This window comes from Lampetra fluviatilis, chromosome 36 (genome assembly GCF_964198595.1).
Source record: "Lampetra fluviatilis chromosome 36, kcLamFluv1.1, whole genome shotgun sequence".
NCBI classification, from domain to species: domain Eukaryota; kingdom Metazoa; phylum Chordata; class Hyperoartia; order Petromyzontiformes; family Petromyzontidae; genus Lampetra; species Lampetra fluviatilis.
The window spans coordinates 1,025,160-1,096,459 of NC_136310.1; the positions used below are offsets into that span (position 1 = coordinate 1,025,160).

A 71,300-nucleotide genomic window follows, 5' to 3' on the forward strand; every position below is an offset into this window, starting at 1 on the left:
TGGACCATCTCTAATCTCACAGTGAGTGCGTGTGGATCATCTCTAATCTCACAGTGAGTGTGTGTGCACCATCTCTAGTCTCACAGTGAGTGTGTGTGCACCATCTCTAGTCTCACAGTGAGTGTGTGTGCACCATCTCTAGTCTCACAGTGAGTGTGTGTGTGCCCCATCTCTAATCTCACAGTGTGTGTGTGTGTGCCCCATCTCTAATCTCACAGTGTGTGTGTGTGCCCCATCTCTAATCTCACAGTGAGTGTGTGTGTGCCCCATCTCTAATCTCACAGTGTGTGTGTGTGCCCCATCTCTAATCTCACAGTGTGTGTGTGTGCACCATCTCTAGTCTCACAGTGAGTGTGTGTGTGCCCCATCTCTAATCTCACAGTGTGTGTGTGTGCACCATCTCTAGTCTCACAGTGTGTGTGTGTGTGCCCCATCTCTAATCTCACAGTGAGTGTGAGTGGACCATCTCTAGTCTCACAGTGTGTGTGTGTGCACCATCTCTAATCTCACAGTGTGTGTGTGTGCACCATCTCTAATCTCACAGTGAGTTTGTGTGGACCACAGAAATGTTGCACAGCAGTAGCAGCAGCCCCGAGTCTCTGCACCACCACCACTACGTCAAGGACTACAACTTGCCTTCAGTAGTGGAACTGTGGCACTCGGGCTCCGAAATGTTAAAATGAAATGTCGCTCCACTGGTCACAGTTCAACGGCGCTCGCAGGCAACAACAACAACAACTGCCTCGAGAAGCAATCGTCAACCTGCAAAACGGGGCTCTCGCCAACCGCCACCAAAATCCCCTCCCTCCATCCCCCCCACCGCTCGCTCAATGGGGTCGACTCCGCTCAGAACTCTGCCTCCTCGCGTGCCGACTACACCACATCGCGTCCGATCCTCCTGCGGGCGATCATCCCCACCGCGTGCCCCCACACCCGCCACCCCGCGCGCCGATCGGCGGCGTTCCGTTCGTCGCAGCCCGGAGCGCGAACCCGCGAGAGTTTACGTCGCACGATCGGCGAGCGGGCCGGGCCGGGCCGACCGGCCACTCGACCTGCCCACGATTCAGTGAACCGTCACGGTCGTTAGTCGCGAGCAATTTCGAAAGTCAATCCCGCAATTCCATGACGGCGCGGTCTTAATTTGCCTCGTACGCCCCTCCCTCGTTCCGTTCTCCGTCGCCCCTTCCTGCTGGCGCCTACGTGCGGGCTCGGCGAGTTGCGCGCGCGCCTCCGTGTCACGCGAATCGTTTTTTTAACGGGGCGCAGTTTCACGTGGCGTGTTGTTTTACGTGACGTATCGGGAGCAAAAGGATCGACGTTGATCGTCGGCACGTCCGCACGCACGCCGCCTTGGCGCCACGCAGCGCGTTTCATCGCCGCGATGTTCTCACCCGGTGCCGTCTGTTTTTGGTTAAATCGGGGAAATCGGGTTCTACAACACCCCGTCTGGGCTGGCAATGTCATGCTGAAACACTCGAGTTTCACGAAACGTTAGGATGATGAATTGGAACCCACGAGCAACTTTTTTCACTGTGGTTACATCGCAGGAAGGGAGTGGAGTCAGGGATGTAATGGATGGAAACAGAGAAAGGAACGGGAGAGGGAAGAGAGAGGGGAGTGGGAGAGAGGAAACGGATGGGGAAGGAGCGGAGGAGGAACGGGAGTGAAGGGTCAGGAGAGATGAGGATGGAGAGGAAGAGGCTGCATCAGGGTCTCGACGCTGCTGCCGCTGCACGGAGAGGAGTCCGTTCTCACAGTGGGCGGGGAGAGGGGCAGAGTTCAGAGTGGGGGCGCCCACGCAGACGTCACGTGATTTACAGGAGACGCGAGCTGATTTATATAGAGCGGTAAATACAATTTAAAAGCACAACAGGTAGCTTGCATTACACAATTTCTGTCCTTAAATTATACTGAAAATTATGCATTTACAATAAAGTGAGCATCATTCTCACTGATATTGCAAGAAATGTTGATTAATTTAAGCTCGCCGATTGAACCCGTTATTTAATTAGCGTGCGATTTTGCACGCACACGGGAAACGCGTCGCGGCTCCGAGCAGGAGCCACCGGTGACGCAATTTAGCGTCTCGATTCGGGGTCACAGCTGAATTCATGAACAAGACGCCCCCTGCCTTGCGTGGAGATGGTAAAATTTGTCAGAAGACTACAGGAGGTATAATCTGCAGAAACGTGCGAATCAAAAATGATCGACGTTCGCACAAAACGATTCGACGCAAGCGTGGCGAGCGTGGGGATAGATTTGAATCGATTATCCGGTGACGTTACGCGTACGTCGTGTGACCGGGTTGCATGAACCCCGCTTATACGGGAACACGATGGGGAGCACTACCCGCGGCAACATTTATTTGTTCATTTATTTGAATCGGCTTTTGTCAAAAGGAACCCCGAATCGGCACGTTTCACCGCGTCGCACGGCGATCAACCCTTGGGTGGCGCGACGTCGCAACGCGGCCCCCCCGACCCCTTCGGAGACCTGGGGGGGAAGGGGGGGAACCGGTGTCACGCGGCCCCCTCAGGCCTCCTCGATGGCGAAGGACACGACGTTGAGCGACGCCGAGCGGCGCCGTAGAACCTCCTTGCCGCTCGCCGCCAGCGCAGAGACGCGCGGGGAGAGCAGCGGCGCGCCGGCCCCCCCCGTGGGGCGGCCCGCCGGGGTCGGAGCTCACGGCGACGTACCCCTCGGGCACGCGCCGCAGGGAGCCGTAGTCCGGCGGCAGGGCCTCCGGGGCGGCGGCGGCGTCCTCGCGGGAGGCCCCGACCGCCGGCTTAGCGGCCGCCGCGGGAGGGCAGCTGATGTCGGCGACGACGCAGAAGGAGCAGGCGTTGCGCGTCAGCGAGCCGCGTCGCCACGGGGGGGGCCGCTCCGTGGGGCCCCCGATGGCGACGCCGCCGCCGTCGCCGTCGTGGCCGTCGTCGGCACCGTCGTAGGCCGCGTTGGCGCAGCCCAGCGCTTCGCGGAAGCTGGGCGGCGGCGGCGGCAGCGCCGCCACCTCGGAATCTTCGATCGACGTCGCGACCCAGCCTCGCCCGTGCGTCTGCCGAGCGCCGCCCGCCAAGGCGCCGCCCGCTCGCGACGGCTCCGCGACGCCGCCGCCACCATCGTTGCCCGTGCCGCGAGCCCTTCGGCGCTCGGCGCACGACCGGCGCCGGCGGTAGGCCAAGACGAAGACCATGATGCAGCAGTCGATGCCGAGCTCCCCCACCTCGAGCCACGACAGCACCGAGGAGCCGAACCACAAGCTCCACTGGCTGCCGATGTTCGACAGCAGCCAGATGACCTGCGGGCACGAGCGGTGAGCGGGGGTGGGGTGAGATGGAGGAGGAGAAGAAAAGAGATTTGAGCGGCGTCGGCTCGAACGTCGCGTCGACACGGCACCGATGGCGCGCACCCGCGGAGGAGCCGTCGACCACGCAGGCGACACCACGGCACCGGGGCCTGTGGGCCGCGGGGGCCCGGCCCGCGGCCTACGGAGGCGAGGCCAACCGGACAGGGGTTGGCCCACGCCAACCACGCCACTGGCGGCCCGGCTGCGGAGCCGGTGGATTACAACGGGATCATCGCGCGATACGCGAGACTCCCATCATGGTGGGGATCGGATGGCCAGTAGGCCACTGACCTAACGGTTCGGATTTTTGAACATCCAAATGCGAGACCCCACTGCGATGTTGTGTCAAGTTATTTTTATCGTCCACTCTCCGCACACGCACCCGCGACCAACTCGCTCACGCGCACCGACAACTCATCCCGCGCGTTGCGGCCGTCGCGAGTGTGGGACTCACGTTGGTGGCGGCCGACTCGCTGATCGTCTTCATGTTGAGCTCCCGGAAGTAAACGTTCAGCTTGGCCACGTCGTTCCTGACAGAGGGAAACGCGGCAGCGCTCGCCAGATTACTCGCACGAAGCTGCTGGGAGTCAGCGGCGCGTAAGGCCCAGAAGGCCGATGGTTGCGTGACGTTATGTTGTCGTAACACTTTTTTTGGGGGGATTTTTGTTTACTTTTCTGGGTGCCGCAGTGGCGAGATGTTAACTACCTCGCCTGGTATGCAGGAGGCCGTAAGTTCAATCCCGAACCTGACGCCTGCTGTATATTTGTATTGTTTGTGTCTTCCAGTTTTTCCATCCACATTTAGAATCAACGTGCGTTTGGCTGTGGAAATGTATCACAAAAAAAAATGTGCGTCTTACCTCACAGTGGTGACGGAGTAATTATTCTGCAAGGAGAGGAGGTTGAAGATCCATTTCTATGGAATAAAAACGCGCACACGTTACACACGACACGTTACACACGACACGTTACACACGACACGTTACACACGACACGTTACACACGATGCGCGAGGATGGAAAAGTCGCGTGACCGTGCGTTCGTGTTAAGCGTAAATTATTGTTGTCATCATTCTCGAACACCTCCGATGGCCAGAAAAAGCCACGGTGCATGGACGAGGTTGACGGTGCCAGGAGGTTGTGGGCCTCACCTCGGAGCTGCTGTCAGGCCAGGTGGCGTATCCTGGGGTCACGGCAAAGCGCTTCGTACTGGGAACAAAACATCGAAGCAAGCGGGACAAAAGCCTTTGTTGTCAATACTCATCAAGCAGCCACGGTCTATCCATTGCTGGACGAAGGCCCTCCCCAGGCTACCACCGCCTCTCACGATGTTGCGACGTAATATTTGGATACCGCCGTTTCCAGCTCACTTCCTCGCATGCGAACGCAAGGCAGATGGGGTGCGGGGGGGGGGAGAGGGTGACGTACGTGCAGGGCTGTGCACATTTGTCAACGCAGCCGAGCTCGTCGGAGATGAATCGTCGGTAGAGTTTGTAGTAGCAGTGTCCTGCAGGCAGACACAGAGGGAGGCCAGCGCACACCCCGTCACCAACGCCCACAACCCTCCCCCTTCGCTCACAGCGTCACCACCGCAGAGCGACTCTGCGGTCTTCACCGAACCCGCGGAGCGCCACGTCCCCAAGGTGGCGTGGTCCGAGCGGGGAGCGGCAGTGCAGCGAGTGGCGGTGCAGTGGTCGTACATTTGTATATCGCACCGTGCGTAGCCAACCGAGCTAACCGGGAGGTGCGGGGGAAGGACAACAAGCTAAACAGCTCTAAAGGTCAGCGAACCCGAGTTCCATTCCCAGCCACGGCTACTGTCGGCGACATTGGCACCGGGACTGGGCCTTGTCATAGGTGGTCAGGTGTGGCGCTGGCTCGTGTGCCACCGTGACCGCCCCGCCCCCCCCCCCTTCTTGCGCTGCGCCGGGACCCTCATCAGCGTTGGCTCAAAGTGCCGGCACCGACGGTGCACTGAAGGCTCCCCGGGGGATCTCTGTGTGCGTCGGTGTGAGCGTGGAGAACGGCAGTTTTGCAAGCGGTTAGCACTGCACTGCTCTACGAACCCGGCAACACGAGTGATGATTATGTGAACCGATCATGGACCTCCCCTGGGTCGACTCAGCCTCACATGAGTATCTGGTGCAGTGTGTAAGCATCACTACTCGGAGACAAAGGCGGCCGGGCGTTGTGCTGGCCACCCGCCCCCTTGCGTGCCGTGCCGGCCTTTCATAGGTGCTACTCGCTAACAGCACTTGCCCTAACAGTCTGTTAAGGCTACACGGGGGATCTTTGTCTTTGTTACCCCACGCCGTGTTATTGTAGCTGCAGTAGGCGGCGTTGGGAGGGAGGGGGTAGAAGTAGTGACCACAGCCACACGCCTCCACCAGCGCTAGCTGGAAGCAGGAGCGCACGCACGCCTGCACACACGCACACACGCACACACGGGTAAATACGCCAATCCCTGTCTGCGATATCATCTTCGTTAACGCGTGGCACGGCGTCTGTGGTTTGGCGGCGATGGCGGGTGGGCGGGGTGCTCCGTCACCTGCACGGTGTAGGCGGAGGAGTAGAGGTTCAACACGGGAACGTCGCTGCCGTCCTCCGTGCAGTTCCCGTACGGGTCGGGCATTCGAGTCGCCTCCAACTGTACAGGAACAGGGCATGCGTCTCACCCCACGTCACACACCGCGCGTCACACCGCACATCACACACCGCGAGTCATACACCACACATCACACCGTGTCACACACTACATGTCACACCGTGTCACACACCACACGTCACAGACCGCGCGTCACACCGATTCACACACCGCACGTGACACACCACGTCGTGCACCTCTGGGGTGCCATAAAGTGATAACAAAACAAATAAGGGAAGGAGAGTAGTAATGTCAATCTTGTGTGTTTCTGTTCAAAATAACATTTACCAATGGCCCACAACGTTCATCCCACAATGCTCTGCTCCATCCCACAATTCCCTTATGCATCCTACAACGCCGTATAAAGTCGCACGATGCCACGCTCCACCGCACAATACCCAGGGCGCCCCGCTCTGCCCGACGCGACCCACAGCACCCTGCAGCACGATGCCCGCGTGGCGCGCCCCGCACCATGCGGATGCCGAGCGAGGTCTCGATGCCGGGGCGCATGTCGAAGCCGCCCTCCTCCATGAAGGGCGGCGACTCCTGGTCGTGCACCATGATGCGGGCGCCCGCCACCGTGGACAGGAAGGGGATGTAGTCGTTCTGCTCTGTGCGCAGGATCAGCGACAGGCCTGGCACGGCAAGGAGGGCACTTACTCTCACGCGGCGACGGCGGCGACGTCCCACGACCCGCACGTTCACGCGAGACGAACGCATCGCCCCGTGCGGCCCCGCGGCCGCTCGCGAGCGGCGCCTAGGCACGGCCGGCACGGCGCACGAAGGGGGCGGTGAGGCCAGCACCCGGCCCGACCGCCTTTGTCTTCTAGAGCCGCTGACGTTCTTAATCACGCCACCGAGAACTCGTTTGAGGCTCGGTCGACCGAGAGGAAGGCCTAGGACCGGTTCGGATATTCGTCACCGGTGTTGTGGCCGTGAGCGGGAATCGAACTCGGGTCGGCCGGGTCGGGACACGACTCGTGCTGCGACGCGGCGCTCGGGAGAAGCCGTGAGAGCGCGGCTCACCGTAGTCTCGGCCCGGCTTGGAGGCTTGCCACAGTTTGGACGAGTTTGCGCTGTTGAACGTGTAGCAGTTGCCGTAAGTCGGGTGGTGGAAGCGGCTGTATTCACTGCGCGCCGGGGATACACAGATGGCGTGGACAGAGAGCCGCGCTTAGTGGAAGCGAAACACGCGCACACGCTCGTGGACACGTGTCGGTGTGCGTGTGCGCACTTGTGGAGAGCGGTGGTGCAGCGGTGAGCGCACTGCGCTACGAACCCGGCGATCCGAGTTCGATTCCCGCTCACGGCCAACACCAGTGATGATTCTCTGAATCGGTCTTGGGCCTCCACTAGGTTAACTCAAATTAGTACCTTGTGTGATGAGTAAACATCGCCACTAGGGAGACAAAGGCGGTCGGGCGTGGTGCTTGCCACCCACTCCCTCGTGTGCCGTGTCGGCCTTCACAGGTGCTACCCGCTAATAGCACTTCTCCAGACAGTCTGTTTACGGCTATGCGGGGGATCTTTGTGCAATAACTACGACACTCCACACCGTCTGCTTCGTTCACAATGGACGTTAAAGACGCCAGACTGGGAAATTACTCGACTGGAATAGACAGCAGCGGCAGCCGCAGCCACCGCCCCCCTACTACGGAAAACCTGGTAGGACCCTCCTGAAAAAGCCGGATGGCGGCGGCAGTGGTGGTGGTGGCTACGCTGCTGCACGGGCCCGCTGGCTCGACTCCAGCGCGATCGAGGCAGCAGCAGAGAGGGTTGATGGATCACCGCACACAGGTGTTGTTGCGAAACTCCCTTCCCGTGGGCATCGAGGTGCGACACCCTTGATTACCAGGAGAAGGCGGTACAGCAAGTGAACTAATCGGCATCTGTTTCCATCTGCATGGGGATAGAGCGTTGCCCCCTCGCACGCATGTGGATTTTCTCTGGGCGCTTCGGTTTCCTCCCACATGTACAATAAACACTCGTCGTTAATTGGCCGATAACATCCTAAAATAAAAACTCCAATGCAGCGGGAACCCAGTTGAAATACAAAGAGTCCTTCAACTCACTCCGGCATTCCTGGATGAATAAGTGCATTCTAATGATCATTCTTAATAATCACGATGCGAACTATTGCAACTCGCGCCATGCGAAGTGCGAGTCGACGCGCGCTCGCCTGTCGCTGCAGGGCATCCCGCTGAACATGCAGGAGAAGATGAAGTCCCCGATGTTGGCGTCATCAGACTGCTTGATGTAGGAGGGCACCTGGCTCATGATGCTGACGTACTGGAAGGTGTACCACTCGGTCACCGCCTGCACGCCCGAGCCGTACGACTGGTAGAAGCAGTCGCCGCCCGTCGCGTTGCACTGCACGGGGGGCGGAGACGAGCGGGGGACAAGGGGAGGGGGGGGGAGACACGGCCGACGTCAGCCCGAGACACGGCGGGACGAGGGCACTCGTTGGTCGTTGGTCACGCGCCGGAGACGTGGCGAGGAGGTGCGAGAAGACGACGTGGGCGCAGCGAAGACGCAGGGACGCACGGGGACGTACGACCCTCGGGGCGGGGACGGGAAGACGCTAGGTAGATGCGGCGAGCGGCGGGAGAGCGCGAGGAGACGTGGCAAGACGCCGGAGGAAACGAGCGTGCGAGAGCCGACGCAGCGACTCGTGGGAGAGGCGTCAGAATGAAGGCGACAGGGCGAACCCCCGAGGTGACAGCGGCGCACACACACACGCACACACACACGCGCACACATACACACACACACACGCGCACACATACACACACACACACACGCGCGCGCGCACACACACGCGCACACACACACACGCACCAGCTTGAAGCCGACGGTGTCCGGCCCGGTCCTCTCCAGGACGACGCCGGTGTCGAGCCGGATGCCCGGGGCGGCGGCAGTGCCCGCAGCCTGCGTGGCGGGCGGCTGGTAGCCGTAGAGGCGGTGCAGCGCCTGCCCCGTCATCGAGTCGAGCTCGCGCAGGGAGCTTTGCACTACCTCGTACCTTACGCACACGCGGGGGGGAAACAAAGGTAAAGAGAACGATCCCCCCGTGTAGGTTGCAGTGTTTTTAGACACGTGTCTGTCCATCTGTCCATCGGCATCCAGTGTTCCTTCTGTCTGTGCATCGTCCATCCATCTGTTTGTTCATGTGGTCATCCATCTAACTGTGTCAACGTGTGCGTACATCAGTCAGTCTGTCCATCCATCTATCCACATGTCCATTCGTCCTTCTATCTATCCGTGTCTGTATCCATCTCCCTGTCCGTGTCCATCTGTCGAGTCTGAGTGTCCATCCATCCTTCTGTCTGTGTCCACCAATCTCTCTGTCTGGGTGTCCACCTGCCTTCCCCATGCAGCAACTAGCACCAAACTACGCACCCACCACACTCACCGCACCCAACCCAGAGACCACAACTCAACCACCCACGTAGCCAACCACCGATCCACCCACCACACTTACCAGAACCCACCCACCACACTCACCACACCACAACCCAACCCACCCACCACACACACCACAACCCAACCCACCCACCACACACACCACAACCCAACCCACCCACCACACACACCACACCACAATCCACCCACCACACACACCACACCACAATCCACCCACCACACACACCACAACCCACCCACCCCCACCACACCACACCACTACCCACCCACCCACCACACACACCACAACCCACCCACCCACCACACTCACCACAACCCACCCACCCACCACACACACCACAACCCACCCACCACACCACAACCCACCCACCACACACACCACAACCCACCCACCACACCCACCACAACCCACCCACCCCCACCACACCACACCACTACCCACCGGTACGGGTTGAGGCTGCAGACGGTGATGGCGGGGAAGGTGCTCTGCTGGAACATGAGGCCCATGGTGACGGCCACCGTGTAGCTGTAGTACTGCAGGAAGACGAGGGCGCTCGTGTAGTAGAAGAGGATGACGGTGACGATGAAGAGCAGCGACCAGAAGGCCGTCTTGAGCTTGTTGCGCTTGGAGCACACGAGGCGGATGGCGCCGTGGATGGTGGTGTTGTCGCAGAAGAACTCGAACATCTCCTCGTACGAGTCGTAGAAGTCCGTCACGCTGCCCCTCCAGAACTCCAGCACCGTGGGCGGACGGCGCTCCGGCGCCGCCGCCGCCGCCCCCGTGCCCGCCGGCTCGCCCATCGCCTCGCCCATCGCCTCGCCCGCGGGGGTTGAGCGCGGCGGGGGCGGGTGGAGGTGGTGGTGGTCCCTGGCCGCGGGTGCCTGCGGGGTTGCCGAGGGGTGGTGGCGGCTTTTGGTGGAAGAGGTGAAATGGCTGCCGAGGGGTGGGGGGGTGGGAACGAGGTGAGCGGGTGAGAAACACACAAACGATAAAAAGCAAACAGACCCTCGGAGATTCTCTGCCGAAAGCCACTTCCTTTACAACATCGATTGGGAAACATATTTCATATTTCAGAAAACATTTCATATTTATAAATATTATTTATGAATAAATATTCATATTTCAGAAAACCACGTGCACATTGTTTTTATTTTCACTGGAAAATAAATAATAAAGAACTCACGACGCGCGTCTGGAGCTTTCCTTAGGCCGCGCCGTTCAGCAAAGAGCGCAACGCTCGTGGGCTCCTCCCGTCCCCACGGCTGACGCTCAGATTCTTGAGTCTGGGTGGCTGCTCGCACGACACGGGTATAGGGGACAGCGCGGCTGTTACCGGGCCGGAGATCGCCGCTCTGGAACACGGCGGCGAAAAAACCCGGCCGCACTCCGTCCTGAATTCCACCACCACCACCACCCTCACCCAGCCAGCCATCAGGAGGCCACCTGCCCCCCCAGCAAGCAGTGAGCTGCCTTGCATCGCTTCTGAACCGGCCACGACAGGTGCAGTCACCTTCTCCACAAATTAAAAGTTAAAGGATTTCTCAAATGTGACTGTGGCCAACGCAACAGTGGAACAAATTGCCAGTCGGTGGGTCTTTGTGTGATGAGTCTGTGGGTCTCTGTGCGATGAGTCTGTGGGTCTCTGTGCGATGAGTCTGTGGGTCTCTGTGCGATGAGTCTGTGGGTCTCTGTGCGATGAGTCTGTGGGTCTCTGTGCGATGAATCTGTGGGTCTCTGTGCGATGAGTCTGTGGGTCTCTGTGCGATGAGTCTGTGGGTCTCTGTGCGATGAGTCTGTGGGTCTCTGTGCGATGAGTCTGTGGGTCTCTGTGCGATGAGTCTGTGGGTCTCTGTGCGATGAGTCTGTGGGTCTCTGTGCGATGAGTCTGTGGGTCTCTGTGCGATGAGTCTGTGGGTCTCTGTGCTATGAGTCTGTGGGTCTCTGTGCGATGAGTCTGTGGGTCTCTGTGCGATGAGTCTGTGGGTCTCTGTGCGATGAGTCTGTGGGTCTCTGTGCGATGAGTCTGTGGGTCTCTGTGTGGTGAGTCTGTGGGTCTCTGTGCGATGAGTCTGTGGGTCTCTGTGCGATGAGTCTGTGGGTCTCTGTGTGGTGAGTCTGTGGGTCTCTGTGCGGTGAGTCTGTGGGTCTCTGTGCGATGAGTCTGTGGGTCTCTGTGTGGTGAGTCTGTGGGCCTCTGTGTGAGGAGTCGGTGGGTCTCTGTGTGATGAGTCTGTGGGTCTCTGTATGAGTCGGTGGGTCTCTGTGTGTCCGCCGCGAGCGATCTCCGAGGGTACGGGTGGTATCGACATTCGCTCTCCGCTGAAGCCAGCAGCTGGATTCACAACTCGGACATCGATTCACAGTCGCTACCCGACTCGTATCCATACTAAACCGCTCGCCAAGGCGGCAGGCACAGACCACGCCATCGGCTTCAACGGAGACCGCTCGCCGCACGCAGCGCACCAGAAACTCGACGGAGACAAACGTCGCTCACACGGCCGTCCAGCTCCCTCCCCGGGGGATCGAGTGCCGTGAGCGAGCGCCCGTCAAGGCGGCCGGCAGCGCGATTGGGCGAGCCTCTCACCCACCTTGCCTTCCCAAAGCAGCCACCTTCTCATGCCGTCGTGGTGGATCACGGAGAGGGCGGCGGTCATAGGACGAGCTGGCGAGTCAGCCCGCGGCGGAGGTGGACATGGGCCCACGGCCTGCTCCACTGCCACCAAAGACAAAGATCCACCGTGTAGCCTTAACATCTCCTCTACTTAGCCCTGAGAGCGGTGGCAATTCCACATTCTTATGGCGGGGGCGAGTATATCTATATCACAACCACCGTCGACTTTACCACAACGTGGTACTTGCTTTGTTCACACTGGAGAGATGATGGGCTGTCACCCCCATCAACCAGGATACGAAGTTGCAACCTTACGATTGCTGGCTGCCCGCGCCGAATGACTCCACTTCTCTACCCAGGGGCTGTGCTGCCAACAGAGGCCAGTGCAGCAAAGTGCATCGTTCTGCTCTGTGCTCTACTTCCAACGTCTAGCTACGTTGACCAGCGCGGTGAAGTATGGCAAAACAAACAAGTCACACATGACATGGGTAGGCCCTCATCCAGCGGTGTATCGGCAAAAGGGCTGTGCTTGTTTATTCAGAAAATCATCACCGAGTCTCAAGACTTTTTTTCAGGAGGGTCCTGCTACGGTGGGATGACCGCCCAATTCCATGAACGAGACGGAGCGACGACAGTAGCTCGCGTGCAAGGGGCTACACACACGGGTGAGCTCGCGAGTGATGGCGACAGCCTGACGGACTGGGGAGGCATTGATCCAGCAGTGGAGAGATCATGGCAACTGGGGCGGCACGGTGGCGAGATATTATCCGCCTCGCCTGGTACGCAGGAGGTCGCGGGTTCGATCACGACCCTGACGCCTGCTGCTGTATATTTGAAGTTTGCGTGTCTCTCTCCCCGTGGTCGCGTTTATTTTTCTCCGGGTCCTCTAGTTTTTTCCCTCCACATTAAGAAACGCGCGTTGTAGAGGATTTGTCTGCTTATATTTACACCCGATAAGCCACTCTTCGTTGAGCCGTCATTGGTGATGGCCAGGCCGCTTCTGAAAGAGAGCTGCACAGCTAAATGGGATCACAGCTGGTAAAATATAAAGAGTTTAGCTGCGTTGTAGAGTTGGCTGCTGCTGCTGCTGCTGCAGACTGTGCGTGTACAACTTACCCTTCCCTCTGCTCTGTATCGGAGAAAAACAAACACACGGGGGAGGGAGAGAGACGCGCAAACTCCAAACGTACAGCAGGCGTCAGGGTCGGGATCGAACCCACGACCTCCTATATAGACAAACACGCTTAGACATACTACTGGGCTAATACAGATATTCATCACCGCTGTTTCGGCTGTGGGTGGGAATCAAACTCGGGTCGCCGGGTTTGTAGCGACACACACAACACACACACACACAACAACACACACACACAACAACACACACACAACACCGCTCTGCACACACGGACACCCGATACAGGTGACGGACACCGCCATGGCACTGAGCGAGTGTAAGAGGAGCAGATTGTTGACTTGATTGGATGAACAAACAACAGATTAACCAGGTGAACTTTTTAAACGGGGAGAGAGTGGGAGCGGCGGAGCAGCGGTCTGAACCCGGCTGCCCGTGTTCGGCACCCGGCCACGGTTGTGAGTGGCTACGGGATAAGGGGCCGTCCATAAATGACGTCACGCGATTTTGGGCGATTTTTGACCCCCCCCCCCCGTTCGTCACACGGCGTCACAAAAAGTCAGACCCCCCCCCTCAAATATGACGTCACAAAGCACAAAGCTCTGCCCCCCCCCCAATTAAAACATGCTTCAAATCGCTTTAAACTATTGTCATTGTAGTGCGTATTTAATGTGCCGCTGCACTCTGATGTTGTAGGAGAAAACATTTAGAAAAAAAGTATATTTTATTAACTAGAACGTGTTGTCTATATTTATTTAAAGTTGCGCATTTTTATGTGACGTCACATTTCTCACCCCCCCCCTTCGTCACAAATGTCTGACCCCCCCCCCTAGGTGCGTGACGTCATTTATGGACGGCCCCTAAGTGATTGAAAACAAACTTATTTGAGATTTATTCTCAACAAATATGAATGGCAAGTGATAGTGTCAACTTCAAGTTGTCTATTCATCTTCTTTTGCTTATTACTATTTAAAATACAATATTCTGTATCCTTGCTGACAGCTTTTTAAAAAATATATAAACTCCAACAGTCTCGACTCGGTCACGAATCGTTCTACTGAGCAGCCAAACCGCAGATTCCTAGCTTCGCGAACGACTCATCCACACGCGCAACACAACACACACCCACCCATACACGTGCCCACCCATGCACGTGCCCACCCATACACGTGCCCACCCATACACGTGCCCACCCATACACGTGCCCACCCATACACGTGCCCACCCATACACGTGCCCACCCATACACGTGCCCACCCATGCACGTGCCCACCCATGCACGTGCCCACCCATGCACGTGCCCACCCATGCACGTGCCCACCCATACACGTGCCCACCCATACACGTGCCCACCCATACACGTGCCCACCCATACACGTGCCCACCCATACACGTGCCCACCCATACACGTGCCCACCCATACACGTACCCACCCATACACGTGCCCACCCATACACGTGCCCACCCATACACGTGCCCACCCATACACGTGCCCACCCATGCACGTGCCCACCCATACACGTACCCACCCATACACGTGCCCACCCATACACGTACACCTTGATTGGAAACATTTCTTGAGAACTAGTTCTTGTTGTTTTTAGTTTGCTGTCCTTCCACGGCACCTCCGATTAGCGCGGTTGGCTACGTACGGTGCAAAAGAAGTCTAACAAACACGTAGAGTCGTAGACGCGCCCGTGTACGCGTACCAACGTACGAACTGCGTTCTGCGAACTCGTCTCTACCCGAGTCGCCTGCCATCATCGCCTTCCTTTCTTCCGTGTCGCTCTCTCTCCGTGAGATTTACTCCGGAACTTTGCACTCGATTCTCCTCACAGTCACCATCCACATTGTCCACGTTGCTGCTGGAACCCAATTCGCTCGTCGCCTTACCCGGCTTCTCGTGGCACTGATACATGTTCCCAATCGAATCCACATTCGTGTCGAGTCTCTTCTTGAATAATTGCACACGTCCCAAGACATCTAAAGCTGTGCCTTTCTCTAATTATGCTCGTGAATGAGCGTGTGGGTTGTCACCCTGCTGCTGTATATCGCCTTGTGTGTGAACAGAGGCAGCGCGCACATCCGTGTGGAGATGGTGCGTGCCCTTGTCGCCCACAATGCGGCACCGCGGTGGCGAGGAGATGTCGACTACCTCGCCTGGCTTACAGAAGGTCGTCGGTTCGACCCCGACCCTGACGCCTGCTGCTGTATTATTTGGAGTCTGCGTATCTTTCTCCCGGTGGCCGCGTGGATTTATCTCCGCATTTTCCGGTTTTCCCCTCCAAATTTTGAAAATAATATCACGCTTTTAGAGTTGTTTGGCTGCTATAAATGTGCACAAATAACGCCACTGCGTTGAGCTATCATTTGTCGCTTCCGAAAAATAGCTTTAAAGCGCAGTGGGCCTTTCCTGGTCTAACAAAGGTTTTAAATCGTTTAAATATAGCACTGTACAATCCAGCAGCATTTGATTAAACAGCCTGCTGCTGCTGATGAGACCCAGAATGGTGAAACTGATTCAGAGATCTCGCGATTAAAACCAATAATAATGCTCCTGGGAATCGCGTCTGGCCCGCTAAACTAATCCAGGGCTCATGGGACACCGACTCAATAATCTAGCTCCACCACCATCGCCTCGATGTAATACTTATTACCGGCGCGCCTCTTACATCAACATCAGCCGTACGAAGATCGAGAATCGAATTAAATGTCAGTGCTAAGCCGCGTAATGAGTTTATAACATGCAATCCTGCAATGGTTAGACATACAACTACACTTGACGACTATATGATGAGTGTATTTAAGTTACGCATTAGACCGTCATAGAGGTAGCATTGTGTGTGTAGTCGGGGTGTGGTGGTCAGTGCATGACGCTAGGTACCTGGCGACCTCAGTTTGATTCGCGCTCACGACCAATATCATTGGAGAGATACCCGGTATGTCTACGGGTCTCTCTGTGTGAGTCTGTGGGGTCTCTGTGCGAGTCTGTGGGGTCTCTGTGCGAGTCTGTGGGGTCTCTGTGCGAGTCTGTGGGGTCTCTGTGTGAGTCTGTGGGGTCTCTGTGTGAGTCTGTGGGGTCTCTGTGTGAGTCTGTGGGGTCTCTGTGCGAGTCTGTGGGGTCTCCGTGTGAGTCTGTGGGGTCTCCGTGCGAGTCTGTGGGGTCTCCGTGCGAGTCTGTGGGGTCTCTGTGTGAGTCTGTAGGGTCTCTGTGTGAGTCTGTGGGGTCTCTGTGCGAGTCTGGGGAGACAAAGGCGGCCGGTCGTGGTGTTGAACCACCCAGCCGGAGCATTGCGCTAAGAAGCGCTCACTAACAGAACTTGCCCCGTCGGTGCGTACGGAGAATGAACGAGTGTGTGAGTGAATGAGTGAGTATATGAGTGTATGGATGCGTGAGTGTGTGAATGTATGTATGTGTGGATGTGTGTGTGTGAGTGAGTGTGTGAGTGTGTGCGTCAGAGAGCCTCACCTGGGACTGAGGGCGAGCGAGCGTCTCGCTCGGGCTGTGGGTGCGAGGCTCTGCAGCCAGGAACGACCCTCGTCTCGCCTTTGAGCGCCACCCGAAACCGGTCCGGCCTGCCCCACCCCAGCCTCGCACACAGCCACTCGACAAAGGCCTCCAGCCCCCCCCCACCTCCTCCCCCTCATCCCCCTCCAGCTCCCCCCCACCTCCTCCAGCCCCCCCACCTCCTCCCCCTCCAGCCCCCCCATCTCCTCCCCCCCCGTCCACCTCCCTCCCCCTCCCGCCCCGCTATACGGCCTTTTAACAGAATGTCGGGGCAAGTGATTTTTTTTTTAGCGAATACCCATGGAAGCCGGCACGGCACGCGAGGGGGTGGATGAGCAATACCCCACGCCCCGGCCGCCTTTGTCTCCCCAGTGGTGATGTTGACACACCGCGCCAGGTTCTACATCGCACCAGGGGAGACTTGGGGCCGCTTCGGATCATTCTGAATCGTCACTGGTGTTGGCCCTGAGCGGGAATAGAACTCGGGTCACCGTGAGGTCGCGAACATATATTGCAGTGCTCCTCACCACTCGCTGTGTGTGTGTCAGGAGGTGGAGTTGTAATCCTCACCACTCGCTGTGTGTGTGTCTATAGATGGAGCTGTAATCATATCGTTGTTGCTTCACAGTGGAGGAGGCTCCCACAACCGTGAAACGCGGAGATCTCCACATTGTACGACGGTGCATTGTGGGTGCTAGACTGGGCATCTCGGAGGTGTCCAATGGCTTGAGCCCTTTGTCTTTAGTAAGACGAAGATGGTCGGCAGTGCCGGCCAGCACGTCGCGTCTGTAGAACTGCTTTGTGTGCTTAGTTTGTTGTCATTCCCCGGCACCTCCGATTAGTACCGTTGTGGCTACGTACGGTGAGAAAGAAGTTCAAGATAACTGTGCATACTCCACATGCGCGTGTCGCTTGCGGGTCGTTGGGAAGTCGTTGACCTCCACGTGGCACCCACGTGGCTGTGGCCCGCGTGCCACGTGTCCCCGAACTGCGCTGGACACCAAACTTTGTCGTCCGATTTGAGGAGGTAATCGAGCAATGAGCCTCCACTCGTCTGCCCCTCCATATGCAACATATGTGTTTCACTCATCCCACCAGCCGCACGGCCTTCTGCGAGTGCACACTATCGGCACAAGCACAATTCTGGAGCGATCTGTAAGTTATTAATCAGCAGTCAGGCTTGCTGGGACTAATGCTGAACTGCCGGATGTTCATATGTCAGGAGCGTCTCTGTTAGATTTGGGTCCTAGATGTACGCAAAACGATCGACTACACAACATGAAACAACATTTAGCCTCATTCTGCAGAAGATGAATAACAGAACAAATAAGCAGATAATCCGCCTCCTTGCTAGATCCGTCCATCCGCAGAAATGAAAGTGTCTTGTACACATCCTACTTAGACACGTGACGGGGTCTACAGTTCCTGCGCACACACGTTCTCCGATGTACAAACAAAGACACAGATCCCTCGCATAGTCTTAACAGACGGTTGGGGCAAGTGCTGTTGGCGAGCACCTATGAATGCCGGAACGGTACACGAGGGGGTGGGTGACAAGCACCACGCCCGACCGCCTTTGTCTCCCTCGTGGCGATGTTTACACACCGCACCAGGCACTAATTTGAGTCTGAGTCGACCTAGGGGAGGCCCAGGACCAGTTCAAATAATCGTCACTGGTGTTGGCCGTGAGCGGGAATCAAACTCGGGTCGCCAGGTTCGTAGCGCAGCGTAGCGCTAACCGCTACACTACCGCTCCCCACTCTCTGATGTACACGCGCACACAAACTCACACCATCCCCTTTCTCCAATATTTACACAATAGCTTTTGTACAAATGGACGCTTTATCATTAAACATAGATTTAAAAAATGATGTTTGGGAATGCGTTAACTACTGGCGGAGAAGTGACGACGCAGTGGTTAGCACACACACAGACACACGTTATACACACACATACACACACGTTATACCCACACAGACACACGTTATACACACACACAGACACACGTTATACCCACACAGACACACGTTATACACACACACAGACACACGTTATACACACACATACACGTTATACCCACACAGACACACGTTATACACACACAGACACACACGTTATACCCACACAGACACACGTTATACACACACATACACGTTATACCCACACAGACACACGTTATACACACACATACACACACGTTATACACACACATACACGTTATACCCACACAGACACACGTTATACACACACATACACACACGTTATACCCACACAGACACACGTTATACACACACATACACGTTATACCCACACAGACACACGTTATACACACACATACACACACGTTATACCCACACAGACACACACGTTGTACCCACACAGACACACGTTATACACACACATACACACACGTTATACCCACACAGACACACGTTATACACACACAGACACACACGTTATACCCACCCAGACACACGTTATACACACATATACACACACGTTATACACACACAGATACACGTTATACACACACACAGACACACGTTATACACACACATACACACACGTTATACCCACTCAGACACACGTTATACACACACAGAGACACACGTTATACACACACCGACACACACGTTATACCCACACAGACACACGTTATACACACACACAGACACACGTTATACCCACGCAGACACACGTTATACCCACACAGACACACGTTATACCCACACAGACACACGTTATACCCACACACACACGTTATACCCACACAGACACACGTTATACACACACACAGACACACGTTATACCCACACACACACGCATCACGCACACACACACGTTATACCCACACAGACACACGTTATACACACACACAGACACACGTTATACCCACACAGACACACGTTATATACACACACACACGTTATACCCACACAGACACGCATCACGCACACACGCACACGCATTGTACACCCACCGAGACCGCGCGTTCTCCGCCCCCACCTCCCTGGCCCGGCGCACGAAACGAGTTTTGCCCAGCGCGTACCGGATCGTGCGCAACTCATCACGGCACACACACGCACACACACACGCACACACGCACACACACGCACACACACACACGCACATTCCTTGCTTCAGGGCGCTTCACCCCACTCGCGGGGTCGAGCCAAGCCAGCACAGCCAGCCTCCTCCTCATCATCTTCGGGGTGGTGGATAAAATGAGTATCGCTTTGTGGGGAACGTAATCGGTGGCTCCTTTGTGGATGGACCGCATCTACGCCGCAGGAATGTGGAATTCCCACCGCTGGCTCCGGGGCTGTGAACAGGGGATGAAACCACAGCTCCGTGAATGTTTTGGGTGGGAAATCACTCTGACGTCATAACAACAATCAGCCGTGGTCAATCCACTGCTGGATGGAGGCCGACTCAAGCCATCAGCATCTCACACCGTTCCGCGACGCAGCAATCCCGTCTCGAACTACCGCACGCGAGCTGAGCGCATCGCTCCATGTGTGGGGGACGTTTTCTCGAGGAGCTCTGTCCTTTGACTGCCACTCCCAAGTTAGTCTCGATCGCCGGCCTGTATTCTTGTTCGAGACGCGTCCTGCTTGAGTCCCTTCACGACTACAGAGGTCACTCTCGCAACTGAGACTATCCTGGTCGCTTGAATCCTCACCTGGCTAAGCAAGATGTCAAAATGATGCAGTATCTTTATGTATCCTGGAGAAATCCGATGAGTTATGAAGGTTTTTTTCACGGATGTCCAGAAAACTGTAGTTTATTTCTGTTTTTCTGATTCGCCCACACTGGACATCTGTGAATAAAGAGCTTCATAGCTCATCGGATTCCGCCAGTGAAAATCAAGATTCTGATCCGCGTGTTCCTCCTCCTCCTCCCTCAGTGGAATCATTCCAAGCGCGCATCTCTCCATCCCCTCTGACGTCTACACTTCGAATGTCCCGTCATGCTCGTTCGCTCCGCCAAATAAGCGTGACTCTCGTTTCTTTGTCAAATCAAGGAAATGCAGAACTGCGCTAAGCCACATTGCCACTGCACACAGAGCTAAGGCATGCCGCCACATTGCTGGCAGCGACGGGGCCATTGACTCGGAAAAGTTGCTGAGTTTTCTTAACGCCCAAGAGGGTTTATCCACACAACGCCACAGGGTCTGTCGTGAACAAGCTCGCCACATTTGCCATTACCGCCGCGTTGTTGTCGCATCGGCGGCTGTGCCGTGCACAGTTGCTTGTGGATTGGGTCGTTGGTGTGTTTTTGCGCCGCTGTAGTAACCAGGTTTTTATTGTGGAAACAAGTCCCCATCTAAAATGAGCGTGTATTGCCCAATTGGTTTAACCCGAGCCAACGTAAAACCTAAAATAAATAAGAATGTCGTGGAGCAGTGGCGCCGCAGCAGCGGTTTGCGTGCTGACCTATGAACCCAGGGTAGCGAGTTCGATTTCCAGCCACGGCTAACATCAGTGGCGAGCGATGTCCGAAACGCTCCCGGGTCTCCCTCCTTCACCATCTCACACTGACCGGCGTGCTGAAGCTTCGTGTGCTACTGTGCATGCCCACTCGATAACATCTGCATATATAAATAACCGCAGAGCTATGAGGTCTGGCTGTGAGGGGTGGTTGGTGCCGGCTCCTCACCGCGTGGCGGCTGCTGCTGCCTTCCCCACTCGTCTTGGGACGCCACGGTGGCTAGGAGATGTTAACTACCTCGCCTGGTACACATGAGGTCGTGGGTTCGAGTCTGAGCTCAGAGGACACCGACGCAGCAGCAGCAGCAGGAGCAGCAGCAGCAGGAGAGCGTGGAATGTGGCGAGGCGGCGTGAGGTCGCGGTGTGGCCTCCTGGCAGTGCGAGCCGAGCCGCCCATCACAATGAATCACAATGAGCCGAGGCAGACAGGCGGCCGGCGTTGCGTTCCGCTCGTCCCCAACGCACGGAGCAGGGTCCCTCCCCGACTGCCGAGCGTCGCCCGTCTCGTGGGGCGGCGACGCTTCTTTAACGTTGCCTGTCTGGCACCGGGCTGTTAGAACATTCACATTGACATAATAAAAAAGTCGTCAGCCGCGATCCCTCCACGACTGGATGAAGCCCTCCCCGGACCCCGTGAGTGGCACGCCACTCAGTGCGGGCTTCAAGGTGAGGTTCTGTTTCACCAGCTGAACCGGGACCAGGTGAGAGGCTCAATCGCAAGGGGGACCTGGGTCACCACATCGACAAACACGACCGCACAACAACTGAACAACAACCCAGAACGGAGCAACGCGAACCGCGGCACGGACGATGTCGAAATCTGATCTCATTGCTCCATCTCCGAGGCGGACGTCGTCTTGAGTGGAGCTCTTCTCCCCCAACCCGCACTGACCAGAGTGGTGAAGTATAGTCACGCACCCTTCACACAACGACGGGAAGACAATTACCAAGGCTGAGGCGCTTCGCTTCACTTACTGACAAATGCTGTTCAGTCTCGTGGCCGGCATGCTTAAAGACATCAATATGCTCACAGTAGGTATCATGTTTATTTAACAACACGCCGAGATGTGTATTGCGTGTACAAAAGCCTTACATATGCGAAACCACGCGCTCAGAAGAACTGCATTGTGGTCACAGTGTCATCCGGAGTTGAAATGCAAACAATGGCCACCTGATCACTGCCATGCTCATAACCATCATCTCTTGGTGGGGGTTAAAATGAGCACCGCATAGCGTGACTGCGCCACTCGCCAGGCAGCCAGCAATGCCTTCCCTATAGACTGGCTTTCGCCATGGGAATGTGGAATTTCCACGATGCAATGACACTTCAACTCAATTACAACACTGCGTGTACACGACGGGAAACTCGTCGGACAGAGAAGCGCGTGCAGGTTGCAAACAAAGAAGGGACGAATGTCCACAACGTGGCCCCTGTTTTGAGTTGGTGGCCTCAAGCGAGGCTGTGGTGTGCATCTCGTTCACGAGCTCTGCTGGTTGGTGATCACACTGCACTTGCACGACAGCGCTTTCAATGGGTGCACGGCAGCGAATCGCTCGGCAGGTCACGTGTGGTAGGGTGAAAAGCGTGGGGACTCATAACTCTCCCAAGCCGTCTGGCCAGAACGGAAGAGGAGGCCAAACCACCCATCGAGCGGGGGTCCTCTAGGCCCCTTCGACGGCTGTGGCATGAGCAACCCACTCTCCAGCTGCACCATCGCCTTGATGTGATAGTGATGTGATGGTGATGTCATGGTGATTTCATGGTGATGTGATGGTGATGTCATGGTGATGTGATGGTGATGTGATGGCGATGTGATGGTGATGTAATGGTGATGTCATGGTGATGCCACGTGGCGTGTGACATGCGAGGCATACTGGGAAGGATCAGGAGCCGAACGAGCGTGGGGGCAGGGGGTGCCTTGACTCCACCCTGGTGGCCACAGCTCAGAGTTGGGGCCCCCTTGGCAACCACCGCGAGATCTGTTTTCAACGATATTGGGTCGCCACCTGCCCGACTGTCGCTTCCCCGGAGCCGACAATGTCGTGGCGACGCCACAGGGAGGGACTGATCCTCTGGGCTCACAATCGTCCCACGCGTTACTACGGGGGGGGGGGGGGTGTGGGGGGCACTTTGTGTAGCCGGGGGGCGCCTCCCGCCCCTCTCGCTGGGCCGTTCATCGCTGGCTGTGATTGTGACAGGTATGGCTGTGAGAATGCGGAGGAACGCGATGTTCCAGAAAGCCGAAAGCCCTCATCGTCTCGCGATGAGATCTCTCTCTCTGCCTGTGTGTGTGTGGGTGCTGTCGTCAGCGACAGCTCTCCAGAGCGGGGCAGTGACACCCACGCAGCTGGGTGCCGCAGTGTCAGCAGGCTCGCGAATACTCAGCCACGACAACACGGAGGCCACGACAACACGGAGGCCACGACAACACGGAGGCTACCCATGAGCAGGGCTCGGCGACCTGCGGATCGGGAGCCGCATGCGCTGGCTCTCTAATGACTCTTGCTTCGTGACGTTATTCATTACGCACCACACCGCCTCGTGTTCACCACCATCACCGCAGTGCATTGCGGCTCCTGAAGTATCGAGGTGTTTTTTTGACCGAATTCGACGTAATTTTGTATTGGTCTCATCTCGTTATTTTGATTGCCCAGCCTGCCCACGAGGCCGACTCTTGTCTCGTGGTGCTCGTCCCGTGTGGGCGCACCCCATCGCGATGCCCCCGGCGATGTGAATTCGGGTTCTCAAACTCAACGCGTTTGTGACCTCGACCCAATCCTCGAATTACCATGTCGGGGGTTGTTTTTGTTTTAACAACTTCACGTGGTTGATTACAACTCGAAACCGCATCCGCACACACCATGGCGGCAGTAGCAGCGGATACCTGATGAATACATGGTAAAAAAACCCTCTCCAGTACTAGTGGTGTGCGACTGTGATCATCCAGAACACACCGAACTATAACGTGCAACGACCCAATGCCCCATTCAAAAATACGGAGACATCAAAGCGATGATACACGACGACTCCTGACGCGGCTGTCTGCCTTGACCCCCCTGAGTGTGACACTGCAGGTGTCTCTCTGCCTCTACCTGCACCACGTGGGTGTGACACTGAAGTTGTGTCTCTGCGTCTACATCAGCAGCTGTACCAAAGAAGAAGACGATTACAACTCTGAGAAGTAACATTTTCGGTTGGAATGACATGTAACACATACTCGTGGCAGGCCATGTGTACGAGGTTTTCCATCGAGAGTGCTTTCAGAAGTAGTTCTGCGATGCCATCTTCCAGGGATGTTCTCTGACACCAGGTGGTGCACTGCTCGTTGGAAACGCTCCGAATGGGAATGTCTTCACCTCCTGGTGGTGACTTGGAGCGCTGTGGGGAGCGGTGGTGCAGTGGTTAACGCGCTGCGCTACGAACCCGGCCACCCGAGTTCGATTCCCGCTCACGGCCAATGCCAGTGACGATTATCCGAAGCGGTCCTGGGCCTCCCCTAGGTCGACTCAGCCTCAAATTAATACCTGGTACGGCGTGTAAACATCGCCAATGGGGAGACAAAGGCGGTCGGGCGTGGTGCAGGCCACCCACCCCCTCGTGTGCCGTGCCGGCCTTCATAGGCGCTCGCTAACAGCACTTGCCCCAAAACTCTGTTCAGCCGATACAGGGGATGTCTTTGTTTGTTGTGTGTGGGCTGTGTGCGGTGAGTCTCTTTCACTGCCTCCATCGTGACCATTCCCTCTCTTCCACCCTGAAACTCCACACGCCTCTCCGTCACTGTGCGATGCGATGTTTCAAACGAGAATCTCCCTCCCCCCCTCCCCCAGGCGAGGGAGAGGGTTCCGTGTGACCGCTGGTGGTGACGGGAAGGTGTCGAATGGTCGTTCTCGCAGTGGCCGCTATTGTGCCAGGGACGTGGGAAGCGATGATAATAAGGCGACGTCGCGGAAACCGGCGGAGCCCCAGGCGACATTTCTGTGCGTCTGTCGGCCCTGTACACACGACCAATCCATTACAAAACCCCGCGTCTCACTTCTATAAAAAATCACAGTCTTGTCTTACGTGGAACTCTCTTCTCGTTTGACACACCCCTCACCTCTTCTGACATATACAACTCTAATCCCATCCAATACGGAAGAGTTATTGTAAGATGTATGTATTGATTACAGTTGCCTACTTGGTGTTGTAAGCTTGGGGTTGCGAGGTGTCAAGAACATGGCAATGCAGCAATGGATTCTTGAATCTATTTGTGCGGAGCCTTAGTCGTTGTGCTGAGCTGTCTCCAACCACTACTGCTTCCTCCTCCGCCGTGAACCCAAGGGGCTCATTGCACCTCATCCTGAATCAAAAATACGTCTTGAAACTCATCAGGGACGACCGGACATCTGTAAACAAAAAAATAGCTTTTTAGCTCATGGGATTCCTCCAGTATTAATACAAAATCAGATTTTTAGTTGCGCGTGAAAGTGGAAAATTACCATAACATGACGTGGAGGAGCGGTAGTGCACAGGTTGTCTGTAGCTCGAGGCTTGCGGTTCGTGGCACGGGCCTCCCTGGTTAATGCTGCAGGCGTATTGCCAGTAGGCGCCGTGCCCCTTCGCAGTGCACGCTGTAGCTCCCGTGGCGTCACTCGAATTTAAAAAAGAGTCCATTGACAATGAATGTTTGACTCTTAAGCGATATTAATTCGTGGATTTAAAACAACATTAACGGGTTAATGTGTATATATTTCAGAGGGCTAATGTACATATACAACACAGTCATCAATAACACTGTAGCCTTAAAATATTAATATTATAATATACAATCAGCGATGTGTCAAGCAATGGCGCTTATTCATAGCACGGGTGCTGAGTCCCCTTGTGCCACACAGGGACAGCTGCCACTGGGGGTGCCCTGCCAAACGTTGTTGAGATTGAGACGTCGAGAGCTCTGAAGCGGCTCGGCGTACAGGACACACAACAACAACAACAACCGCTGGCGCCCTTCACCACCAAGTGGCGGTGACGTCTCCACGACGCCTGTGCCAGGCCAGGTGCACTTTGCGGAAGGGCTCGCTGCTGGCAGGTGACTGACTGAGATGACTGGCAGATGCGACAGCTCTGTCTCAAACACAAATCATGATCATCGTGATCACTATGTACCTGGGCCACCCTGAGCTCGGTTCCCAGCCACGGCTGCTATCCTCTTATGTCCCGTCTCTGAACACGTGGTTTTCAAAACACGCGCTGCACCAATGAACGCGTCCAAGGTCGCACCTGCGCCACCAGGTGTAGGGTCGCACCTGTGCCGCTAGGTGCAAAGTCGTACCCGTGCCGCCAGGTGCTTGGTCACACCTGTGCCACCAGGTGGCCCTGTAACGACACGCAGCTGTGGTCCAAGGCGCCATGATCCACGCATTCTTTCACCAGCAGGCGAAGGTCGTCGTGCGGCATCGAGAGACCGTGCGTGTCGCCCGATCACTTCCTGACGATTCACCCTCCCACCTCCCCCCCTGCTGCCTCCCTCCTACACCGGCCTCTCGCCCACAACTCCTCCCGGAATCGCCGTGCCGTGCGCCGTGCCCGGTCGATGAGGGTGGTTGGAAGGAGGACGAGAGAGAGACGGAGGGGTTTGAAGGACAAAACTTTGTTTCATTTGCCTCCCCCCACCCCCCCCGTTGCCGGCAGCAAGCAGCGTGTGCTGGCCGATGATCATCGCCTAGCCACTTCAGATCGAGCGCTCGCGGACCTGTGCCGACAGGCTGTGGACACCACGAACCCCAGAGGTATGTTACGGGGGTGGGGGGCCACGCATCGACTTGCGATGCAGAGGGTCGCCGCTTCGATTCTCGTTCTCCCGGCGCGGCAGTCAAACCGACGGTGGTGGGGGGGGGGGGCTTTAACCCCCCCCGGCGTGAGCGAACAATTGCAGGGCCGCGCGCGCGCCTTTAACTCTTACCACACCAACAACACAAACTCAGCACATTCCAATTACTTAATCAGATATACAGTAGAATAAGAATAATAACTGTGTGTGTGCGGGGGGCCTGGTAAAGAGAAATATAGACGACGTTTCGGGCAAAAGCCCTTCTTTATGCAACATCGAGACGACTTACATCGCTTTAAACTAAAGCACGTGATGATCCGCGCAGAGCTCAGGATCCCCTCTGATTATCCTAATCCCCTTCTTCCTTGCTGCTGTTGGGAGACGTCACGATTAATGGGTTCTCTGTCAGGTGCCTGTTGCAGCATTTGACTCTTTAGCAGCGTGTGCTCTCTCTACACACACACACGACTTGGGGATCAGGCCTTCATCCAGCGGTGGACTGACCTTGGCCGATGATCACGATATATGTGCAACTCTATGCCCGCTGTACTTTAAACACTTTATTTAAGTGCCGTGACCACGCAAACCGAAACCGAGCGACTGGGTTCAAACTTTCAGGAACTACGAGCGTGCTTGTGTCTGAGTGATGGGTTTCACTTGGCCCATCACCCCCTCCAGGGTCGGTAAAATCAGAAAATGTATTGATACTTGGAGGAATCGGATGAGCTATGAAGCTCTTTTTCACAGATGCCCACTCTGGGAAGCAAGTCAATGGCGGCCATCTTACGGATATACGGACCCCCGCCACATGAATGTGGACATTGTGTTAGAAAGCAAGAACACCGTCGTCTGTTGGACGCCACTTCTATGCTGCCACTTATCTGCTTTTACCAACGCGGACTGGCCACGACGTGGGGAGACCCACACGCAGCAGTGGAGTGACACCACAGGCTTGCACGTGTCGTACATGATAACAACAACAACACTGCGGCTGTGATTGATTCACGTAACGAGTTAGTAGATTACGGTGGCCAGTAGATGGCAGTTTGGCAATGGATTCCTGAGTCTATCTGTGCGGCGCTTTGAGCGTTATCCCGGCTTTCATCCCACAAGAAGCCAACCAAACAAGTCTGGGCTCGGCTAAACAAGTCCCGCTGTAGCGTGACCATCCTTAGAGAGGCGTGCTTGAGACTCGGTAAAGGCTTTTGGGAGTTAAACGCACGACTACCGTATTGTTATTGTTACCACTGTCCTGCTATTTACAAAATAACGATTGAATGGTCCGCCTTGGGTTTCATGATCAAAGTGCGGTGAGGTTTGTTGAAGGGGTTACTACTTTCCACTGCTGTGGGATGCTGGGTCGTGTTCCACGCGTTTGGTCGTTGTGTTCTTGTTGTACAAGTCCTGGGTGCTGTGTTACATTCTACTATGCCACTGGGATTGTGCTATAGCAGGGCCTGGTGAGTGTGTGGGTGATTGGTGAGTCTCATCTGAGTGGACCAGCGTCTGCTGAGTGGTGACGTATCACGAGCGTGTGGTGAGTCGCCATGCTCAAGTCCGTCGTGTAAAGGTGAGCGGTGAGTGCCTGGTGAGTGTGTTATGAGGGTCAGGTGAGTGGGATAGTGCCTGGTCAGTATCTTGCTGTCAGGCGAGTGGTGAGTGTCCAATGAGCGTATGGTGAGTGTCGCGTAGCCACCGCTGTGTGGCAGGCTCCGTACACAGCAGCGACACGCGCCTGCAATCAGAGATGGAGGCTGCGAGACGCGTGGACACGCAGGGGCAGCGAGACGCGTGGACACGCAGGGGCAGCGAGCCGGTGACAGTCGGAGACGTTCTGCTTGCAAACCAGAGTTGATGGAGTGATTCTCTCGTGTGGCGGCTTCGCTGTCATTCAGAAATGCCCCGTCTTGAATGGGTGGGTACAACGAAACGAAACTATTTTATTTTACATTTCACCAGGCAAGTCCCACTGAGCTAAGGAGCTCTTTCGGAAGCGACCTGGCCACAAGTGATAGTTCAACAAAGTGGCTTGACGCGTGTGAAGGTGTAGCGGCCGTAGGCTGAACTCGAAACGCGCGTTTCTAAATGTGGAGGGACAAACCGGAGAACCCGGGTAGGAGAGAGGCATGCAGAGAGACGTGGGAATGGACAGAGTGATGGAGAGATCAATTAACGGACACAGAGACTGACATGAAGAGGGTCAAGCACAGACTCACGGGAACGCACGAACACAAAAACAAACACTAAGATCCCCCGAATAGCCTTAGCAGACTGTTGGGGCAAGTGCTGTTAGCGAGCACCTGTGAAGGCCGGCACGGCACACGAGGGGGTCGTTGACCAGCACCACGCCCGGCCGCCTTTGTCTCCCCAGTGGCGAAAGAGAGATGAGCAGAACATGGCAACATAAACGGGAAAAAGACGCACAGAGGACATGAAGAGAGACACACCGATCAATTTTGGGGGGCACCTAAATACATTGGGGGGGAGGAGGGGTGCCCTTGATACATTCTTCTGCTGCCACACGGTTGACAAAGACAAATGCAACAAAGTCTGAAAAGTGCACAAAGCACGTGTGGAGGGGAGCACGCTTGGACTTTCCCACAGGGAGAGAGAGAGAGCTAAGGGAGCACACGGATCAGGAAACAAGCTCGCTTCCGAGACGTCATATTGATCATAAATCAATGTAAATGGACTTGGGCAGGAAAGATCATTGGTAGATGGTATGATGGCCAATAGACGAGGCTGGTGATGGAATGGCAGTCGGAGGAGAGACCGCGTCCATGAGGACAGCCCCCACCACGTGGACGGAGCGGTGACATGAGCTCGTGCACGGGAATGAGATTGACGCTCACGGCGCTGGCCTGCCAGGGACGGTGTCGGGGAGGCCTTGGGTCCAGCAGCGGATAGACCCAGGCTGATGACGATCACGACGGCGGTGAGCCATGCCGGCTCTTTTGCAAGCGGGAAGGGATATTTTGGGAGCGGTTGCGTCGCCTTCAAAAGAGGGGGCCCATCGCTTGTTTGTGAAGCGTTCCCCGGCGTGTTCGTCACTCGCGGTGAGCGTCACGGCCTCGGCTCATTTCTTCACGCGATGTGGCTGAACACGGGGAGTGGCTCATCACAGCGCTGAGCTCCGCGTGACTTTAATCAGAGGAACGTGGACGGACAGCGGTGACCTTTTGACCCTGCATTGTTTTTCCCTGGCGCGGCCCTCCCCCGACAACTTTATTACCCTGGGGTTGTTTTTATATTATTATTTGTACTGCACTGTACTACTCGGTTAACTTGTACATTCGTCAGAGAGCTCCACTGTAGTATCGCACACAAGGTTATCAGTTTACATTCCGGTCATGATTCAGCTCGGCCTATATCAGCTCTTTCACAGTCGGTAAAAAAGAAGCAGCTGCCACTCCTCATGCCTGGTGTTGTCCTGTGGAGAATGAGAATATTTCAGTATCAGAAAAGGTATTCACACTGAAGGAATCTGATGACCTATTAAGCTCTTTTTCACAGATGTTCAGTAGGGGTGGGTAAGAACGTTAAAACAAACGGTACAACAACACGACAGTAGTGAAGACCCATCCCCCCACTACGGAGAGACGGAGAGACGGGTATTCACCAGATGAATGTGGAATGTCCACCATTGGAGACGGGTGGCGCACCACGTTTGTTTCGGCTGTCCGTGAGTCCACTTTTAGCGCAGAGGCACTTTGGTTGAATTTGAGAGCCCTATAAACACGCCCAGGTGACTGGTGCTGGGAAGTCCGCCTCGGAATTGTTGCACAATCTCGATGTTTCTCTTGAGTCACGGCAAAGTGGGCTCGGAGTTCACCGCACGGGGACTACGGAGCAGGGCACAGGGAGGGGGCTGGGCGGTCGGAGAGGCTGAGCCAAACACCGCTGAGGAGTTGGGTTCGAATCCGGGCCTTAGCCAATCGCACCCGCTATGCATGCAAGTCGCCCACCCAAGCTGTACCCAGGCTTGAGCCTGCTTAGCTTTGTGGGCCCTGAGCAGCAGAGGGCAGCAGCAGCAACATCCACCGTTGTACTTCACTGCTATGATCCCACTGCTGTGCCCCCTGCCTTCACCTACAGTCCTACACCAACCCACACTGACCAGGGTGGTGAAGTATGGCCAAATCAAACCTGCACGGAATGGAAGGAGGGGGGTTGCCTCATCCAGCAGTGGATTGACAGGGGAAGCTGCACGTTTACATTTAGTTGATGACTACAAGTGGAATGCGATCGGTCGCTTTGTTTAGCGTGACTTTCTCTGACTTGCTTTGATACTTTTTCGCGTCGAGCTTCCCGTGTAGGAAGGAGGCCCTCTCTGTGTGAGTGTTGGGCTGTGTACGGCCGGGAGGGCGACTTTGGCACTTGCTTGTTGACACAAAGGGGAGGCGGGTCTCGACTCATAGCGGCTCTCGCCCTGGGCTCGCTCGAGACGAGCGGTCCGAGAGCGTGCGCGTCACTCGGTAGCTACGCGACCGTGTGGAAGTGTGAGCAGGTGAGAACCGATGGCTGTCGGAAGCGATGAAAACAGACGGCTCGTCCCCAAGTGGGGGTTTTATAGCGATGATCGACTAGTGTTTTGCATAAGTGCTGTTAGCGAGCACCTATGAAGACCAGCACGGCACACGAAGGGGTGGGTGGCCAGCACTACGCCCGGCCGCCTTTGTCTCCCCAGTGGCGATTTTTACACATTGCACCGGGTAATCATTTGAGGCTGAGTCGACCTAGGGGAGGCCCAGGACCGGTTCAAATAATCGTTACTGGTGTTGGCCGTGAGCGGGAATCGAACCCGGGTCGCCAGGTTCGTAGCGCTAACCACTATACTACCGCTCCCCACTACACAGACACAGACACACAGCGACGATCATCTGAACCGATTCTGGGCCTCCCCTAAGTCGACTCGGCCTCAAATGTGTACCTGGTGCGGTGTGCAAACGTCACCGCTGGGGAGGCGGCTGGGCAGGCGTGGTGCTGGCCACCCAGCCCCTCGTGTGCTGTGCAGGCCTTCAGCAATAGCAGCAACACAGTCTGCTAAAGGCTATATGGGGGATCTTTCGTGTGTGTGTGTGTTCTGCTGCTGACGTACCAGCTAATCGCACGCGTGGTGGGCTGGTGGGGGGAGCTACAACTAAAACAACCCTCGCCCGAGCGAGGTTTTACAGAGGCGACGCATCTGTGGGGCGACACCCAGGATGAGTGTTTGTGGTAAAACGCGGAGTTTTATGACGACCTAGTCCCCGCGGCACGCACCACGGATGTCAATCGTAACTATTGCTGTAAAGACGCACCGCGCCGCTTGACCCAGTCAGTCTGGGGAAGGCAGCCGGCGAGGTAAGGTGCAGGTTGTTGGTATCATTTAAACAAATTATATCTGTGTGCGTGTGTTGCAACTTTAACACAGTAACAATGTGGCTCCCTTGCGGTGTCTTCCTGTGGCCACGACTTGGGATGACGCTGTCGAGACAACGTGCCGGTGGTGTTTTATGGAGCGAGGGAGCGAGAGAGGCCGCCAGTCGTAGGCAAAGGAGGAGAGGCAGGACTTGGACCGGCCCGTGAACATGGCAGGGGGCGGGGGGGGCAGGGAGCTGGGGGAAGCGAGACTGTGGGAGCAGCAGAGGAGAATGAGCGACCCTCCCCACCGAGCACAGGCTTGACAGTGGGGAGGGGGCTTCGACAGAAAATCCATCCGTGAAAGTTTGTTTGAAAGAGACAGAAAGCCGGTCTCTCCGCGTCGAGTGACACGCGTCTTTGCTGTCCACCGACTACGGTCGCCAGCTTTGAAACTCAACAACGTTGCGCCGCGTAAATGTTACGCGGCGCAAAAAGCGCCATTACTTCGGAGTCTACCCATTTTGGAAAATTTGCTTTTCAGAACGTCGGCGTCAAATCGCAGGAACGGAACGATTTGACGCCGTCGATGATAATAGCGCTGTGAGGAGACCTGTCTGAGACGTGCGCTGCTCAAACCCAACTACCGGCCCAAGTAAGCTTTGCGCAGTTTACCTGCTTGAACGATTAATGCTTCAAAACATTGGTCTGGAAGGCTAATAGGCTGATGGATGGAAAAAATCTTCATTTTAAATGGACTTGACTCCCTGTAGGAGAAATGTACTTCCTGTCTGTTTGTTATTCATCATCCACGATGTTCCACCACGGCGCACAGTGAGCCTCATTGATCGCTCGCTCATTCCGCTGATGTGAAATCTCCTCCTCTGTTGCAGATACATTCCGTGACGTCCTCTGCCTAAACGCCCTTCGTTGAGCGACGCTCGGAGGATCTTATTTTGCGCTCGGAGCGTCCAACGTTTCCTGGTGTCACACGGTCTTTCACTTCACCTTTCCAGCTTTGGTAACCCCCCACGGACTGCAAATAGTCTCTGGAGAACTGCAGCGGGAATCGAAACTGTGGAACAACGTTGGAGCCCTGTGACCACTGACGCCACTCGGCACGCACCCCTCTCCCCTCCTCCCGTCGTCCACCAGCGCTCGCTACCCACCCACCCACCCCACCCACCCACCCACTGACACCACACCCACCACCCACTCATTGACCCACCGACCCACATGGAGCCAAGGAGCGGTCCTCCGCACGGCCACAACGACCGCCGTGCGGAGCCCGGCGAGGAGCTGGCAGGCCGTCTCGAGCGCTGCAGCATCACCTCGTCGCTCTCGTCGCTCTCGTCGCTCTCGTCGCCCTCGTCACCCACGTCGCCCCCCGGTGGCTCCGGAGCCAGTGATGATGGCGGCGGAGAAGAGCGCAGCGTCAGGGTGACGCTCAGCACCTTCAGCGAGGCGTGCACGAGCCGGACGGGCAGCCAGCAGATGATCCCCAAGTCGCTGGCGACCGCCACCGCCGCCGTCGCCACGGCCACGGCCGCCAAGAAGGGGAGGTCGGCCTCCTCCGCGTCGGCCTTCTCCAAGAAGGGGGTGCCCGCGCTCAAACCGCTCGTCCCGAGGGGCCACAGGGCCACGGTGGCAGTGCAGTTTCCGGTGAACTCCGGCGGGTCGGCAGCGGGGTGGACGGGACAGGTGGGGCACGGGGGGCAGGCCGGGCAGGCGGGGCACGGGGGGCACGCGGGCTCTGGCAACGTCCGGGCTGCGGGCGGCGTGAGGGACAGGAGAGAGGAGGTGGCGGTGGTGGAGCGGGGCAGGGACGACGATCGCGGGGAGCACGACGAGCCCGAGGAGGAGTCGGAGGGGAAGCCCGACGCGGGAGGCGACGACGACGTCGACGGGTTTGGGCCGGGGCTGTCGCGGGGGCTGCGCGCCCAGTCGTACCGCCGCGCCGTCGACTTCAGCGACGTGATCGAGGGCCGCGGCCGCCGCGGCGGTGCCAGGCCCGGCGGCAAGGGCCCGCTCGAGGCCCTGTCCGAGGAGGAGCAGCCGGCCGCCGCGACGGCGGTCACGGTGGCGACGACCAAAACCCGCGGCAAGGTCAAGGTGAGAGGCCGAGGGGCAGCGGTGATGTGGGCCGCGAGAGGGTTACGTTGCTCCCGTCTCCGCGCCGTGGAGGGCTCCTCGAGAGCGTTTCTTACCGTGGCTGCCGTCAGTCTCGACTGTCGGTCATCGGCCCTTCTGGCCTTCTAGCCGAGCCCTGCCCAAGCCCCCGCTCGCTAACAGATCGGCCTCAGCCAAGGTAAGGTCAAAGGTAAAAACAACGAGCCTACCTTTACCCTACCTTTTACCCTTACCGCATACAATCACTCTACCCTTACCTTTTGCCCTTTAGCAGGTCAGGTAAAAGGCCAAAAGCAACGAGCCTACCTTTACCCTACCTTTTACCCTTACCCCATACAAATTACCCGATTACAGGGTAATTACTGGGGTACTACACATGAGAAAGGCTTATAACAGGTAAACGCTAGGCAGAGCGCTTTATTCATACAGAATACTCTCGATGATTCCAATTTTAAATGGAGGCCATGGACTGCGCCATGAAGCTTTTAGCGAGCAGTAAACAAGGTAGTCGGTAAACAAGGTATTTACCGGGTAATTCTTCCGCGCTACCTTTACCCTACCCTTTACCCTTTTACCCGGTAAAAAGGGTAAATTACCTTACCTTGCCGAGGACTACTAACAAAGTGTTGTCTTCGACCCGTGCCTGTTCTCATTCGTATGTTCCTGTTGCTCTCAACGTCATCGCGAGCATGTGTTCGGAACCTCCGCTTACCACGGTTGGCTATGTACGGTGCGAAAGAAGTTCAACATACGTGCATACGGCCGATTTTGAATATGCGACCGGCCCGGCGATCGGTCGCTCGTTAGCAGCATCGCTGCTGTGCGGGTGGCGCCTGGCGGGCGTCCGTGCCACCCGCCCACTCACCGCGGCTCCGTCGTGCCATCCTGCCCTGTGCCGCAGGGATTCCAGATCATGGACCGACCCCTGAGGAGGAGAAACACCTTCGACAAAAGTAAGCGACTTTCCCATTCATTCATTTATCGTGCTTCGCCGGTCACGCACTCGCACGCACGCACGCACTCGTGTCGATGCTGGTGCTGTGATTGTGTCGGTGGCGGTAGCGGGGACGTTGTAACCGAGCCGAAGGTATAGGCGCGCCACGCGACCATCTCATGAGCCATACGTATTTGAACTGAAAGTGAGTTAGAATACTCAGAATGGATAGCGTGGGAGTGATGCCCTCTGTAGCACATCACCACGTCCTACACCTCATTGCTGATCCTCGCTGCTGTGGTTGTTGAGTATGATACATTGCGGTTGTGTAGGCGTGAGTGTTAATTGTACCCGATGTGACATGATGATTATGATGGTGTCGTTTATGGTTATGTTGAATGTTACGAGAAGAGAATTGGTTGCTGTGCAACGGGAAATAAGAGCCAGCTGTGAGGTTTGTGCTCTTCTCACAGTCCTCCTGTACTCGGAGCACTCAGAGTTGTCTGCATTTTCTTAACATAATAATAATATGCCAAGATAATATGTATTGTGAGGTTGTTTTATTTTTATTATATAGGATTACAAAGAATACTCTGGTGGGAGGTTGCATTCATATGAGCACAAATTGAAAAGGTAGAGCAATTTAGCCGTGCTCAGTCTTCTGTATGTCTCACCACCTCTTCGCAGTATCAACTCGATGTTGATTTGTTCGACGGGAAATCGCCTGTAGCCAGTTACCCAGCTAGATTCGGTGGCAACGGCCCCGCAGCAGCCAATACCAACGGTGGCTGTTGGGGTAGAAAGGAGCCCAGCCAGCAGCCAGCCAGGAAATTCGAGGCATAGATAATTTTTGATAGCCGTAACGATCGGTGAGTTCTGCCCCATCGGGCTTTGATGAATTGTCGTGATTGAGGGGTCGCGATTCGACTCGATGACACGCGCTTCCCACTGCCCCGTTTAGTGCCGTCTAAGTGGGTACTGTCCGTCTCGTTCGCTCCCTCTTGCTGGTTCCGCGTCGTCCACGGCGGTGCTCTGAGTGTCATCGTTCCGTGTCGTTTCTACAAATCGCATGGGGATCGACGCTTTCGCGACGCGACGCGTATCGTGAGCGCGAGAATCGTTGCACGTGCGCTCTTGGTAGCCGCGCTGTCGGCGTCTGTCTTTTATTGTTGGTGTTGCCGTCATTGATGTGGACGTCGTCTTGAATGTTGCGTCGTGCAGCGCAGCGCAGCGTGATCTCGCCGTCGAAAAGTCGCACACGGCCAGCAGCAGCAGCAGCCACTGTCTCACTTCGTGCACCCCATGCCGTACTTTTTAAGAACGCACTGTGAAATATGATTATTGTGGGGTAAAAAAAAAACCCCGACCATTGACACATTGTAGCCAGAGGGTCTGGCCGGGCAGTAGAACCAGATAATCAGGGCAGGCCTCTGCTTGCACAACGAACAACACAAACAACACCCCAACAGGGCTGGATGCACTCACACTCACGAGCACACTCACGCACGCCCAGTCACTGTACAGCGACGCACAAGCACACACGCACGCATTCACACATGCACGCACGTACACGCACGCACACACACGCTCCCACACTCATACAACACACCAACATGGCCACGCGCAAACACGCTCGCACTCAAACGCACATTCGTGCGCACGTACACACACACAAAATCGATGCATGCACACGTGTTCACACGTGCACTCACGCACTCACGCAGTCATGTAGACAATCACGCAAAGATCCCCCCTATAACCTTAGCAGGCTGTTGGGTCAAGTGCTGTTAGCGAGCATCTACGAATGCCAAAGCGGCAAACAAGGGGGCGAGTGGTCAGCACGACGTCTGGCCGCCTTTGTGTGAGCGGGAATCGACCTCGGGTCGCCGAGTTCTTGACCCACTGCCCCAACCACCATACTACCGCTCCCCACTGTACAATACATAACCCTCATACCCCATACACACACACAGACACCACACGCACGCACGCGCCCCCCCCCCCACGCGTAAAAACGTGGACGAGAGACGAGCACCAGAGGTCACAAATACCCCCCCCCCTCCCGCTGCATGTCGCGTACCTGCGCTGCTGCCACCGCTGATGCGTGCGGCACAAAATGGGCATCCCGGCGCACAAACGAAACACGAGCTGCCGAGTGCCAAGGTGATTAGCCCACGAGTGCCAAGGTGATTAGCCCACGAGTGCCAAGGTGATTTTCCCACGCTTAACCAGGCCATGCACACCTGCGTCATTCGCCTGGACGCGTGCAGAGTGTAGGTGACGAGGATGGGGCATGGGGGGTGTGTGGGAGATCGCGAATTGAAATGAGAGAAATGAACATCGAGAGTGATAAAATTGGAACTCTAAATGAGAATGAGCGAGAGACTTGATTAGCGGCGGCGTTTGTTTCTAAACGAATTGTCGCTGCGCTCGCTTCACGAGTTCCGTCCCTGGCGACCGGGCGTGTTTTGCTCGTTGCGAAAGCGTGCCGCAAATATTTCTCGCGCGGCTGCCAAAGGCGGAATTTAATTTTCTCTCGGCCGAGGCCAGCTGGCAGACGGCGTCGCGAGCGAGCGACCGTGGAGAAGCGATAGTCACGAGCGTGCGCGCGCTCGTCGCGAGCGAGGGATCGTAGCTCGTGTGCGGTAGAGTTGATGCGAGCGAGCGCTTGCAGTGATTGAGCGGGCGAGTGAACGACAGTAAGCGGCGATAGTAGCGAGTGAGCGACAGTACAAGAGTGAGCGGAGTCGGCGTCGTAGCGCCGTGCGGGACCCAGCAGCGCGCCATGGCCGTGCCAGCGCGAGCATGAGCTCCCCGAGGGCCCCCTCGCCGCGCGTGCGGGTCGCCGCGAGGCGAGCGTCCGACTCGGCCCTGCTGGGGGGGCGGCCGAGGTCGCGACCTCGCGAGAGCTCCATCCTCAGCCTCCTGGGGTTCTCGCCGAGCCGAGGCGCCGACGGCGGTGGCGGCGGCGCCGACGGCGGCGGCGGCGATGGCACCGACGGGCGAGACGGGGGCGGAGGGGCCGACGGGGAGGGGCCGCAGCAAGGCCTGGGCGACGTTCTAGGGGGCCTCTTGTCGGCGATGCAGTGGCCCAAGTGGTTGCCTTTCTCCGCAGATCCGGGCCTCTACCAGAACTTCACGGAGAAGGGGCTCTTGGTGAGCGACGCGCTGCGGGAGGATGTGGAGGCCGAAGAGGCGGAGGAGGCTACCGAGAGGAGCTTCCAGAGTGTGGGCCTGCCCCGGGCGGGAGGAGAGGAGGAGGACGTGGAGACGGAGACGGTGGCGGTGGCGGAACCGGAGTCGCCGGATCCCAGGATCATCATCAAACACCGGCCCTTCCGCACCACCTGGAGCCAGCTACCAGAGGTGGCGCTCACGTGGACAATTGTGACGATGGCGACGAGGATAATGACGATAAGGATGATGACGATAAGGATGATGACGATAAGGATGATGACGATGATGGTGAAGATGATAATGACATTTTTGCTGATGGTTTTGACATGTGGTGATGGTGATGCTGATTTTTCGTGGTGATGATTGTGATGATAGGAGATAATGTTAAAAATGATTGTGATGACAGTTATCACAGCATTGGCGATGATGACGATGTTGGTGGAAATTACAGCGATGGTTATGACGATGACAATTTGCATTGACTATGCCGGTGACAACCGTGTGATGGTTGTGACTGATTGATGATGGTGATGTTGGTGGCGATGGAATTGATCACTATGGTGACATTTGTGATGACTGACAGCTGTGATGATGATGAAGAATATTTTTTTATGATGGGGTTTGTATGGGCTTCTCCCGGGTTCTGTATGGGCTTACCCCAGCTAAAGACACACACACAAGCACACTGTGTAATTGGTGTTGCCTAAGCATCCCGATGTAGCAGGACCCTCCTGAAGGAGAGTCTTCAGGCTCTCAAAGTGACGGTGATGTCACCGCAGCGCGTCTTGCCTTACTAGGTGCACTTTGAGGCTATCACGTGAAGTGTCGAAAGCTCCCTGTCAGGAGGTCACTGGACAGACCCAGGGGTCATGGGTTGACCGACTGAGATGACTGGCAGATGCTCCACCTGTGCTCCCCACCATACTAACAGAAACACACACACATGCACACACACACATGCACACACACACATGCACACACACACACACGTGCACACACACATGCACCCACACACACACAAAGATACCCCTCGTAGCCTACACCGACTGTTGGGGCAAGTGCCGTTAGCGAGCGCCTGTTAAGGCCGGAACTGCACACGGGACAGTGGTGCGGCCACTCCTTGGCCCCCTTTGTCTCCCCGCTGCTAATGTTTGCACACCGCACCGGGTACTTGTTTAAGGCTAAACCAACCTAGGGGGGGTTCTCGGGTTCAGCCGTCACCCGCCATTGATGCGAGCTGCGGTGTACACGCACACACACGTGCACACGCACGCACACACGCGCACACGCGCACACGCACACACGCATCACAGAGCTCCCCCGCTGCTATTTTGTTGACGCTGTAGCAACGCCTCGCCGTGCGTGTGAGAGTTCACGTGATTCCATCCCCCCACGCCCCCCCCCCAACCACCGCCCCCCCCCTCCCCCGTGCCCCCCCCCCCCACCCCGATTGCTCTGCCAGGTGCGAGGCAGCATGGTTCTGCACCAGCTGACGGCCGACGAGCGCAAGCGGCAAGAGGTAAGCGGGCAAAGTGAGCGCCTCCGGTGGGCGCGTGGTCACAGCTGCTGCTGCTGCTGTTCACTCGCCCACTCCTCACTCTGCAAGGCGAAGCATGGAGTGGCGGGGTGGTCACACTCGTGTCTCACAGTGACGAGGTGGGGGGGGGGAGTGGTCACGTGTCTCACAGTGACGAGGTGGTAGGATGGTCACGTGTCTGACAGCGACGAGGGGTGGGGTGGTCACACGGCCAACTTCCAGTGACGATTATCTGGACCAGTCCTGGACCTCCCCTAGGTCGACTCAGCCTAAAATGGGTATCTGGGGCGGTGTGTAAAAGCATCACCACTATGGAGACAAAGGTGGTTGGGTGCGGTTCTGGCCACCCACCCCCTCATGTACCGTGCCAGCCTTCATAGGTGCTCGCGAACAGCACTTGCCCCAACAGTCTTTTAAGGCTATACACGGGGGATTTTGCTCCCATAGATTGAAAAAAGAAGTCACACCTTATCACTGGCATTGGCCAAATATCTGCATGCTGAAAAAATGACCTGCTAATGACTCCATTGGGATTACACAGCAGCAGCAGTGGCAGTAGCAGCCCCACTGTGACAGCATGGCAAGACCCTCCTGGAAACAACATCTTGAGACTCGGGGCTTTCCTGGGCTAACAAGCGTGTGCTCTTACGTGTCCGCGTCCGCAGGTGATTTTCGAGATCATCACCTCGGAGCACTCGTACCTGCACAGCCTGGAGGTGATGATCGGCCTCTTTAAGGAGTCGAGCGAGCTCAAGGTGACGATGAGCAAGCTGGAGCACCACCACCTCTTCTCCAACGTCACCGACATCCGCGACGTCAGCAAGCGGTGAGGCTCCCTCGCCGTCGGTGGGGAGCGGTGAGTGGTGAGGGTGAGGGGTGGGCTGACGGGCGAGGATTTTGGGGGGGGGGGGGGGTGATAGCAGCGGTTCTCAAGGCCTTTTGGAGGCTGGGTGGTGGGGGCGGTGGTGGGGGCGGTGGTGGTGGAGAGGTGGTGGGGGTGGTGAGGGTGGTGGGGGTGCTGGGGGCGGTGGCGGCGGTGGGGGCGGTGGGGGCGGTGGTGGAGGTGGTGGAGGTGGTGGGGGCGGTGGGGGCGGTGGGGGCGGCGGGGGGCGGCGGGGGTGGCGGTGAGAGCGGTGTGAGGGTCAGAGTGAGGATGAGGGTCAGAGTGAGAGTCAGGGTTAGAGTCAGGATTAGGGTTAGCGTGAGGATTAGGGTGAGGGTGAGCATGTGTTAGAGTGAGCGAGAGTTAGGTGAGAATTATGGGAATGATCAGGTTAGGAACTATCTGTGATTGAATGGAATCCTTAACATGCAGTTTAGAATCCTGTAAATGTCTCTCTGGAGACGCAAATGTTATCGCTCCGATCATTCCTCCTCGTACTGTATCAGCTGGCCAATCAATAGCCCAGCCTCACCATGAGATCTAAACGGCTCGGGTCACCGCCGTGGTCACATCGATGACACCAAGGAGGTGAGCAGTGCCGTCGTCATCAACATCACCAACAGTGATCACTCTTCATGCATCGCTTGGGAGGCCTTCCCGTACCTACAACCGCCCGTTACGACCCTACGAGACATCACAACTCGCCACGTTCGTCAATAGCCCTGCACTCTCTCTCCACAAGAGCAAGCACATACTGCGCATTACGAGTTGAAGTTCTGTTTTATTATTATTATTATTATATCCCAAATAAACAAGTGACAATTACAGTAAATAACACAAACTACGACGTTTCGTTTCGGTCGCAACATAACCGGTCGTCATCATGATCATCATGATCGAATCGTCGTAGTTTTTTTTTCTTTGAACCTATCTACGTGACTTTAATGAAAGACCCAAAGAATATGAATTCCTGCAGTCACGAAAGCTTTAAGTCAAGTAATAAGACTTCACAATTCTGGCAAGTCGCCTGATGATGTTGGTTGATGTAATCACCAGCGAAACGTCACGGTACTCACGTTGAAAATATTGTAGTGAGTTTACTCTCCAACACACAACCGGTGTGCTGTGCTAGTAACGAATTGTCATGCTCTGTTTACGTGACCAACCTTACTAATTGGCTGTGTCGGGTGGTGGCGAGTTTAACAACACATTTATATATTTAAGCAATCTAACCCCAAAAAAAACCTTTTTTATGGATGATATTGGTCGCGAAAGCCTACTACGCATTAAACTACAGTTTTAACAGTTAATTAAGTGCCTAATGGGATTTTAGTTTTTATGAATTATTTCCATGCGGGGATTGGGAGCCCTGTTCCATGTGACAGGGTGCATTGGCGCTCGAAACGTGACACCGCCTTGGAATTTGGAGTCGCGTGTCTCCCCTCCCTGTCCCGGTCCGACCGAGAGAGCGGCGGGGGGGGGGGGATGGGAGGATGCAAAAATAGATGGCGCCTTTCACGCGGATTATCTCGGGCGATGCCGGTGTCCTTGCCCAGTGGCGCACACCGACATCGTTACGCATTGAGGCCGAAAGACATCACGGAGGGGAAGGGGCGTCGTGTTCTGCCCGTCACGCGCGCCCCGAGCGTGCCGGTGTTAATGTCGCGAGCAAAATTATTGATGAAAACGTGGTCGTCAGCCTTGACGCGTTTACTGTTGTCATTGTGATCGACGCCGGGCGTGTGGGGATCGTCCGGTGCGACGGAGTCGAGGACTGGCTCGAGACGATGACGACGACGAGGCTAACGAGTCGGAGCGAGTTCGTTGTTGAGCGGCGCCAATGGAGACTGCGGTGCGCTGAGGAAGACCAAACGAGCTTATCGGCTACGTCTGCCCACTAAGGGATTTACCCGGCGGCTAACTTGAAAAACTTTCATCAACACCAGAGCGTACATAGCAGCATCGGCACGACCGCAAAAGTGAACGTTTGTCATGTTTATGGGGTTACGTCTGACTGACTTACGGCCGATTGGACGTCTTGTCTGTGCGTGCGTGGGAATGCACACACAGACACGCATGCGTGCACATCTATGCGCTCGGGCCAAAGCTTTTCCGTGTAGCCTGCACAGTCGGTTTGTTGCAGAAGTTTGCGGTTCGATCCCAGCAGCCGCCCCGGTTAATACCGCGGGTGGATTAACCATTAAATACGAAGTGCCGACTGCCTCTCCCTGTGACGAGTAGGCCTCGTGCAAGGCATCTCGAGCTGGGCTATTCGATTAGGCGATGACTCGCCAACGCTACCGATAACCGACTCAATTTGGTCACGTAAAAAGTTGGGGGAAAAAAGAAGTCTCAACGCCGTTACCACACGTGCCGCTGTACGGGAGGTTACGAGTTGGGCTCAATTGGGATTGTACTGTATAGGGTAGTACAATTAGGGCACGGGGTCAGGGGTAGGGTTGTGAGTAATTGGGTCGGGGTATGGTTAGGGTCAGGCAAGGTAAGGTCAGGGTTGGGCACGGTGAGAGTGGTTGTGCACACGGCACCAATCATCGCCCACTGCTGGCAGCAGACCGATGCCCCCAGGGCTCTCTTGCGAACGAGACTCGTCCTGGCCTCCCGAGTTTCTCGCCTCAAACTCAACTTGAGACGGAACTTCTCAGCGGCGTCACTCGAGGCGTGGCTTGTAGGGGGTTTCCTGCCTTCGGGGAACAGCACGTGGTGGTGGCGGCCGCCATTTTTGAAGGGGCCACCAATAATCGACATAAACAAAAGTCGTCGATTCAACTTTTGGCTGATTAAATTAACTTCATCGACTTTATCGACCCACCCCACTTGTGGGTCCAGCGCCGGAGTGCATCTTGGCGACACCTACCCACGTGATCACCCCCTACCCCCCCCCCACGCGCCCCTCCCGTAGCTACAAGCAAAGCTGTTGACGTGTAACCGGGTGGGCAGGTGAGTGGGTTGGGCAGGTGCCCTGTCCTGGGCAGGGACGTCATGATTATTCCTTTACTCGATGCGGCACCGCGGGCCTGCAGCCAGTGGCGTCACGCTCGCTGAGCCGCCAAGAGCGAGCGCTGCTCAGGTGAGCGTGAGGGACGATGGGGGGGGGGGGGGTGCCTTGACCCCGTGACCCCGCGACCCGCGATTGCCGTTCCCACCAGCCTGCAGTGACCCCTGCTGCCTCTCCCTGCAGCTCTGTGAAAAAGAGCTTTATAGCTCATCGGATTCCTCCAGTATGAATAAATATTCTTATTAAAAAATATATATATATTCTGTGGGCTAGTGTCATTGCTCCCTTCAGCGCCCACTCACCATCGCTGTTGCTGTCGTGTGTGTGTGTCAGTGCTTTTGTGCGTGTGTGTCGGTGTGTCAGTGTATCTGTGTGTGTGGGGAGTGGTAGTGTAGTGGTTAGCGTCACTGGCCAGCATCAGTGACGATTGTCAGAACCAGTCCTGGGCCTCCCCTAGGTCGACTCAGCTTTTAATGAGTACTTGGTGCGGTGTGTAAACATCGCCACTAGGGAGACAAAGGTGGCCGGGCGTGGTGCTGGCCAACCACCCCCTCGTGTGTCGTGCCAACCTTCATAGCTGCTCGCTAACAGTTCTTGCCCCCGACAGTGCATTAAGGCTGCGCAGGGGATTGTCGTCTTTGTGCATATAGCTGCGTCTGCAGGTGTTCACGTGTATATACGTGCGTGTGTGTCTTTGTGTGTGTCTATGCGTGTGTGTGCGTGTATGTGTGTGTCTATGCGTGTGTGTGTGCGTGCTGCGCGTGTCGCAGCTTCTTCGACGAGCTGGAGGCGCGCCACCAGGACAACGTCGTCATCGAGGACATCAGCGACATCGTGGAGACGTACGCGGCGCAGTACTTCCAGCCGTACGTCACGTACTGCACCAACGAGACCTACCAGCAGCGCACGCTGCAGAAACTCTGGTGAGACTCGCACGCTCACTCACTCACTTGCTCCCTCGCTCGGCGAGACTCGGTGGCTCACTCAAGGAGACCTGGTGGTTGCCTGATGGGAGATTCGCCTGCTCAGGGAGACTCGCCTGCTCGCTCATCCGTAGCAGCCTCTCTCGCTCGTAGCAAACTCGCTCGCTTACAGCACAGGGTCACTCACAACAGACTCACTCGCAACAGACTCACTCACAACAGACTCGCTCGCTCACCGTGCACTCACTGCAAGCCCTCTTGCCGCTCACAAATGGCGTACGCGCGAGTCGGCCACGCTGGATGAACAGCTAAAGTCTTTTGTTTTACGGCTGCAGACTTTTTTTTTTAAGTTCAAGAATTATTGTTGTTTATACTCAAGAGGAGGCACTGTCCCATTGTCGCCCCCAGGAGCTCGAACCCCCAGTTCAAGGAGACGCTGCGCAAGATTGAGATGAAGCCGGAGTGTGGGGGGCTGCCCATGATCTCCTTCCTCATCCTGCCCATGCAGCGCATCACGCGGTTGCCCCTGCTCATGGACGTGAGAGAGCGCACAGAAGCACGTGGAGACACCGCACAGCAGCGCGGGGTCAGGTTGGGGTCAGGCTGGGGTCAGGCTGGGGTCAAACGGAGGTCAGACGGAGGTCAGATGGGGGTCAGACGGAGGTTAGACTGGGACAGAAAGGCAGATGTGCGATGCAGAAGGACCAGTGCCCAAAACGTTGCCTATGATACATATTTATATTAAAAAAAGATATATATTTAAAAAAAAATTTAAGGCCACAATGTTGATGATGGATATGTAGAATTATTTTGGTTTTAGGTTACTACAGTTAGGGCACAGGGTTAGACAGGGTAGCGTTGTGGGTAACAGGGAAGGGTTAGAGGGGTATGGTTCGGGTCAGGCAGGGAAGGGTGAGCGCTAGACACGGCGAGATGGGTTGATGCTGGCGTCGTTGTTATAATCGTCTCCCCCTCGTACGTTCTCACGACGCAGACGATTTGTCAGAAGTCCAAGCCGAACACCTTCCAGTACGAGACGGCGAAGCTTGCACTAAAGTCAGTGAGCAAGGTGAGGCCCTCACCATACCGAGACTCATTACACTCACCACCCCTGACCCCACTCATTACACTCACCACACCCTCACCGCCCCGCGTAACACCGCTGTACGCGACACGTGACAACGCTGTACGCCCCACGTGACACCGCTGTACGTGACACGTGAGCGCGTCTGTCTCTGGCTGCAGGTGGTGAGGGACTGCAACAATGGAGCCAAGCGGATGGAGCACACCGAGATGATGTGCACCCTTCAGACTCAGCTCGAGTTCAAAATCAAGGTGACGATTTTGCCGACATCGCCGGCATCTCCCACGACATGTTGGCCGCCGCGCTGTCGCCCGGATGCGCTGCGCCGCCCGTGCTGTCGGCAGTCGGACGTGGAACGATTCAGCCCCCCCCCCCCACCCCCACGTTTCTCCCTCGGGGGGCGGGGGGGGGCTCGAGCTCCCTGTGTCGCACCCCCCTGCCTCCCTTCCTGTGGCGTCTCTGTCTCCCCTCGGCTCTCCGCATGTCTCTTCCCATGTTGCTCTCCACGTCTCCCCGTGTCTCTCCCCGCGTGTCTCACCGCACGTCTCCCCGCGTCTCTCCCCGTGTCTCTCCCCGTGTCTCTCCCCGCGTCTCTCCCCGTGTCTCTCCCCGCGTCTCTCCCTGCGTCTCACCCCGTGTCTCTCTCCACGTCTCCCTCTGTGTCTCTCCCCACGCCTCTCCCCGCGTCTCTCCCTGTGTCTCTCCCCGCGTGTCTCACCGCACGTCTCCCCGCGTCTTTCCCCAAGTCTCCCCCCGCGTCTCTCTCCACGTCTCCCCCTGTGTCTCTCCCCGCGTCTCTCCCTGCGTCTCACGCCGTGTCTCTCTCCACGTCTCTCTCCACGTCTCCCCCTGTGTCTCCCCCCGCATCTCTCCCCACGTCTCCCCCTGTGTCTCTCCCCACGTCTCTCCCCGCGTCTCTCTCCAAGTCTCCCCCTGCGTCTCTCTCCATGTCTCTCCCCTGTGTCTCTCCCCGGGTCTCTCCCTGCGTCTCACGCCGTGTCTCTCTCCACGTCTCACGCCGTGTCTCTCTCCACGTCTTCCCCCGTGTCTCTCCCCGTGCAGCCGTTCCCATTAGTTTCCGCGTCGCGGTGGCTGCTGAAGCGCGGGGAGCTCGCCACCATCGAGGAGGAGTCGAGAATCTTCCGCAAGAGCCACAACAAGCAGCTGGTGCATCTCTTCCTCTTCACCGATGTCCTCATCGTCACCAAGAAGAAGAGGTGAGCGCTCGGCCCCCAGCTGAACTCCCGCAGTTAAACTTGCCCCGCAAATTCGGTGTCATATTTCCTTGCCTGGCTTCCCCTCGTTGGGGCTCCTCGGTATTCAGGCAAGAGGGGAGGGCGGGGAGGAGCGTTGGGGCCTTGGCGCAGCTCCACAACGTCGTAGACGGGTCCCTGCCGGAGGGAGCTTCTTGCGAACTCCTCTGCAGCGTATTTTGGTCTACTCTTCCACACCGGCCCAGACTTCTTGAAATGGGCGTGAGACTCCGCACTTTACCCCGCCACGTGTCGCTCTGCCTGTCGCCTAACTGAGGCGGTGGTGGGATTTAAGAAACCTCGCGCGGCCACTGTTTCAACTGCCTCGCCGGGGCGGGAAGTCGATTGACGATTGGGACGTGGGCTGGGACTGTAATGGCGCAGTGGCCTGTTGGCTGTGTGACCGAGTGTTTCACTCATTTTAAAATCGAGGCTCAAGACCTGTCTTAAAGATTTAGATTTGTGACTGTATTATGGGATCTTACGAGTATTCTACTGTTTTGTTGATGCTTCCGTTCTTTCTACATAATTATTTTTGTCGTGGGAAATGTTTACCTTGAACATGTGCGTGAAGTCGCCTTTCACCTTGCGGTATGAAAAGCGTGCGATGAAAAAACATTTATGTAAATTTCTTGGGTGATGACAGTGCGGTGCGATTCTGACCCAACAACAAATAACGCCTGCCATCGCATCCACCCCTCTCATCACATCCCTCCCCCCCCCCCCCCCCCCGTCAGCAACGAGAGCTACCTCGTCACGGACTACGCCCTGCGCAAGAACGTGGACGTGGTGGCCATCAGCGGGGAGGAGCTCGCTACACAGGGTCAGGGAGGAGCCGGGGTCGTTGGGTCGCGGCCGTCTGCCGGGGAGGGGGGCGGCGGCGGTGGGCGGCAGGGCTCGGCCAACCACCTCTTCACGGTGACGATGAGGGAGAACCACGCCGGCGAGCACGTGCAGCTGGTGTTCGTGGCCGAGCTGCTGTGAGTGGCGCACGACGGACCGCGCTCGTGGCGGGCGGGGGGGCACGTTGATAGCGAGCGGCAGTCGGGGCCGGCGCGGCACAGAGGGAGTGGGGAGGGGTGGCAGCACCGACGCCCCCCGCCGCCATCTTAGTCTCCCGACGTTTTTACACACACCATACCGGGTGCTCATTGTAAGGCCGAGTCGACCTAGGGGAGACCCAGGAGTGGTTCAGATATTCGTCGCTGATGTTCGCCGAGCGGGAATCTCACTACGTGACCCACCCCCCCCCCCCCCCCCCCCATTTACGCGCTCGCTAGCTCACTTTGTAAAAATGAACAAATCTTAACTTGCAGAGGGGAGGGTGTTACGACTGAGACACCCAGGGGGGAGGGTGCCTGCTCTTGAGTCTCACACTGAACCAGGCTTCGCCTCTCTCCAGGCGTCCGATACCAACACCCACCATTCGCCACCAAGTGACGGATACGTCACCACGGTGCCTGTGCCAGGCCCGGTGCACCTTGAGGCCACGTGAAGTGTCGAAGGCTCGCTGACAGGAGGTTATGGGACAGACCCAGTTGCCATTGGTTGGCTGTGCCACTTACTGTGCACAGCTGGGCAGTGAATCTGCGTCCACTCACGGTCATTGCTCACGTAGGCGCCGACCGGCACCAGCGGCGCTTGGCGTGCCAGCCGGCGCTCTGAATGTGTTTGCCTGTCTCCGTTGCTTTGCCGGTGACCTCTGCCCACTAGGAGTGACCGGGCGCGGTGGATCACCGGCATCCGGGAGAGCCGGCAGGAGGAGCCGGATCTCGTGCGCAAGACCAAGGAGCTGGAGAGTACGGAGAACGCACCACCGATTCATCCGTCCCTCTTCCGTTGTTACATTAATCGTCACAACTCGGAATCTGAAGTGCAGGGTGGCATGCGTAGCCATCGCAGGCACGAAACCATAGCTGCGAGCGATCGGTCTCTCTGCGCTTCTCTACGGACAGTCGGCGCATCATTAAGCCTTCCACCTTAATTCATATCCATCCAAAAATGTTGTTTATTCTCACTAAAAACGTACTTGTACATACAACTCTGGGTTTTTCCATCCACATTTAGAATCAACGTCACCACGCTTTTAGAGTATTTCCACGTGATGAGCTACTTCGTTGAGCTATCATTTGTCATAGCCACGTCGCTTCTAAGAAAGAGCTCATTGGGCCTTACCCGGTAAAATATCAAAATCGCCGTTGACCTCTCACGTCCGGTTCGGCGATGCACGTCTCGGCGACCACCGGGGCGTGCTCTCTCTCTCTGTCCGAGCCGTGGCTCTGAGCGCTTGCCTGAGCGGCGCCGCCGCCCCTGTGACTGCGACGCCACCCACACAGGCCGCCCGCAGGTGGAGGCCGTCAAGACGTACGGAGCCAAGCATCCCGACGAGCTGAGCCTGCAGAGCACCGACGTCGCCATCGTCTTCCAGAAGGTCCTCGACAGTGAGTGTCGCCCCCCCCACCACCACCACCACCACGAGGGAGCGACGGCGGCCGGGGCCCGGCGGCATGCCCGCGCTAGACCCTGGTGCAAGGCCCCCACCGAGGACCGTGGTGCCACGGCCGTGTGTTTTGCGAATCGATTTACTTGACGATTTCTGAAAATTATAATTGTTGTCTATCATTGTCACCATACGGCGGGAAACCGAATTCTGAATTTGTCAGGCACATGGAGTTCAACGACGGACATCGTGTCTAACGATGCGCGGTATGAGCCGACAACCGCGGAGAGCCGTGCAGCAGCACGACCGTGCACACCGACGCAGCCAGCCGTGTGGGTGGGGAAGGGGAATTATTTTCCTGCTCGTGGCCAACTGACTCCTGATCCCCACTTGCCGTCGCCTGACTCCACACCTCCCTGCAAATGTCAGCAATGACCAACTCCTCCCCTACGAGTACCCTTACCCACGTGCATGCGCGTATTCTTATTCACGTGTATGCGTGTGCCTGCGTGTGCCTGCGTGCGTGCGTCGGCGCCCCAGACGGCGAGTCGGGCTGGTACGAGGGCGAGCGGCTGCGCGACGGCGAGCGGGGCTGGTTCCCGACCGAGTGTGTGCGGGAGATCACCAACGATGACACCATCAAGAGCAACCTGCGGCGTCTCGAGCGCCTCATGGGCATCGAGACCGTCGTGTGATGCCTGCAAGTAGCCTGGCACGGCCGGCGAGGGTCCCGACGGCCGCGGCGTCGTCGCCACCCTCGCCCGGCGCGCCGCTTCCACCGTGTCGGTGCCGGACGGCCCCGAGCAACGCCGGCATTGGCGTCGCCCGTGACATCGAGGGGGCGGATAAGGACGCTTGGCATTCGGAGGAATTCTCAGCCGAAGGAGCAAATATGGCTTCGGTGTTTTTTTTAAACCGGCGGTGCTCCTGGAACGTTCTTTTATGAAACCTCAAAGTGATCAGATCAATTTTGCACACGTGTAGACATGCATGTAAACAGCGTCGGCCATGGGGGGGGGGGGGGGGTGAGAGGCCTGGGGCAAATCCCACTTCAAACTAAACTGGAAGTATTACATCTGACACCGTGACGTCGAAGCGCTGGGCTCCCCAAAGCGAGGGGCCCGGGGCGGTCACCCCTATGGACGTCTCTGCAAACACATTTACACACGCACAAATATACACACACATATACACACAAGTGGCGGTGACGTCACCACGACGCTTGTGCCAGGCCATGTGCACCTTGAGGCCACGTGAAGTGTCGAACGCCTGCTGGCAGGAGGTCACGGGGCAGACCCAGGTGCCACGGGTCGACTGACTGAGATGATGATATGAACACGTGTGTGTACAAGTGGACAGTCCACTTGTACACACACGTGTCCATATACATACAAACACACAAGACTAAGACTGCATTCTTTGTAAGCCTCACTAGACCATACGGGCAAGTGCTATTAGACTAATTAGGGCTGACAGTGTAGAAGGTGGTGATGTGGCCAGCACCATTCCTGGCCACCTTTGTCTCCCCACTGGTGACGAGTATACACTGGCACCCACTACAGTGCTCATTGAAGTCCCACGAGCCCTGGCTGGGAACCTATAAAGCGGGTTACTCCTGCCTGGGTTGGTCACGCAGCAGTGCCGCTCATCACGACCACATGCACACACACAAAGACCCCCCGTATAGCCTTCACAGGCCTGTAGGGGCAAGTGCTGTTAGCGAGCACCTATGAAGGCCGGCACTGCACACGAGGGGGTGTGTGGCCAACACCACGCCCGGCCGCCTTTGTCTCCCCAGTGGACCTCGTGGAGGTCCAGGACCGGTTCAGATAATTGTCACCGGTGTTGGCCGTGAGCGGGAATCGAATCCGGGTCGCCGGGTTCGTAGCGCAGCGTAGTGCTAACCACGACACTACCGCTCCCCACACACACACCTACACACGCGTGCACAAACACAGTTGAAGTGAGATGCTTAGACTGTTATTTAATTACAATGTAACAATGCCACATTGTGTTCAGGTTGCCTTCCCCCGCCTCACCTCCGATCGGCACGGTTGGCTACCTGCCGTGCTAAACAAGGCCAACGTCCACACGACACCATCCATTTCAATGTTGCATTTTACTTTCGAAGCTTCCTCTTTAAGAAGCCTCACGAGGTCTTGTTTGTATATTTTGTGCTGTTGACTGTAAAGAGGGCGCTGGTTGGAGGGGTGGCTTCGACTGGTCTCGGAAATGCACTGATGCTTGCGAGTTGTAATATTTTACGTGATACTTAACCCTGCGCTCACACAATCATTATGAAGACGATTTCCTGCAGAAATGAGCAATGAGGTGGTGGGTGCTCATCTGTTTACAGCGCCTGATCTAGTGGGTGGGAATCTCACTGTCCTTTGACATCCCCGTAAAGTGGTACCCGTTTTTATCGACCCTGAAGAGATGATGACTCAATCCTCAACCAGGAATTGAACGTGCATCCTTCTGATTGTGAGTTCACCCAACCGCAGAGGCAAGTGGCAGAATAATCGCATTTCTGTAAATGTAACATATTTGCAATACGCTTGGGGCAGGAAAATGTCTTCGGTTAATTATGAACTATATATATTGTGAATAAAGGTCGTTAATGACTTAGACGTCAACCCCCAACTGTTGGGAAAGCCTGTGGGATGAACAATGTGTCAAAGTTACCACTAACCCTGAGCTTACTTTGTCTACGTGCCAGTTCACCCCTCCCAAGTGGAGTGGTTTGCTCCGATTTTAACAGAGTCTGTTCAGTGTGGAATGTACCACGTGCCGTGGGCGATTTAGGCAGGGGCGTGGAAATGTTGAATTCTGGGTTGCCACTGCTTGAGCTTTCGGAACAAATTTTTTTTAAGACATTCTCATTGTTGATAAAACTGCTACTAGAATTGTTTTGTTCCACGGATAAAAAATATGCATTTTATTTCTTTGCCTTTAATAATAATTGCTGGGATTAGCTTAGGCGCGGTTTTCCGTCGACTCTGAATGTATTGAAACCCGCCCGCCTCGCGTGTTCCACGCAGCTGAAGCCTTAATCCATGGCTGCGTGTTCTTCATCCACGACGAGAGCAGCCTCGGGACTCACTCTCAGGAGGGTCTTGTCTGAGGGTGTTGGGCTAATTGCCATCGAGGAGCGCTCGTTTCACTTGCGGGCTCCCCCCACTCGCACACCGCGTGGGGTAACTACGCTGGCAAGCTCTGCCCGGGTGGAGGGCACGACCACGCCTGCCGTACTGCCACCTCCTGCCCACCTCGCCCCCCCTACCCTCCCCCCGGGTGGAGTTGGATGTTTGTTTCGGCAGTTCTGCTGCCCAATCCTTGCCTCCCGAGTCGCCGGATCACGACCACGAGCCGTGGGGGATGATGCGCTTACAGCTGCTGTCGCTTCCACTTGGGCCAGTGGTGATCGGATGTCCACGTGCGATGAGGGTCAGCCCGTGCCCAAGGTTTAGAATATTTGTGAGCCATTGGGAAGCCAAACCACCTTGAGCGAATTTTGCATTTAAGGGCTCCCAACTATGTGCCACGAGAATCCGCGGCCACGAGTGTAGAAATGTGTGGAATCGTCGGTAGCGATGTTGATTTTGTTTGTTGGGGTGATTGCTTGCCTCCTGCGAGTCGGCGGGTAAGGAGTTCGATGCATTCTACCAAACTTAAAATGTGAATGCACCATGTTTTAAAAGATTGCTTCAATAAATGGCATTTTTCAATATCGTCTATTTTCCTTATTTTTGGAATGGATGACTTAACAAAGATACACAAATGTTGCTAAAACTAATTGACTCCGTAAACGACCAGAACCCCCAGTAACAATACAACCGCATTATGCTCAAGGACACGCGGCCATTGTGCACATGCAATAAAAATATATCATTTCCTGGAGCAGTGCATTGTGGTCCTTTATTTTGTCTCGGATCACCATCAAGGTAGATCAGAGCGAATGTGGCCGACTGATAAGACTCATCAGCACGGTGTCGTCACCAATTGGCTACTTTCCGTCAGTCCGCCCTTGAGTCCCATTTTTGTGCAGTCCCCAACAGGCACACACTGACAACTCAAGCGACACAGACCGACGGATGTGAATTGTGCCCTGTAATCGTGATCCATGCTAATCGGACAACCAGCGGGGAGTAACCCACAAGCGGGCTCAGGTTGAAGAGGAGAGAAATTCCACCGCGGGGTTTCCAGTCTCGAATTGATAGCGCGTCGTGCAGGTTGGATTTCATTCGCAAATTAGAAATGGGATGGCAGTGGTTGCATCATCAGCGCTGTCACAGGACGACGAGTCCCTCGACAGAATGGATGATGTATCGTGTGCATAGTCCACACCCAAACATGGGAGGAATTGGGCGTGGTTTGTCCCAAATATATTTTGAATAGTTGTCTCTGTGATCGAGCAGTGACATTTTGAATTGGGCAAATCCGCATCAAATTTCTCCATATGGGCCTGCAAAATTAATCAAATGTATCAATCATTCCGCAGCAGGATTCTTGCCCTGTTCCAGCACTTTCTCCAGCAGACGGACGCTCGCAAGCCCCACAACTCGGGTCGAGGCCAGCTCTGGTGCAGCGTCGTCGTCGTCATTCGCCACGGCCCGCAGCAGCAGCATTACTGCTGGGGTGGAGAGGAGCCCAGCGAGCAGCCAGCCAAGAAACTCGAGGCATAGATTGTTATTTTTTTAATAATAGTATTATGACGATACGATTTCGCGACAAGAGGGGGGTTTCTAGGAAATAACCTCAGCGGTCGACTTTATTGAGTGGTGGAGCGCGGCCAGAAGCAATCCCAATGCTTTCCAGTTCGGTGGAACACGGTGAGCGAGGTGACGCAAGTGTGAGTGACACGGCGCGGGGGAGGGGTGGGATGGGTGATCGAGCTAAATTGCACAAACGATTTGGAGGCGAAACTTGGGCGACGCGGTTGACGAGTACCCCCTTGGTTTATCTCTCAGCTACGCACCGTCACCATCCTGGTATTGGCCAATGTTAATACAAATACTGTTTAGACGACGAAGCTACAGTTAAAACGGCCGCTAGCATATTCCATGTAATAATCACAGTCGATGTAGTTAAGTTCATTTTCAATATGGCAATACATTGGAAGTATTTCAACGACTAAAGTGTACGTTTTTAAACGTTTCAAGCGGCTCGGCACCGTCCCCCAGCTCGGGGTTCAGAGCCACAGCCGCGTGAGCGATCCTCCCTCGGGGCGCCCTCCTCTCTTAGCCAATCGGAGCGCGCCCCGTCATGATGACGCGCGACCCGATTGTGACGCGTCTGGGGCGTGGCTGCGCGGACGGTCGAAAATGTCTCGAGCCGCATCGACGGTCGCCTTTCTCGTCCTTTACAGACGCGAAGCTACGCGTGGCGACGCACAGGAGACGTTCACCGGACACGTCTAATTGTGTTTTAGTTTAAATGCGTTTCTGTTCATCGAGCGAGCGCTTGTTAAAAATAAAGCATATTTCATCTCCGTGCACATCGTTTAAGAATTAAAATCGGATAAAGGAGTTGGCAAAAAATTACGTAACTTAGGTTAGAGATTGGATGGTTTGCTCATAAAACTATAAGACTCGGGTTCTCGAGTTACAACGTGGCCATGGTTTAGCCGCTCCAGTCGCTCAATTTGCGTTAAAATGACTCAACAGCTCGAAAGTAGCATGACGGGCGTCGAGGCATCACCGAAACACCAGCACAGGGCTCGACTGGTGACAAACATCGCCCTCGACTGTGAAACAAACTACACAGGATCAACAATAACCATCGTAAACGTGAACACATCTTCACACGGCTCTCAAACTATACATAGAATTATCTGGCTGTAATAAGGAAGTTTTGTTTATCTTGTAATGTATGCCGTACTACCGTCATGTACTTCTGACACAAAGATCCCCCATTTGCACACTCGCACTCACATGCGTGATGTGTATTCAACACAAACGCACGTATGTCTAAAGTCATAATCATGGGACGAGCACCTGAACACCACTTTTCTTTCCTACGAGCGACTGCCAGGCACGCATGCACGCACTATCTCACACCCGGAGAGCTACACTCGACATGCCCATTCTAAACGTTGCTGCTTTCACACGACAGCAGAATATTATCCCCCATGGACGTTCACTTCCGACGACGACGACGACCGCCGCGTCGAGCTTGCGTCGCCGTGCCCCCGCGGCGCAGCCGAAGTGCCACGCGGCCGTCAGAACGCCGCGAGCCGCCGCCGTGACCGCGCTCGCGCACCTCGGGACAATCCCCGCCTGCCGTCAGAAGCGGCGGCGTTAACCGTAGCCCCCGATGACCAAGATGCGCCGCTCACAGGCAGACGGCACCGCTGCCTCCGTTCCATCGAACGTCACCCAAAGAGTGAGGCCGCAACGTTCGAGCTGGGAGGCGCTCGCACCCCCCCCACCCAGCGAGTGGATGTCACACGGTTGCCTGGCGCTCGCCCGCAAACCCAAGAGAAAATCCCCTCGTTTGCCACAAAGAGCCGCGCGACGGCAACCGTGCCAAACCCACGCTCGACGAGCTTCCCCTGGTCGAACGGAACCCACGTGTGGGCGCACCTCTCTCTCTCTCTCTCCCGTCGTCGTCAGCGTCGTCATCGTTAGTGTCGTCATCGTTAGTGTCGTTGTCGTCTTCGTGGGAACGACGCATGTCATGCTCACCCGACCGGCGACCCCCCCCCCCCCTTACGGAACGCCACGGGCAGCGTTGTGCCGCGTGTGTGTGCGTGCGTGCGTACGCCGAGCCGCGCTAGTTTTTGGTGATGTCGCCCTTGCGCAGGATGAGCTGCCGTTGCCACGGGGCCAGCTTCTCCTCGTCGTAGCCCAGCTGCTGGATGCGCTCCGACTGTAGGCGCTGCACGTCCTCCTGCTTCTGACGCTCGATCTCCTCCTCCATTCTAGGAATCATCGCCACGATCATCGTCGGTACTATTCACGCCGTCACAATCATTGTCTCCATCATCGTCGTCATCACCCTGATCATTATCATCATCAAGTTATAGGCGTCACCAGCATCGTACCGTCAAACTCCCTCATCGCTGTTCTTGAAATGATCACGTCATCTAAATCATGATCAAGTATTGAACATGAGGCTGTTAAACTTAATAACTGTAAAGTCAAACAACAGCAAATATTGAGCAAACTGTCAAAAACATAACAATTAAACCTCATTGTAATGAATATCACTATAATCATCATTATCGTCCACAAACATTGACTATAACATTTTATTTGAAAATAACAGGATTTGTCACTACTTTCTCCAAATCCCTCTTATTATTGTTAATTAACATCTTATCCACTTCACCGAAGCATCTACTTTATAACGTGAACATAACACAATTAAACTCAACGTGTTCGTCAATAAAACTTCGTGGCCCTCCTTCATAGCACACAAAACATCACCAAATAATTAGCCTAGCATCTAATTATTGTCAATCATCGACTATCATCCCATCAAATACTGAATATTATCATGTCACCATCTATCATGCCATATTGCCAATGCCATCATTACCGCCATCGAATCATGGAACACGAATCAACACCAACAAACCCGACAGATCACTTCTACCAAATATGAGATCCAGTCATTACCAGTCAGCTGGCCGGCGTACGATTTGTGGTGAGCGGATTTCCAAACAATTACCGACAACGGCAATTAGAGCATCAAGGTGAGCGAGGTGAGCGAGGTGAGCGAGGCCGATACAAGTGGGGGGGGGGGGGGGGCACAGGGGCTTACCTTTTTTTCTCCCTGAAAGTGAAAACAGATAAGGGAACGAATGAGTAACAAGGGACGTGTCGTACAACATACCAAGCCAGGTCACTCTTTCAAACGCGACTGACTCATCCTACTCGCAAGTTCTCACTTGGTAAAAAAACAAAATCAAGTCGAGAGTAAAAACGACCGCGTACAAGAACACGAGGTGAGAACGACGCCCGCTCTGGACTGCGGACAGTGCCATCGTGTCTGCGCGGCGGATTCATTCAGCAACATTCTACTCTCCTTTTAAATACACGGGCCGATTTTGCGACTAAACAGCATTCATGTTAACATTTTAACTCGGGTAAACGTCCAACGATTCACGAAAAGAAAGACAAATCAATCCACTCCTCTTTGGAAGGCCCAGGGTCACCGGGCGTTATCACCCAGGCTGAAAGGCGCCCACAGCGACACAAGGCGCATATCACACGCACGATACATCACGCACGCGCGTAACGCGCACACAATGCTCCGCCCTGCGCCGGGTCCGAGCTTTGTTACAGGAGACACCCCGTGGCGGTGGGAGGGGAGTGCGACAAGACGGCGCACACTTTCACCTGCTCAATCACCTGCCCTAGCCACCCAGCGGCGAGTAAACCGTGGAGCGGACTCGACGCCGCAAGATCCCCCACGCCAGGTGCTGTTAGCGAGCACCGATGAAGGCCGCCACAGCGCACGAGGCAGCGGTGGGGGCCGGGTCAGCACCACGCCCGGCCACCTTTGTCTCCCCAGTGCTGGCGTTTACGCATCGCACCAAGTGCCAATTTAAGCCTGAGGCACCTTACGGGAGGCCTACAACTGGGTCAGAGACGCGTCACTGATGTTAGCAGCGAGCGTGAATTGAACTCTTGATTGTTAGTTAGTGCAATGCACCAGCCACCGCTCCCCACATGCACGCTCACGTGTACACACACACACGTACGCTCACGTGTACACACACACACGTACTCTCACGTGTTCACACACACACACGTCTACACACACACACGTGTTCACACACACACACGCTCGCTCGGTGCGGTGCGGCCCACGAGACGTGGCACGTACTTCTCATCCTCCAGCTTTTTCCGCACGATCTCGCGCCTCCACGCCGGCAGGTTCGCCAGCCGCTCCGCCTCCTCCACCACCTGCGGCACAAGCGAGAGCGATAAAGGGTACGGGCCGTCGTTAGCTGGCGGCCGAGAGGGCATCCGACGCGGCGCCCGATCCCCTCCGCTCGCCACGGCACTTCAATTATTCGGCGACGGTCGAGACTCGCGCGTCCGCGAGAAATCAAAATGTAAAACAAAAAGGCAAGCTCCGGTTTTGCGTTCTCTCTCGGTCCGTCGCCGGGTGATGTCGGGCGACGCGACCGCGACGGGGAAGAGACGCCACCAACTCATACAGCGAGGGAGCCATTTGATCGCGCGGGCGGCTCGGCGAAGCGAAAGGGGGCAAGCATCCTGGGACAGAAGTCACCCGACACCCGGGGGGGCTGATGAAATATTAATTAGAGCCCTGCATGGCCAGAGCAGCCCCGTTTGCCCGGGCAAATGAATCAATAAGTCATAGGGACGTGAATTATTGATGGTGATAATAAAATGTATAAATAAGTGACGGATACCCCCGATTTTCACAATGAAATTTATTGTCACGTCTGGGGGCGGTTTACATGGCGGGGGGGGAGGGTGGTGGTGGTGGTTGTTGTTGTGTACAGATACAGCCCTGACAGCGGCGGGCGGTCTCTGGTGGGCAGCAGCCACCGTCCACGGTGATTACCCGCCGCGTTGGAGGCCCGGGACTCGACTCCCCCCTTGGTGAACGACGTCCCGCGCCAGAGGGCTTCTCGCCCGCTATCAGAAAGGCCCCGGATTTGAAAGGGAAGACGTCTTTTTTGGGGCATGTTCCCAGTGACAAATAATGAGACATTTTAGGTATTTTTTTACTCTGAAAAAAAAAGTGACCGACACTTCATTTTTTTTAACAATTACGTTTGACATTTTAAAGTGTGTACTGTAATTGTTACTATTACACTTTAGTTATAAGAGACTGGGGTATTAAACATAACTCGCAAATCATGGTTAAATTGTGTTGTTGTGTCAATAAACACGATGCGTGTGTCTCCATCGGTGTTACAACGACCATGCTTCATGCCTCAAAGCATCGTCATCCACCAAACTATTAATTTTGTCCATCACTCTGCATCCAGACTCCGAAACAAAAGTATCACACGTACGTGAGCAACGCACCCAGAAAATCCACAAAAAACGTCTTCTTCCGGAATCCACGTTTCACGAATGAGAAAACGCGTGAGCTGAGCTGAAGAGCAAGAAAAGACATTTCAACAGATAGATCAGATTGACTGGTACCGACTAACTGAGTGGGACCAATTGTCGAACTGCTGCCATCTTCAAGCCGCGAATCAATATGTATTGAGCGAATCCCAGAGTGCAAACCAGGACGTGTATGGACAAGGCGAGGAGAGAGGAGTGGGGATTGCAGGCCATTCTTCATCCGAACATCGCGGCTGCAGAGACGGTGCCAAAGTTGCAGCCAAATGCAGTTCCTGCTGAATGTATGTGCGGCCATGTCCTGTGCAGTTCGTTCGGATGTCATAGGCAGGACATGAGTGAAATGTACAATTTTTGTGGAATAAAAAACTAATCCTGCAGGACCTTAAGCTTGCATTTCTGTAGACCTATGACATGATTTTAGTCGTATCTATACAAAGGACTTTGGATATAACTTTTTTTTAAAAAGTGTAATGTTCCATATTAAATTGCCCCATTATATGCACAGTACGGACTTGTGCAGGGTAACCCTGGTGCTGGTATTAATGAATGCTTATGAGCGATGTTTAATAGGGACATTTTACAAATCAATAAATACCGAATAAAAACCCCACCACAAACAGAATATTTATACCACCGTCAATCATAAAATAAACTCGTTGTTTATCAGCATCTTGACTTGAAGCTTTCGTGACTGCAGGAATTCATACTCTTTGGGTCTTTCGGTAAAGTAACGTAGATCGAAAAATAATAAAATAATAAAAAATCGATCGCAACACAAGCGAATTTCGGCTATATTTGTTCCTGTTTCCGCAGTCCGCCTGCTTGTGTTGTGATCGAAAAGTCGTGATTTTTTATTTATAATTTTTCTATCTACGTGACTTTACCGAAAGACCAAAAAGAGTATGTTTATCAGCATATTATTCTTTACCAAGCAATGTAACAAACCCACTGTGACCGGACGATCACAATGAGTAACACATTTTTTTTTGTTCCTTGGTAGTAAGTGTTATTTCATAATTGCTTCTGCCTCAAAAGTACAGAAAATGGCTATTATTCCCCACAAACTTTGCTTTTGTGACCAGGACAGTGATATTTAGAAATGTACCTATTTTCAATGAGAAAACGGGTGAATTTGTGTCTTTTCATTCACATAAAGTAAAAAACCAACATGTGAATAAAATTAACATGTATTTATACTAAAGTAATACAAAAATGACGACAAAAAATGTAGACACCAAGGCGCACTACCACAGGCGGGACTGGCCACAGCGGACCGAGTTCTCTGTGGGGAGGATCAATGTTAAGTGGGAGCCACTGGTGGACCCCCGAAGGTGCTAATGCCACCACTGCACATCAAATTGGGCCTTATGAAACAATTTGTCAGAGCTGTAGATAAGGAGTCGGCAGTCTTCAAGTATCTTCAAGACTTCTTCCCTAAGCTGTCTGAGGGCAAAGGTCAAAGCCCGTATCTTCGTCAGACCACAGATAAAGAAGATCCTGGAGTGCAATGAATTCCCCAAGAAGCTCACTAGTAAGGAGAAAGCGGCTTGGGACAGCTTTGTCGCAGTGGTTCGTGGCATCCTGGGCAATCACAAGGTCGAAAACTATGTGGAGCTGGTTGAGACTCTGGTGAAGAACTACGGCACAATGGGCTGTAGGATGTCCCTCAAAGTCCATATCCTTGATGCTCATCTTGATAAATTCGAGAACATGGGAGTGTACTCGGAGGAGCAAGGCGAGCGCTTCCACCAGGATATACTGGACTTTGAACACCGCTACCAAGGAAAGTTTAACGAGAACATGATGAGAGACTACATTTGGGGGCTGATTCGTTAAAGTGATTTACAGTATAATCGTAAATCTCGAAAAACTACTCGCTTCTAAATCTTTTGTAGTCATTTTGTATTACTTTAGTATAAATACATGTTAATTTTGATTCATATGTTTTTTTTCTGACTTTATGTGAACGAAAAGACACAGTCACCCGTTTTCTCATTGAAAATATGTACATTTTAAAATATCACTGCACTGGTTTGTGGGGAATAATAGCGATTTTCTATACTTTCTAGGCATAAGCAATTGTGAAATAACACTTCCTACCCAGGAGCAAAAATTGTGTTAAATAGTGTCATTTGTGTAATTGTGGGATAAATATTTCTAAAATATATGTATTTTTTTTACGATGCCACTCTTCAGTGTCAAAAATCTCAACGAAGCCTGCAATAGGCCTCAGCAATAAAAGACTCATAGGGCAGTGGCATTTTAAGAGAGGCATTTGAAATAGTAAGAGGCATTTTAAATGCCTCTTACTAAACATCATGAGGATCATGGCAATATCGTAAAGGAATAAACGATGTTAACAGAAGGTGGATTCCAGGGTTGGCGAGGCCTAAGAAAGGCCTCGTCTGTGACGCTCGACATTGCTTCAACCGTGACCGCTGTTTCTTGAGATAAATTTCACTTCTTAGCATTTATGTATGTATTCGTGTTGTAGGAGAAGTTAATAAACGAAAACCATGAGTCACAGTCACTCCACAACCAGATGAAGGCTTCCCCCAAGTTGCCGGCACTTTTCGCAACCCTCCACTCTGATAATTAATAATCCACCAAGCTCTTGAAGCAGAGGCGATTTCATCCCTCCATCTCTTCGTGGACATCCTCTCAGACTTCTTCTATTCATTTGATTTTAGTTTTTATTTGAAATGATTAAATAAATAATAAACTAAAACTAGAGGTGATTGTGCTGGCCCAGGATGTCACACACCCCCTGTGTCCTTTGCCCACCTACCCAAGAGGAAATAAAACATGCTTACATACAAAAATAACTTATCCAATGATAGAACTCTTCACTCGACTCGCTGAGCTTAAGTCTCATTATTGTTAAACAAATAAACCCCCCACGAAGCAAATAAGATGGTAAATGAAGAACGCAAAAAATATCATTATATCACCCCGAATGTGCTTGATCTCCTAGCCTCTGGGGAGCCAAGTCTTGATCTGCGCCATGCTTGGGTGGGTGCTGTGGGGCTGCTGCGGGGCTACGCTCTGGGCAACAGAGGGCAGTGCAACAAGACAACAAGATGCGGCTGGAATGTATTTCTATGACCCCCCCCCAATACAAAATACTCATTAATCGAGCTGGCCAAACATCCTAGTGCAGGACCCTCCTGAGAATAAAGAACCTTTGGTCCAGCGAGGCTTTCCTAGGTAGTAGTAGTAAAAAAGAAACAACACAAATCAGCATCAACATCGCCAAGTCACCAAAATAAATACGGTTTGTATGCGGCGGCGTGACACAAACGCGCTTGCGCGTCACGACACGCGGGGCACGAAAGGAACACGTCACGCGACACGGGGGGGCGTGCGCGTGCTACAGGTCGAACAGCTCGGCCTCCTTCTCCTTCCAGAAGGAGAAGCTGCGGTCGATGTAGCGGCAGATCTCATCGTTGCTGAACTCGCCCAGCTCCGAGATCACCTGCACCGAGTCGGAGCGCCGGCGCGCGCCGCAGCGGCCGCCCTGCTCCTCGCCGTCGCCGGCGGGCGTGTTGCCGCAATAGCTCGGCAGGCTCACTTCCGACGCCCGCCGCGAGTCCCAGTTCACGGCGTCGGCGCCGGCGGCCGCCGGGTCGCCGCGGTCGCGACCGGACCCGCCGCCGCTCGACGCGGCCGACGCCCGGCGAGCTGCGTCGCCGAAAAAGCGCCGCTTGGCGTCCTCGAAGCCGTCGCGCCAGTCGCGGCGCCCGCCCGACACCTCCGCGACGACGGCGCGGTGGAAGTCCCGGATCGTCTCCCACGGGTGGCTCGCGAGGCGGTCGAACATCTCGAAGCAGAGGAGGTGGCGGGCGCGGCGCTCCGCGCGCGGCATCGGCATCTCCAGCAGCTGGAAGTAGCCGAGCATGAAGAGGTCGAGGGTCAGCGAGTCGTAAGCGGGCGGCCGCCCGTTGACATGCGGCAGGAACTGCTCGGGGGAGTAGGCGGCCGGCGCGCGGCTCAGGTGGCGGATCTGGCGCGAGGGCACGTGGGCGATGATGAGGCGCCAGTGCCCGATGAGCTTGTTCACCACCTGCCGCTGCCTCATGAAGTAGAGGAGGCGCTCGTCCTCGGTGCGCTCGCGCTCCGCCTCGCCCGTCGTCGACGACGCCGCGGCCGCCGCGTCCAGCTCCGCGTACGCCAACGTGTCGCCTGCTGCGACGACGGTGCCGGAGCCCCCCCCCCGCCTGTCGCCCTTCACGCCGAACGACATCGAGTACACGGCCTTCTTCCAGTGGCCCAGGAACAGCAGCACCGTGCGCACCTTTCGCGTCTCCACCGACTCGCGCACCGTCGCCTCCGTCGCGGCGGTCGCGACGCCGCCCTCCGACGACGGCGGCGGTGACGGCAGCTCCCCGCCCAGCTCCAGGCGGCACACGTCATCGTCCACGCTCTTCACCGGCAGCAGCGGCGCCCGCGGCGGTCCCTCCGCCCCGGACGGCTGAGCCGCCTCGCCGGGTGGTGCTTCCGCACGTCTGCCTTCTTCTCCTCCTCCGCAGCCGCCGCCTCCACCCTGGCCGTTGCGCGTGACCGGCGCCGGCTTCACGGCGCCGGGCTCGAAGTTGGACTTGAGCATCTTGACCGAGACGCCGAACTGCTGAATCTCCCACTCTACCTCCTCCCTGGTGGAGCCGAACGACTGCGTCCGGATCACCGACGTGCTCGCCTTCCGTTCCTCGCTCGCGCGTGCTTCCTCCAACGCGACGGGGCACGGCTCATCGCGCGGGCTCTCTTGCCCGACGCCGCCATCGCCGGCGAAGTCATCCGGGCCGCGCTGCCATTTGGCGCCGCCGAAGCCGCCGCCGCCGCCGTTGCTGCGCGCGCCTCCGTTCTCCAGGCCTCTCCGCGCTTCCGCGACAGGCGGGGCACCGGCAGGCCCGACTTCGGGGCCCGCGATGTCCTTGTTGCCTAAGCTGCTGACGAGGAAAGCCATGCTGCGTAGGAGGCCCGACACGCGGCTGCACCAGCCGGGCAGCGCCCGCACGGAGTCGGCGCCCGTCGCGAAGCGGCTGTCCGCGACCTCCACGGTGGGCGGCAGGATCATCTGGTGGATTTCCTGCTCCAGCACCTCCAGCTTGGTCTCCACCTCCTGCACGTTCTTCAGGAGCTGCAGGCTCTCGATCTGCTTCTCCAGACTCGCAATGTCCTTCTCGGTGAGCAGCTCGCCAAAAGGGCCCAGCATGGCGTTGCGGTTGGAGGAATAGGTCCAGCTCTCTGGCTGGAAAAAGCCGTACTGCTCAAACTTGCGGCGGGGAAGAGACAACAGACGGAATGTTCAGGCTTTTGGGTTACTCCCGTCATCGTACCGTGCCTTCTTCTTTTAACGACTCGCCGTCGAGGCATGCGTACACGGCACGCGCATGCGAGAAAGACGCTGAAATGACGGTCCCGCGCACTGAGCGAGTGCTCGCGCAACATTCAATTCTGTGCGTGTACCGGCGCTTTCTGTGCGTGTACCGGCGCTTTCACAGCACACAACAACGCGGCATGCGGTTCATAATTATGTAGAAAATAAAAAAATCGTCACACTAGAAAAAATGATAATAAAAAACCCACACCAAAACAGAAACCGGAAATCACGACCAAAATGTCTAACTGGGTAAATTTTGGTATCGGATATGTTGGTTATTTACGATGAATAGTTTTGTAATCTTTAAATGGATTAACCGCTGTCATTCTTAAATCCCAATTAGGTAAAAGCAACGTGTGAGCACGGGCCAATTAGTAAACTAATTAGGCTTATGAACCAATTTAGGTTTATAAATCGCGCCGCGCAGGGTATGGGAACGGGTTCGGGCCACCGATCTGACTGAGCAGCCCGGACCCTCGTGTCAATGCACAGAGGCGACGCAGCCTCTCCGGCTGGTGCCAGAGCGTCGAACAGGAGGCAGCTCCACTCACAGGAGGCAACAGCAGTCGACACGACGGGCAAGGGCTGCCACTTTCACGTCTCTAGGGGCTACAGCGCCGCCTAGTGGACAACAGACGCCACACCGTCCGAGCGCTCTCGATGTTGGCACGTTCGTTCGTAAAGATTCAGTTGAGCGCTCTTTCTTTGTCCCTTCTACTTCTATTTCGAGTCTTTTTTCCGGAAAGTGTTTTTGTCAAACTGTGATAGCGGCACCACGGCGCGAGGCGGAGCAGTGCATCACGCCGCTGGCGACGTCAAAAGGCCCCGTGGAAGGAGACTTCACAGAACCGGTTCCGAGAATCTTTCCCGCGACCTTTTTTTTGTATCCTCGCACGAAAGGACGCGCTTTCCCGCATGCAGTCAAACTGCCATTTTTTTGGGCATTTCCCAAGTTTGGCAAACAAAGTGAAAAATCTTAAGTAATTTGTTTGATGGGGTTTTGTTTTGTTTTTGCGCACGCTAATTGGTAACCGGGCTGAGACCATAAAGTTCCCACGCTTGAGAATTCTGTTGGATCATTGCTGGGTGGATTAAACCCAGATTCGAACCCAGGCTTCCAAGCAGTGCTGGCTCAGTGACAACATTATTCAGAAAGCGTTCAATGGCCCCTGGACCACGAGTTACAGGGATGTTTTATAGAGACGTGTAACCAATATGGCCTGGATAAGACACTCTGTCAAAAAGATTTGGATTGACCTGAATCTATGTCACAGGAAGTGACATCACTTCCATGATGTCACGTCTGCACTCTCCCCGCCGAAGATGGTGGCACGTGGCATCGGGCGACTTTCGTTGGCACAACATTTTTACGCCACGTAAATGACCTTGATGTTAAAAAAACGCGCTAATTTAAAAATATAAATCTCACCCACGACGTGCTCAACAGAACACTCGTTTTGAGTCTGCGAGCGAGATTTGTCAATGGGGCCGCACGCCCAGGTTTATCGGGGGCGCTGTTTCCGCTCACGTAACACGGGGCCCAGCGGCGCCGAACGGGAACCAGGGTCCACGGACGCCGGATTACGCGGTTTAATCCCGGGGCTTACAGCGCGACCAGAGATGGGATCAGACTCACGCGGATTTGCCGCACTCACTGCTTGGCCGCATAAGCGTGCGCGATGTTGTGCTGCCTCGCCAATTCTGTGCTCATTTTAGCAACCCATGAGAGGCGACAATGGGGCCGAACTAACCCTCGCCGGGATTGCGACTCGTCATCCAACAGCCGAGAGCCCGCTGCTCCGTCGGCTGAGCTGTAACGTGACCTTATCGCCATCATCACGAGCCACGGTCTCTCCGCTGCTGGAGACGGTAGCGTAAACATTTGGCGCCGTCGGTGGACGCGCGCTGCGGAGGATGCGCGCCCACGCACGCCGCGCGAGTGCGAGAGATGCACGGCAACTGCAAAGGCTCGCGCACTCCACGACGACGACAACAACAACGCTGGAGTGTGGCCACTCGAACTGCCGTGAAGCACTCAGTGCAGCTGGTGTCATCGATTAGCGGGGGGGGGGGGGGGGGGGCGGAACCTCAAGTATTTTGTTTCGCCCTTAATTTGCACCGCTTTAGAAACGACAAAATAAGGGGAAAGTTTAATCATAAACGTTTTGTGTAACTGGCGCCATACATTATATATATATATATTCCTTGCAGTTAAAATTGTGCGTCTCAATGGAACGGACGCTGGACACCCTTGCAAACGGGATGTTCCAACTCAAATGATTTTCCAGGTAAATGTTCAATGTTTCAACGTTTGAAAGCAGAGTGCACGGTCACTCTATCGGCGCTGTTCTGGCACCAAGGAGAGGCTCCGAGTGACTGTCGAGATTCTTTGTCAGGAGGGGTTTGCCTCGGAACGTTGGGGCCAGGTCCTATCCGAGTCACGTTTGCAAGTGAGAGGGAACCAGAGCACCAAGTTGTAATGTATACAGCAGCTCACGCTTTAATAGGCGTTAATACTACTTTCTCGACTGTGTGCCGTACTCATCACTTTGCCAAATCACAACAACCCAGCGTTACCGAAGAAACAGCTGAGGCTTTCCGGGTTACACTCCCCGCTGCATGGAACTCACTCCACCGGCAAACACGGCACGCCACGGCACACAACACACGGGACATGCATCACACCAAGTACAGCACGCTCAACACAGGGCTCACAACGGACAGCATGCGGCACAATGCACCAAAGACAAAGGCCCCTCCCCGTATATTGCCTCTAACAGGCAGTTGGGGCAAGCGCTGCTGGCGAGCGCCCATTAAGGCCGGCACGGCGCACGAGGAGGCGGGTGCGGTCAACGCTGCGCTCGGCCGGCCTGTGGTCGCGAGCGGGAATTGAACTGGTGTCGCCGACTTCGTAGCGCGGTGCACGCCGACCGCCGCGCCGCCGCTCCCCACCGCTGGACGCGCGCCGACCACGGCGCCCTCCGCCCTCCGTACGGCGCGGCCCGCGGCGAATACCGCAAAGCCCGAATCGCTCCACGCGACGGCGCACCGCGCAAAGACACGGGCACGCCGAATGGGCCGGACGGGCCGGCGGCAAAAGAAGGCGCTCGGCTTCCGCACCTGGCGCCGCTGCTCCTCCTCTTGCTGCAGGCGCGTCTGTAGCTTGCGCACCATCACCTGCCGCTTCCACTCGGGGATCGGCCGGCCCTGCTCGTCCTGCAGCGGCACCAGCGCGTCCACGTCGAGCGAGTCGAGGCGCGACAGCGAGTCGCCCGCGCCGCCCGCGCCGACGCCGCTGCTGCCGCTGCTGCCGCTGCCGCCGCCGCCGCCCACGGCGCCGTGAGAGAAGCCGCCGTCGCCGTTGGTGCCGTCCGTGCCGGCGCCGCCCTGCGGCTGGTAGTCCGGGCTGGTCGGTCGCTGGTTCTGTTGCGGCGCCGTTGGGGAGGGGAGAGGCGCAGTCCCACACGGAGTTCGGATTTGCCCGTCGACTCAAAACACAAGATCCCCCCTATAGAGACTTCGACCGTTGGGGACAAGTGCTGTTAGCGAGCGCCTATTAAGGTCGGCACGGCGTACGAGAGGGTGAGTGGGCCAACACCACGCACGCCCGGCCGCCTTTGTCTCCCGCCAGTGCTGATGTATACACCGCACCAGATACCAATTTAAGGGCTAATCGACCTAGGAGGAGGCGCAGGACCGGTCCAAATGTTCGCAACTCTTACCGGTCGTGAGTGGGAATTGAACTAGGGTGGGCGGGTTCGTAGCGCACTGTTCTACACACAACACAGGGGGACACCACGTACACCACGTCTAACAGGGACGTTAAGGTGAGGAGCGGGGAGCCTCACCAGGTGAGCGGAGCCGATGAACACTGTGGTGCAGCCCTTGCTGGGGTGCGTGGGCTTCAGGCTCCTGCCCGCCTTGATCTCCGCCAGCAGGTCCGAGTTGTCCCCATTGGGTGAGAGCATGTTGAACGACTTGACGCCTTTACGGAGACACACACACACAACACACAACGACAACAACAGCCACCATTCGCCACGGCGCTTGTGCCAGGCCAGGTGCACTCCGGGGTCAGGTGAAGTGTCGAGAGCTTGCTGCTGGTAGGTCACGGGACAGACCCAGGTGCCAAGAGTTGACTGAGATGACTTGCAGATGCACACACACACACAAGACAATGATCCCCCGTATAACCTTAACAGACCGTTGGGGCAAGTGCTGTTAGCGTGCACCTATGCAGGCCAGCATGGTTCACGAGGGGGTGGGTGGCCAACACCCCAGTAGCGATGTTTACACAACGCACCAAATACTTGAGTCGACCTAGGGGAGGCCCAGGGCCAGTTCAGATAATCGTCACTGGTGTTGGCCATGAGCGGGAATCGGACGCTGGTAGCGCATCGCGCTAACCACTGCGCCACCCCTCTCCACATACATGTGAACGCACACATACAATCACACACGTGTATATAGTCTGGATATGAATTACATTGACAAGCCGGTGAGAGACAATTAAGGTCGATGTCTCCATCTCTGGGGAGACTTGGGATAGAATAATAACGAATATGCTGTATAGAATATATCTCAGCAGAGCATAACATAGATGCTTGTGACAACCATTGAAATTGAGAAAGTAAATATATTATATAAGCAAAATAAATATGTCCAACAATCTCGATAGCGATACAACCTTACAGTTAGATATTTCACACAAATAATGTGTCAGTGTTCTCCAATGGATCAGTGTACTTACATAACGCTACCACTTCGCGAGCCAACATTCATAATTATTCCATTCAGGGCAGACACAACAACCGCCATTCACGGCCAAGTCGCGGTGACGTCACTACAGAGATCGTGCCAGGCTATGTGCACTTTTACACACACAAACAGGCGGTCGGGGCAAGTTTTCTGAGCGGGCACCTATAAAGTTTGCCACGACGCACGACGGGGGTGAGCGGCCAACACCAGGCCTGGCTGCCTTTGTCTCCCCAGTGCTAATGTTTAAACATTGCACCAGGTGCTCATTGGGCAGGGTCAGGCCTAGGGGAGGCATGGAACCCGTTTGGATATCCGGCACTGATGTTTGCCATGGTTAGGAATTGAACTCGGGTTTACTGGGTTTGTAGTGCGGGTGTGCTCATCGCTACACGACAGCTCCCCAAACGTAAACACTACAAATTGACAGATGAGAGGTCAAAATATCAGTCAATTATGGCCAACATTAGTAAAAGTACACACTCAACTGCAGTATATCATTCAAATAAAGTAATGTTGGAATGTAGTGCAATATTCCGTGATTTTAGTATCGAACAATACGTCTTTAACGTCAGCGACACGTTAATCTAAGAAAAATAATCTTACACAATCCCACCACCTCGCGTGAGCACATCGGTGAGCTCTGGTAACAATGACAATTATTTTGTATGCAAAGAGGAAAAAAAGCTGCAAATATTTAAACGGCGTTTCGATAAAACTTTTAGGTTTTTACCGCTTTGTTTAATGAACATGAAAGCAGCATCTCTGATGTCCAAGTTTAAGCAATGATTACGCGCCACGTAATCTCTCCACGGGGTGGAATTTAAATCGTTTGCACGTTACCACCGTAAACCCCCGACCAAACACACACCGGCGACATTACAACTTTACAACGCATCCGCGAATCGCGCTGTCGGGAGAAATTAGCCACGGAATGCACACACACGTTCATTAAAAAGGACGACAAACCGCACGGAGAACAGCCCCCTGCATTTATCGCGTTGACGTTGACAACGACGCTGAACCGCGCCGTCTAGGGGCGCCGCGATGGCGAGGGAGATTTTATCTCCCTCGCAGGAGGTCGTGGGTTCGATCCCGGACCCTGACGATGCCTGTCGTCTATTTGGAGGCCACGCGTGTTCTCTCGCTATCCCCGTGGTGGTCGCGTGGATCAAATGAACACGCTGCTATCAACTCCTGCATGTGACGACGACGACGACGACGATGATAGAAGCCACTTCGATGAGCTAGTATGTGTTGCCAGGTCGCCTATGAAAAAAAGAGTCAACAGCTCAAAGGGCTTTCTCTCGTGAATAAAGCAGCTGAGTTTTGGCTTTAAAACGCAAACGCTACGCGCCGACAAAACTATAAGCGGCGTCCCTCCGCAGAAACGGAACCCGACAGCTCCACACGGGGGAAGCCG

At 55.4% G+C, this 71,300-nt stretch overlaps 3 protein-coding genes across 4 annotated transcripts in view; 1 reads left to right on the plus strand and 2 right to left on the minus strand.

The window, feature by feature from the left end:
- Window positions 1-2,416: 2,416 nt before the first annotated feature.
- On the minus strand, window positions 2,417-16,698 carry LOC144945010 (epithelial sodium channel subunit alpha-like). Its single transcript, XM_078873165.1, is given in 16 exon segments — window positions 2,417-2,655; window positions 2,657-3,298; window positions 3,801-3,876; window positions 4,207-4,262; window positions 4,497-4,554; window positions 4,774-4,852; window positions 5,651-5,765; window positions 5,894-5,992; window positions 6,461-6,624; window positions 7,016-7,119; window positions 8,169-8,359; window positions 8,828-9,011; window positions 9,855-10,346; window positions 10,597-10,704; window positions 12,002-12,126; window positions 16,626-16,698. Coding segments are annotated over 13 exon segments (2,262 nt in total). The 5' UTR covers window positions 10,226-10,346; window positions 10,597-10,704; window positions 12,002-12,126; window positions 16,626-16,698; the 3' UTR covers window positions 2,417-2,532.
- A 10,009-nt stretch (window positions 16,699-26,707) lies between these two features.
- Window positions 26,708-50,682, plus strand: LOC144945011 (rho guanine nucleotide exchange factor 16-like). Of its 2 annotated transcripts, none has more exons than XM_078873167.1 (15): window positions 26,708-26,923; window positions 33,198-34,416; window positions 35,336-35,387; window positions 38,484-38,734; window positions 40,008-40,064; window positions 40,748-40,908; window positions 44,752-44,904; window positions 45,313-45,442; window positions 45,899-45,973; window positions 46,150-46,239; window positions 47,051-47,205; window positions 47,979-48,221; window positions 48,955-49,040; window positions 49,578-49,682; window positions 50,222-50,682. In XM_078873167.1, the coding sequence occupies exons 2-15, from the start codon at window positions 33,541-33,543 to the stop codon at window positions 50,374-50,376; spliced, it is 2,589 nt and encodes an 862-aa protein (XP_078729293.1). In that variant the 5' UTR covers window positions 26,708-26,923; window positions 33,198-33,540; the 3' UTR covers window positions 50,377-50,682. The 2 variants fall into 2 exon arrangements, with proteins under 2 accessions (XP_078729293.1, XP_078729294.1); XM_078873168.1 differs by lacking the exon at window positions 26,708-26,923 and adding an exon at window positions 32,922-32,959.
- A 3,379-nt stretch (window positions 50,683-54,061) lies between these two features.
- ESPN (espin) overlaps window positions 54,062-71,300 on the minus strand; it is a 65,034-nt gene continuing 47,795 nt past the window's right edge. The window contains exons 17-21 of the mRNA XM_078873426.1: window positions 68,971-69,107; window positions 68,243-68,545; window positions 58,515-58,596; window positions 57,449-57,467; window positions 54,062-56,603 (exon numbers count right to left, since the gene is read on the minus strand). Coding sequence (XP_078729552.1) covers window positions 56,456-56,603; window positions 57,449-57,467; window positions 58,515-58,596; window positions 68,243-68,545; window positions 68,971-69,107 — 689 coding nt within the window. The 3' untranslated portion in view covers window positions 54,062-56,455. The remainder of the gene's footprint in view (window positions 56,604-57,448; window positions 57,468-58,514; window positions 58,597-68,242; window positions 68,546-68,970; window positions 69,108-71,300) is intronic.

Excerpts from the sequence above, each read along its gene's own strand:
- LOC144945011 (XM_078873167.1), top strand. The coding sequence starts at position 33,541 with ATGGAGCCAAGGAGCGGTCCTCCGCACGGCCACAACGACCGCCGTGCG. Across the intron at positions 40,909-44,751 it reads ATCCGCGACGTCAGCAAGCG|CTTCTTCGACGAGCTGGAGG; the intron begins GTGAGGCTCCCT and ends CGCGTGTCGCAG. Across the intron at positions 46,240-47,050 it reads AGCTCGAGTTCAAAATCAAG|CCGTTCCCATTAGTTTCCGC; the intron begins GTGACGATTTTG and ends CTCCCCGTGCAG.